The sequence below is a fragment of the Enhydra lutris genome, unplaced genomic scaffold (genome assembly GCF_002288905.1).
Source record: "Enhydra lutris kenyoni isolate GAN:26980312 unplaced genomic scaffold, ASM228890v2 scaffoldscaffold37, whole genome shotgun sequence".
Lineage (NCBI taxonomy): Eukaryota > Metazoa > Chordata > Mammalia > Carnivora > Mustelidae > Enhydra > Enhydra lutris.
Window position 1 is genome coordinate 26255084 of NW_019154121.1, and position 68337 is coordinate 26323420.

A 68337-nucleotide genomic window follows, 5' to 3' on the forward strand; every position below is an offset into this window, starting at 1 on the left:
CCAGGAGGCCTGCGGCACGTGCACCTGCCACGCTGGGCGGCTCTCCTGCACGGCTCAGCCCTGCCCGCCACCTGCGCACTGCTCCTGGAGCCGCTGGTCAGCCTGGAGTCCCTGCAGCCGCTCGTGTGGGCCTGAGGGGCAGCAGAGCCGCTTCCGGTATGGGGCTGGGCTAGGCTAGTGTCACTTCCCCCAGCCCCAGTCTCCCACTGCCTGGACTCAGTCTCCCTCTCTGATACAGAGCTCCTGGATCCCGCCCCTCGGTGGCACACCCTCTGTGCCCTGGCCCCAGCTTTTGTCCCTGGTTATCCTTGCTTTCTTTAGCCGCCCCAGGTTTGCTTGTCAGGTGTGTCACCAGGAGAGGGAGGAGTGATGAAGGCCCCAGGGCCATCTCTCAGCTTCTCTGCCCTGGGCCCCACCCAGGTCCTCCACATCAGGCTCATGGGCCCGGGAGTGTCGGGAGGAGCAGTCCCAGAGCCAGCCCTGCCCTCAGCCCCCGTGCCCACCCCTGTGCCTGCAGGGTGCCCGCCTCCACACCCTGGGGGACAGCTGGCTGCAGGGCGAATGCCGACAGTGGTAAGCCTGGGGCGGGAGCGGGGTGGTCTGTCAGGTCCTGCTGGGGGACAGCAGACCTGAGTCCAGCTTCCTCCTCTCAGCTCCTGCACCCCAGAGGGCATCATATGTGAAGATGTGGAGTGAGCAGGTTTGGCGTTTCATCCCAGTGCCCCCTCCCCACTCCCTCCAGCCTCAGGGGCCATTTGCTTGCTCCGTGTCACATTTCCCTCCCAGGAGGGAAGGAAGGGAGGTGCTGCCACTCCCTCTACCATGAAGGGCCCAACCGTCCCTCGGGACCTCTGCTTCCTCCGGCTTCTCTAACCTCACCTGTGCCCTCCCACAGTACCCGGGGCCTGGACGCTCTGGTCCCCCTGGTCTGAATGTCCTGTCTCCTGTGGAGGTGGAAACCAGGTTCGTACCCGGGTCTGCATGGGCTCGGCCCCCAGCCACAGGGGGACCCCCTGCGTGGGCCCTGACACGCAGACGCAGCGCTGTGGACGGCAGCCTTGCCTGGGGCTGCTGGGGGCTTGCTCCTGGGGCCCGTGGGGGCCCTATTCCCGCAGCTGCGGCCCAGGCCTGGCCTCCCGCTCTGGGTCCTGCCCCTGCTAACTGGCCGAAGCTGACCACACTTGCAATGGCACATTCCTCCATCTGGACACCCAGGCCTGCTACCCGGGGCCCTGCCTGGGTGAGTGTGCACTGGGCAGCAAAAGCCCCCTGCCCTGATTTCCTGCCTCGGGAAAATTCAGGGAGTGACGTGGCTCCCTAAAGCCCAGATTTCCTCCCCCAAACACAGAGCTATCTCCCAGTGCTTTGTCTAGCTCTTTCCTCTTCTCACCATCTCTCCCTCTGAGCTCATTGGGATGTGCCCCTGGGTGACAGGGGACACAGCGAACTAGGACTTGTCTGAATTCCTGGCTCCCTTTTGCCCTTTTCCTGTGCAGGGTGTTGGCTGGGACAGGGGTGAGAGTGGAGGGGAGGGGAGGGGAGGGAGGGGAGGGAGGGGAGAGGCTGGAGGAGCTTGGCCAGCATCCCCCCATCTTGGTCCCTAGAGGAATGCGTCTGGAGCAGCTGGAGCAGCTGGACACGGTGCTCTTGCCAGGTGCTGGTCCAGCAGCGCTACCGGCACCAGGGCCCAGCACCTGGAGCGGGCCGGGCCGGGGAGGGCTCTGCCTGCACGCGACTGGACGGCCACTTCCGGCCCTGCCCCGCCGCCAACTGCTCAGGTGAGGCCCCCCGGGAGCGAGAAGCCAGACAGCTGAGCCCTGGCAGGGCCTCCTGGCTCCTCTCCATGCCCCCAGGCCCTCAGAGCAGGTGGTATCCTTGCTCGCCTGGACCCCTGCCCTCCGAGCCCAGTTACTCGTCCGCCTCACCCTCAGCTCTTCTCTCGTCCCGCTGCTCCTCTCCCCTCCTGGCTCTGCTGTGATTTCTCACTTGGGAGCTGCAGGCTTTGTCCCCTTGGACCCACACCTGGGGCGCAGAAGGTCCTGCCCACGTCCTGTGGTAGTCACCCTCCTGCCTCCCATCCGCCAACCCCGGGAGCACCTGCCTGGCCCCTTGTTCCCTGAAGGCCCCATCCTCCACACAGCCACCTGGCTCTTGGAGCCCCAACCATCATGACCCTCCCTAGAGGCCACCCTGGGGGCCGAGTGGGCGCTCGATGGGGTGACACCAGACAGTCCTTAGGGCAGCACAGGGGCAGGCTTGCACTCCTACAGGGAGACCCCCAGGGGGCCCCGAGGGGATCGTGTACTCTGTGCTCTGGGCTTGGGTGGTGGATGGTGTCTCTGGACAGCCCCCCATCAGCTCTGTTCCCTGACAGGAGACAGCTGCACCCCTCCCTTTGAGTTCCAGGCCTGTGGCTCCCCCTGTGCCGGGCTCTGCACCACACACCTGAGCCATCGGCTCTGCCAGGACCTGCCGCCCTGCCAGCCCGGCTGCTACTGCCCTGAGGTGAGGGGTGGAACTGGGGGGGCGCCCCAGGAGAAGGGGGGGCCTGCCGCACTCCATCCCCTCTGCACGATGCCTCCGAGGAGTCCCTCCTGTTCTGCCTCGTGCCCACGTGCCCACCCATTTGCCGGCAAATCATCGCGTGCACCAGCCGTGAGCAGACACGGTATGGCGCTAGGGGAAGTACAGAGATGGCTGCCACACAGCCCCATCCCCGTGTCCCCTTCTGCTGTCAGGGGCTGCTGGAGCAGGCCGGGGGCTGCATTCCCCCAGAGCAGTGTAGCTGCCTGCACCTCGCAGGGGAAGGAGCCAGGCTGACCCTGGCCCCCGGGGAACGCCTGCGCCTGGGCTGCAAGGAGTGGTGAGCGATGGGGGCAGGGAGGCGGCTTCAGAGGGCTGGGGTCAGGGAATGGGGGCGAGCAGGAGGCCCCACAGGGAAATCCTCCGGGCCCAGGCCCAACCCTAATCTCTTCGGGCTCGGGTCACCTCCCACCAGCCCCCCAACCACTGCTCTGGGCTGAGTCTTGCATTGCCAGTCTTACCCTGAGCACCCCTCCCGCAGTGAGTGCCAGCGTGGGGAGCTGCAGTGCACCAGCCAGGGCTGTCACGGTAACTCTGCACTTGGGAGACCAGCTGTCCCCAATTGCTGGGACTGGCGGGGGTTCCCGAGTCTGGAAATCTAAGTACTAGGACCCGGACAGTCCCAGGCAAACCAGGACTGTGGGCCCCCCCTACCCTAGCTCCGACACCTGCTACAGCCTTTCCCATTTCCAGCCCTTCCTGGTCATAACTCGGGCTCCTCCTTCCCCATCCACTGGGGTCTGTGGTCTGGGGTTGGGTCCCTGGGAACGGTGCCCACTCGCTGCCCTTCCTAGGTCTTCTGCCTCTGAGTGGGTGGTCCGAGTGGTCACCCTGTGGGCCCTGCCTGTCTGCTGGCATGCTAGCCCCTGCCTCCAGGACTGCCCTAGAGGAGCGCTGGTCTCAGCACCCAGCTGGCCCCTCCCCGACCTTGGCCTCCTGGCTGGCTTCAGAGCAGCACCGCCATTGCCTGTGTCTGGACCCTGAGACAGGGAAGCCATGGGCTGGGGACCCAGAGCTCTGCACCGCACCACTTAGCCAGCAACGCCTCTGCCCGGACCCTAGGGCCTGCCATGGTAATGAGGAGCGGCAAAGACCAACAGGGCAGGAGGGAGCCTGAAATGAGAGTAGGGCTGGGCCATGCTGTTTATTGGGCTGGAAGCAAGAGGCAGAGGGCAGGTGGGCACTGGGTTCTGACTTAACATTTTATCTCCCCAGACTTATGCCAGTGGAGTCCTTGGGGGCCCTGGAGTGCCTGCCAGGTACCCTGCAGTGGGGGATTCCGACTGCGCTGGAGAGAGGCAGGGGGCCCCCCTGGAGGGGGCTGCCGGGGGCCATGGGCTCAGACTGAGAGCTGCAACGTGGGGCCCTGCCCAGGTAACCCCCATGACGGCATCTGGGGGAGGGGCGGGGGGCTGTGCGGTACAAGATAGCTCCGGGCGGGGGGGCCTGGGCAGTGCTGCCTCTGCTCCTGGAGGCATGCGGGGGAGGGCAAGATGCTGTCCTGGGGCCTGAGCATTGGCCCCCAACACAGACATTTACCTTCCGGCCCTGAGGGGAGAGCTGCGAAGCCCGGGACACTGTGCCCACCCTTGACTGTGCCAACCGGTGTCCCAGAAGCTGTGCTGACCTCTGGGACCGCGTGCAGTGTCTGCAGGGACCGTGCCGCCCAGGTGGCCAGGCCATGCCAGCAACCCAGCCTGGGGCCCCTAGGGCCTCTGCCAGGGCAGCCCGCTCCGCTGCCTTCCTGCAGCTAGAGAGCAGGAGACCTGTGGCGGGTGTGCTCGTGGACCGGGTCGCGGGTTACAGGGCAGGAAAGTGGGTCCTTGGGTCGCTTTCAGCAAGCGAGTCAGACTCTCGCATAGAGCGAGCCTCAGCCAAGCCAGGCTGTGTCCGTGAGGACACTCTCAGAAAGCCTCAGGGGTTCCTGGGGTAGTGCCCACACAGGGCGGGCTACAGCAACCCCTTCCTGTGCTCCCGCAGTGGAAACAGTGTGGAGAACAGGTCAAGTGGGGACTGGGGAGTGGGGGAGGGTGCTCCAGCACGCTTTGGACTCCCAACTGGCTGCCGGAGGGAACCAGGGATCCTTCGTGTGCCTGCTGGAGCCTGATCGTGCTTGTCCTCCCCACCCCCACCCCAGGCTGCCGCTGCCCCCCTGGCCAGCTGATCCAGGATGGGCTCTGCGTGCCCATCTCCTCCTGCCGCTGTGGCCTTCCCAGCCCCAATGCCTCATGGGTGGTGGCCCCCGGCGAGGTGGCACAGCTGGGCTGCAAAAACTGGTATGGTTGCCTGCTGGTGGCTGGGGGAGGGGCGTGCTAGGGAGCTGCGGGTGGGAGGCTTGGGGCAGGTCATGGTTATGGGCATTCCTAGGAAACACAGGCTCTGTTTTCCTTGACTCATGCCCTTGACTCCTGTCCAAAGCACCTGTCTCAATGGGTCCCTGATGTGCCCACACCGTGAGTGCCCAGTCCTTGGGCCATGGTCATCCTGGAGCAGCTGCTCTGCTCCCTGCGGTGGGGGCACCATGGAGCGGCATCGGAGCTGCAAGGAGGGACCTGCGGGGGGGCCATGCGAGGCCCAGGACACAGAGCAAAGGTGGGGATGTAACCTGTAGCCCTGCCCTGGTGAGCACCTGGATGGTGGGTACCTGCCGTTCCCTCTGGGGCGGCTGAGCTAGGCCCCCTGGTCCCATCTGGCGCTAGCCAGGGCAGGGGGCCAGTGGTGAGGCAGTCCCTTCCCCAGGACTCCATCCCACTGTCTGTGCTCCCCGCCAGACTGCCCACCTGGCCAGGTGCTCAGAGCCTGTGCCACCACGTGCCCCCGCCTCTGCTCGCATCTGCAGCCTGGTGCCCCCTGCGCGCAGGAACCCTGCCAGCTGGGCTGCGGCTGCCCTGGACAGCAGGTACGTCTGGGTGCCATGTCCCTAGTCCTGTCGTGTGGAGCCAGCAGGTGGGGGGAGGAGGAGAAGTGGGTCTGAGTCTAACTGCAGCCTGCACTGCCCCAGCTGTTGCACAATGGCACATGTGTGCCGCCCGCTGTGTGCCCCTGCGCCCAGATCTCTCTGCCGTGGGGCCTGAACTTGCCCCTTGAGGAGCAGGCCCGGGAGCTTCCCCCAGGGACTGTGCTGGCCTGGAACTGTACCCGCTGGTGAGGGCAAGGTGGGGCGGGGGTGGGGAGGGGTGGAGGGCAGGGCTGCTGAGAACGGCGGTGGGAAGCCCGGGAGGCATCCGAACCCAAGCTTCTGTCTTCCCAGTATCTGCCGAGATGGAGCCTTCAGCTGCTCTCCAGCTGACTGTCACGGTGAGATTGGCTGTCCAGGCCCCTGCAGTCCTTCCAAAGCCAGGGGTTGGTGGTTGCCCTGCTGAGGGCAGAGGCAATGCTGTCTCTTTCAAGAAGCCCCTTCCCTGCTCTGTACACACGGTGCGGGCCGCATTCCTGTGCGAGCACAGAGCAGGGCTGTGAGCAATGCAGGAAGCGGAGGGTTCCTTTCCTGCAGAGGAGGTAGCAAAGGTTGAGACGGTGAGCTAAAATAGGACCCTTGCCTGGCAGTCCCCATTCCACCAGTCCCCTTGGGGTCTGCCCTGTGCCGTTTTGCCCCCATCTGGTCACAGTCAACAGGCTTTGCTAAGGGCTCATCTGGGCCCAGCCCTGGCCCACTGGGCTCTGTGTGGGTTCAGAGACACACAGCAAAAGTGAGCCTTAAGCACTCAAGCCTGGCTGCTGAGGGCAGACTCACCCACCAGAACAGAGACAGGAGACTGTTTCTGGCCCACTGACAAGCAGGCTGCACCCACAGGATGGGGACTCGGTGCCCAAAGAAGAGAGGTCAATGTCGACAGGACTAGTCAGGGATGGCTTCCTGGAGAAGGCAAAGTGTGGGTTAGGCCCTGCTGGTATTTGAAAAGGCAGATAAGGGCAGTGTTTGGAGGCCTGGAAGTGCAGAGGCTGCTGGAGCCGAGTGGGCAGCACTAGAGGAGGGAGGAGGGACTCTAGGGGTGCCTGGTGTGTGTGTGGGAGAATCAAGCCTGGACCCAGGGCTGACCTGAGTGGTGGGTGTGGGTGGGGTCTTCCCTGGCAGAGTGCCCCTCTGGAGAAATGTGGCAGCAGGTGCCTCCTGGGGAGCTGGGGCCATGTGAGCGGACGTGCCCGGAGCCCAACGCCACAGAGACTTGGGGCACCTGCCACACGGGGCAGGCCCCGGGGTGCGTGTGCCGGCATGGGCACTTGCGCAGCCACATGGGCCACTGCGTGCCCCTGGACCGCTGCGAGTGCTGGCGCCATGGGCATCCCCACTCGGTGAGACACCACAGCCCCTTTGTGCCACCCAGCCCTCCTCCACCCAGGCCTCCCTCCTGTCCGAGGGCTCTTCCCCCTACATCAGATCCTGTAGCAGCCGGCTGCTGGGCCATTGGCCACGGGCCATCCCACTGGAGCAGTCTCTGGGCTCCATCGGCCCACCTCCCTCCTGAAACTCCTATTGCTGACTCCAGTCTCTGGCAGCTGGTTTCAGGGAGGGGGGAGTAGTGTAGAAAAGTCTCACCAGCAGAGAGATGGAGATGAAGATGGAGAGGAGGCTCTCCTCCCTTCTCCGCAGCCTGGATCTGAATGGCAGGAAGCCTGTGAGAGCTGCCGCTGCCTCCATGGGAGGAGTGTCTGCACCCAGCACTGTCCCCCCCTCACCTGTGCCCAGGTACCCACCAGCAGCCCGCTGCCTTCACAGAGCGGCTCCCTGGGTTCCTTCCTGGGTCGCTCCCCAGAGGCGGGTCTTAGGGGGTCCTGGGGCCATCCTCCTGAGGGGGCTGGGTACCACTCCCTCTGCAGGGTGAGGTGACCGTGCAGGAACCAGGGAGCTGCTGTCCCACTTGCCGCCAAGAGACTCTGGGTATGCGGGGGACCTGGGGTACTTCCCGCTGTGCCTCTCCCTGCTCTGGGCCCTTCTCCCAAACCTCCCCCATGCCCACCCTAGGAGGCCTGCCTTCCTCAGTGCTGCCTGCCATGGGGATCTGCAGAGCGGAGACCCCCAGTGCTGCCTCATGGTGCCTGGCCACCCCTGCCCCAACAGCCACAGATGGCCCTCAGGTCCACATGCTGCTGTCCCCTTCACACAGAGTCCCCTCTGTTGGCCTTCACTCTGTGCCCTGCCCCCACCTCCTGCACTCCCTCCCTCCCCCCACAGAGGAGCAGTCAGCCTCCTGCTGGCATCTCACGGAGCTGCGCAACCTCACCAAGGGCCCCTGCCACCTGGACCAGGTAGAAGTGAGCTACTGCAGTGGACACTGCCCGTCCAGCACCAACGTCATGCCTGAGGTGCGCCCCTGAGGGCCTCCCACAGTGGGCCTCGGCCTGGGCAAATCCCGGGGACGGCAGGGACCCGGTCAATCTCAAGGGGATGCGGTCAGAGCCAGGGCTGAGTTTTCACCATGATGGTGGCCTCCACCTGCTGCTTGGCCCTGTGACCCTCCCCTGGGGTTGGGCTCCCCTGCCTACTGCAGGCCTCCACCCCTGCCAGGGGCCTCTTCTCCTGCTGTGGGCCCACCAGGACACGAACAGGAAGGGCATACACTGGGGGCCAAATTAGGCTCTGAAATCACAGCCCAGCCAGACCGGTGACACACAGCCTCGTCCCAGACATTCCTGGCAAGGCGTTATGAGCACGTCCCAGAAGACGGACAGAGCTCTGCCCTGCACTTGCTCTCCTCGGACCCAGAAGGCCCAACCCTGCACCTCCCCGACTTGGCTGCCCTGCTGGGCGAGGAGTGCTGGGATCTAGCCTGCCCGCCGGCTGGGAAAGGCCGCCAGAGGGAAGGCGGGTGTTTGGGCAAAGGCGTTTGGCCCCGCCCCAGCTCAGCCACGCCCCCCCGCAGGAGCCGTACCTGCAGAGCCAGTGCGGATGCTGCAGCTACAGCCTCGACCCCGAGAGCCCCGTGCGGGTCCTGACCCTGCTCTGTCCCGGCGGCCGCACGGAGCCCGTAGTGCTGCCCGCCATCCGCAGCTGCCAGGGCAGCGCCTGCCTCGGTGGGTCTGGGCGGGGCCCGGCTGGGGCGGGGGCGGGGGTGCTCCGGGGGGCGGGGTCTGGGCGGGGCTTCCGAAGGGCGACCCGTTTCCCAACTCGCAGACGCCCGCGGGATTCCTCCTTCGTGACCCCTTCTGACGCGCTCCCGTCCCCTTCTCGGCTCTCTCGCTGGGTTCTTCTGCAATCGTACGCACGCTTGGGGGTTTGGAGTCCGTCAGGGCGGCCTCTTAGCAGCCCGTCTCTTCCTTCCTTGCCTAGCGTCCGTGACCTCGGCCTCACCGCCTGGCTGACAACGTGCACAGGCTTGTTGGGAGGGTTTGGTGAGAGGGCAGGTGTGAGAGGTGCCTGGTTCTCAGTTAGGTGCCCGAGGCCGCACTGGGCCAGGTGCGAGAAACAGGTGCAGGGCCAATGATACGGCCGCGGGGGAGGGCAGAGCAAGAGCTAGCCTTTCTCCGGCCTTCTTCCCTGCGGGTCTTCCTCTCCTGCCAGTTTGCGCCACTGCCCTCCCTCTTGCCGCATCCCTTCCCGGCCTCCTGACCACTGCCTCCTTGCTAGTGCCTGTCCCCCTCATCTGTCCTCCAGGAGGGGATTTCTCAAAGCACTGAGGGCTCCGCTGTTCGAGGCTGCCTCCACCCTTCATGCCATCACAGGGCTCAGAGGCACTGAACCCCTCCTCCTCTTGTACTGACCCTCCCACTCCTTGCCCTGGTACCAGCATCTTCCAAATAAAGTGACATTGGCAGCAAGTCTGTGTGTAGAGTCTGCTTCTGGGGACAGGGGGGTAGGGGGACAGGGTGGGTCTGAGCCCTGTCCTCCACCAGCCTGAGACTGTCTCCAGGAGGGTTGTTAGTCTGCCCTGCTGGTGAACTTGGGTGAGTCACTTCCCATGCATGTGCCTCAGTTTGCACATCAGCAGGTTGCACACGAAGTCTGAAGTTCTCTGGTGCATGGCTTCATCTGACCAGTTCTGCCCCACTCTCTCCTGCTTCCAACTGCCATTCCCCTCATCCAGAGAGGAGTTCAGCTCGTGGGGCCATAGTCCTTGTTGCGGACACTCTGTGTCCATGTGGATAATGCATTCAGTTCTCACCCCCTTACGTCCAGTGACCTTCCCCTTCACTCCACAACTCGGCCCTTTTCAAATGCTTCCACATATTTACTTACAGATCAGGACTTCCTGTCCTTCCAGCCTCTTTGCTCTGGCATCCCGCACTGTCCTTTCTTCCAAATTCACTGAGCCCACCAGGGCCTCATTTTTGAGTAGCTCCCTCCTGTCTCCCCTTAGGAGTCATGGTCTGCGTGGTGATTCTCAGCATCCACTGCTCATTGGAAAGCCAGGGTGGCTTTTGAAACCCTGCCAATGCCCAGACCCCATCCTGAACCCATTAAATCAGATTCTTTGGAAACCTCGTGGGTAATTCCACATGCCCCTAGCTGGAACTGATAACCACTTTTCTATCATTATGAATCACTCCAGGGAAAGTACCATTAAATCCCTGCTTTCTACCCCCATTCATACTCCCCTGGCAACATTCCAACCCAGATATCTGCCCAAGTTTCTGCTTCTAGACAGAATTTTGCAGATAGACTGTTCTTACCTTGTATTTGTGATCACAAACCTCAAACAGGCCTTTAATTCAACTTGACCATCCTACCTCTTCTGTTTCCCCATAAACTCTGTTTCCTGTTCTCTGCAATGACAATGCATGCCTTCTCTTTCCACCTCCCCTCCATTTTCATGAGATGACCTTGTCCCACAGAGATGTCATCAGATGGGAAAATCTATAGCAAATCTACGAACCAAACCGACATCCACTCTGTCTTCTCTTCTCTTGTGATGTCATCTAGTATCCCTACTCCTGAAAAGGCCCTTGGTACTGTGGTCCTGGATCCTCTTGGCCTTGGGTCCTTGCATTGCCAACCCCCCCGCCCACCACGGGGCTTAACCATCAGTTCCCTTCCCATCAACAACAGAAAGAGGATCTCGTGTCTCACATCTTAGTCTCCTCTTTTGACCCATTTCCCTCCAGATACTGCCCCATCTTTCTGTACCTTTCATGCAGAAACTCAGTTTCCAGCCCGAGCTGTCTCAACCACCTCACCTCCAATGTTTAAACCCCAAAGCAAGAATTTATTATAAGGAGACAGGGATAACTCAGGGCAGAAATGCAGCTCTCCAAGGTACGTACACAGAAGGATAGCTATGGCTGCGCTGGGAGCTAGAGATCTCACCTTTCTAGAAAAGGTATTCTCCTTGACCCCTGCCGAGTTTAGCACTATTCAACCCTGGCTGGAAAAGCAGAATCGCATAATGTAATGGAAAATGGTTACTCAGACCTGCTCAGGGTTGGTAATCCAAATATGCAACGACCAGTGGGGCAATAAGTATTAATAAAAATTAAAATATAAACTATATTTCCTTGATTTTTTAATTTAAAACTTTGAATTGTGACTTAAAACACACACATGTAAAAATTACATAAAACATTTTTATATTTAATTTAACCAACACCTTTATAATAATCACTTCCTTACTTTCTGTCACTTTCTCTCTGCGTATTTAATAAAAGGAGGGCCAAGAGGGGGTTTTCTGGAGTGCTGGGAATTTTCTGTATCTGACCTCAGTGGTGCCTACCTGTTACACATGTAAAAACACATCAAGTTAAACACTTAAGCTTTTTGTGCTTTATTATTTGTACTATGATTATTATATATATTATACCCATATTGTTTAGAAACTAAACAATATGTTGTTATAATCACTTCATGTAATTGTATGTCTGTAACCAGGGCACAGGGGTGCAAGAGGCATCTCGCTCTGGGGGTCCCCAACAGACCAGGTTAGGCACTCACTGCAGACAAAATCCAAAAACAAAGAGACAAGCAGAGGTGAAAAGAGAAAGCAATTTATTTCAGTGAGGCCAACACCGGGAAGACAGCAGACTAATGGCTCAAAGACTGTCTCCAAAATGCTGAAAATACTTCTAAGTTTATAGCAAGCGAAAGTGGGACAAACGTTGCTAGGTACAAGCAAGTGGGATGGAAAGGTCAGGTCAATTGGCGTCTTGAGGTCAGTCATGTGGGGTCTTGCTGGCTCAGGGTAGTCATTACTGCTTGAGGGGATAATTGTGGTTCCCATCACAGAATGCTTTGCCTGAGTTAAGACGTGAGCTGGAAAGAACTGAATCGGTTAGAAAGGACAGACTGAAGTCAAAATGGCGGCAGGTAGTCTTCTTTCATGTGTTTAAAAAAAGATGAGAGAAGAAAGGAAAGCAAGTGTATTTTTGTAGTTTGGTCTTCTTTCTTTCCTCCTTAAATTCACCCTCTACTCTGCAGTAGGACTGATCCAACTAAAGTGCAAATTTGCCCACATTACTCACCGGCTTAAAGCTCATTTCAAATTGAGGGAGCATACACTGCCTTCCACATCCAGCCCCCAAGTATGTCTCCAGTGACATATTCATAATTTCTTGTCTTACACCATCCCTGCACACGCCATTTGCTCGGCTGTCTGGCTTTGCTTATGCTATTTCTTATGGCCAGTGGACCTCTTTGCAACATCTTTCTCCCCATTCTGTTTTAGTTAGCTCGGCTACCATAACAAAATACCACAGACCAGTGGTTTAAATAACAGACATTTATTTTCTCACTGTTCTGGACAATGGGAGTTCAAGACCAAGATGCCAGCGTGGCTGAGTTCTGGTCAGGACTCTATTCCTGCCTTACAGACAGCTGTCGTCTCACTATTTCCTCATATGGCAGAGAGACAGCAAGCTCTCTGGTTGTCTCTTCTCACAAGGACACTAATTCCATCCCCATCCTCATGATCTCATCTAAACCTAATTACCTCCCAAAGGCCCCCCATCTGAAGACCCTCACATAGGGGCTGCAGACAAATTTGGGGGTCCACAATTCCATCCATAGCACTTCACCTCGCTAACGCCTACCCCTTAATTCATTTCAGGTGCCACTTCCTCAGGAGATGCTTGACTAACCATCCCGTATACTCCCACCACCGCAGCGCTCCTGTCTTTTAGTTATGTGTTTCTGGTCTGTTTCCCCAATAGACTATAAGCTCCTCGAAGGCAAAGTTTTGTTTCATTCAGCTTTGCATTCCCAAACCTTGCACAGTGCCTGGCATGTGGTAGGCAAGCAATGATGCTTTTTGAATGAATATTTAAGGGAAAAAAAAAAAGCATCGCACTCCTATGTTAAATAAAATCTGAAACCTTCAAGGCTGACACTGGCCCTAAAAGTGCGAGGAAACAGACGCAAGAACAGGCACTGTCGTTGTCCAGGGAGAGCGGTGTGCCCTCCGTGCAGGGTCTGGGAGAGCGCGGCGCGGGAGCTGAGAACTGCGCCCGAGGCAGGTGGGAAGGGCAGCGAGCGTGCTGCTCGGCGTCCAATCAGGGCCTCGCGTTTCGGGAGCCAATAGCGGTTTGAGAGCCGCTTAATTAGGCCGGACTACGCTTCCCGTGATGCCCCGCCGCCTCCGCCCGGCGGCTGCCGTAAAGCGGTTCGCTCGGTACTGCACTAGTCCCCGCCACTCGCCTCCCTCGGCGACAGGAGCGCTACCGCTCTCCCGACGGGGGAGATCCCTTGCCCGGCCGTGCGCCCTCTCCGTCCGGGGGCCCCGGTCCCCAGGGTGTCGCGGCGGCGGTATTCACAGGCCTGGCCGCGGGGGGAGGGGGCGGACTGGAGGCAGTGGCGGGGTCAGCACCGGCCACCGCAAGCGGGGCCATGGAGCCCAGGGAGTCGGGGAAGGTAGGCCTGGAAGGGCCCTGGGGCCGCCCTTTCCCCTCCGGTAGATCCCTGACCTGGGCTCCCGTGAGGCGGGCGGTGCGGGCGGAGTCCCCCGCAGATGAACCAGCCTTGCAGGGAAGGACTCGCCCGCTCGCCCGCCGCCTCTTCCTCCGCTCTCGGGCGGCCTTCTCCCCACGGGTGCCACAGGGAGGAGCGACCGCACTGCCTCCGAGCCCCGAGCGGCCTCCTTGTCCCCCTCCCTCTCCCGCTGGCCGAGCTGCCCTCTGCCCAGGGGCCGCTCGGTTGATGCTGGGGTGGGTGACCCGCGCAGTGTAAAGGTGCTTCCTGTTTTCCCACTCCTCCGTCGGGACTTTGGAAGAGGCCCTGCGTGTTTTAAGGCTGGTTAAGACGTAGTGGAAGCCAAGGGGCAGGGATTAGCCCTGACTACATGGATCCCCCTAACCAAGAAAGGCCCAGGGAGAAAAAGAGAAGGCATCTGGCATATTTCCGGCCCACTTAAAGTTGCTAGCTTACCTCCTTCTTGTAGTAGCATCTTCCATAAACGTTCTTCAGGCTTGGGGCAGGAGGCTGTGAGTTGGAAGAAAAGGTGGGAGAAAGTGCTTGACGGTAGAGTTAAGTGGGTTTGACAGGATTGCTAGAGCTCAGAGGCAGTGTCAAAAGACCCCTTGGTTGTAGGCATTTGACTGGGAGACAGTGGCAGCGTCTTGGGACTAAGATCTTTCTGGATGTCCTTTGCTGCCTGCTGCCAGTTCTTGAGGATTGCTTCTTTGGCAGGGAGGGAATTCCTTCCACATTATTTTCAAGTGTGTATTGAGTCTCTCCTTTAAAAAGAAAAAAAAAAAGGTTAATAAATACGTGATCAGTGGTTTACCGTGAGGGAGGTGGCGGGATACAGGATGAACATGAAGTGACCACATTTCCCAAGGAGTTCTCCCCCAGATTTGACTTCAGGAACTAGGACAAGCCTGGAAGGATTGTCCCATAGACAAAAGAGAGAAAGGATAATAAGGTTATTTTCACCCTGTAGCTTCTCCTGAAAAGGCTGGGAAGGACTGAGTTAACAGAAGAAGTTACTCTTTTCTTTGACAGAGAGAGATCACAAGTAGATGGAGAGGCAGGCAGAGAGAGAGAGAGAGGAGGAAGCAGGCTTCTTGCTGAGCAGAGAGCCCGATGTGGGACTCGATCCCAGGACCCTGAGATCATGACCTGAGCCGAAGGCAGCGGCTTAACCCACTGAGCCACCCAGGCGCCCCAGAAGTTACTCTTTTCTTAAGCCTCTCTTCCAGACTCCCCTCACAAGCGACAGTGATGCATTTAACAGTTGAAACAACCAAAGTAAACAGTCTAAGACAAATAAAGCTCAATGGAATCTAAGTAAAGAAAGATTGAAGGTGAACTCTGTGCCAGCCTCCTGTTAAGCACTATAGGGGATATCAAAGAAGTAAAGGAAATGGCTCTTACTCTCAGGAAGTATCCCCTGATGAGTTCCGGTTCACCCTAGTTTGGGGAGCAAAATGGAATTTCAATTGACATTGAAGATTGGAATTAGTAATTTGAGGTTGATGTCAAGCTGTTCCATTTAGTTTTACGCTTTCTTAGCTTTTGTTACCACATTTTATTTTATTTTTTGTTTTTGAGAGAGCAAGCGGGAAAGGGGCAAAGGCAGAGGGAGAGAGAGAATCTTAAACAGGCTTCATGGGCAGAGCCTGATGCAGGGCTTGACCTCAGGACCCTGAGATCATGACCTGAGCTGAAATCAAGAGTCGGTCGCTTAACTGACTGAGCCACCCAGGTTCCCCTAGGCTTTCTTGGCTTTTAATGGGAGAAGAGAGAAATGCAAACATTTGGAAGGTAGGGGAGAGATTTGATGTCCTGTTTAGGCCTAACTGCTAATTCAAAACACTGGGAACTGGAACTTTTCACTCTTGATTCTAATCTTGATTGCAAGGTGTCTCAAAAAATGCTCACCCTTCCCAAGTGCGTCAGTTTTCTAACCTGGGAAATTAGAAGGTTACCCAAAGATGAAATAAAGTGATTGAAAAACAAAGTGGCAGGTTAGATATCTTGCAAATGAGTGGCAGCAACTAGGCTGGGTGGAATGTCTTATTCTAAGTCCCGTTGTGAGGATATATGTCCATGTTTGGCTCCAGCCTGGAAGACTGGGGCTCCACTGGAGGTAGTAGCTTGGTCTATTATTAGTATCTTCCTTTGTTGCTGTTTCGTGATATTTATTAACTAAAAGCAGTCTTGGCCTAGGACTGGTTGTGGATTGTATTGCTTGCCATTGGCAGAATAATGGATAGAAGTCAAAGATTTGCCCCCATTACTCTATCCCATTATCCTGTTTTATTTTCATGCCAGCCCTCATTACTATATAAAGTTCTCACATTTATGTATTCACATTATGCTGACTTTACTGTCTGCTGTATCCCCAGCTAGGACAGTGGAGCTGCATCTGGCATTTCATAAGTTCTCAGTATTTTTGGAATGAATGACTCATAAACTAGCATCATTCCGGGAGCCATTCTGCTTACAGGGTGTGATGCTCTGAAGAACACCGCAGTCTGACACCTCCTGTACCCTCTGGGAGACATTTGATTTTGGGGCTGCTAAATGGGAGTATTTATTGTGTATATATTTACTACCTCAGCATTTCTGGTTCCTACTCCCTCTGTCTTTTCCATGGAAGTGCTCATTCTGATCTCATTTTTCTCTGGACCCAGTTCTATCATTGCACTATGTCACTGATGCCTGTCACCTCATGTCATTGATGCCTGTCACCTCCTGCTAGATTTTAATCTTGACAATAGCGATTTTGTTTTCCATGTCTTAGCATCACTGTGCACCAAGCACATACAAAACAAACAATAAATGTATATTGAATGAAATAATTAAGTGCCTGTGAAAAACTTACTGCATAATGTGTGTGTGTGTGTGTGTGTTTGGGGGGGCGGTGATGGTGAAGGTATTTTATAAAATAAGCCAGTTAGCATAGGCTTCCTGAGTAACTCCAGCTCCATGAGGGATGCAAAGGCTTCCTTGCTCAGGGGAAGGAGAAATGCTAAGAGTAGGTGGTTAGGAAATGCCTCCCGAAAGAGACAGAATGTGAATAGGAACCTGGTGGGTGGGTAGACTAAGTAGGTAGGAGGAAATAGGCAGAGTCGGGGAATCTAAAGGTTGGGTTTGTAGAGGGAGGAAAGGTGCAACATATGTTCAGTGAGTTACACTAATCTGTCTGCGGTGGAGATTCCAGGTCTGGCTAAAGTTGGGAAGGTGGGTTAGACTCAGATGGAAGGAACTTGGTGCTGGGCTAAGCCAGAGTTGTGCCCTATAGACAGTGGGAACCACTAAAATAGAACAGTCAGGGACACTCTTTGCTTTATATATAAGATAAGAAATTGCTCTTATTCAAGATTTGTGTTTCCTTTTACATTGAGGTCACTTGGAATCAGAAGGCTCTTGCCACAATATTGGTTAAAACCCGGAGTTAGGGCAGTCACTCTTGTTGGGAAGACACTTCTTTATTGTCTAAGCATTCAGTCCTAACGTACTCTTTGTCCTTGTGGAAGCTATAGCTAAAGTGATGGGTCCCTTGGCTTTCATTATAAGCCCACCTGTTCCCTCAGGAAGAGAGGGGGAGGGATGAGCAGGAATAGGGAGTCCTGCTTGTCCTTGGTCACAAGTTTAACCTGTCCCAGTCGGAACAGCTTGCTCACTAGTCCTGGGGTACAGTAATCATCCTGGGATCTGCCTTCAGCATAATCTCAAATGTTCTCTCCCCACCTTCCCCATGCTGGCTCTCCTTAGCCCATTTCGTATGTTTACCCCTTTCCTGCCTTGTTTAGTGGAGCCCATCTTCAGCAGAATTTTGGAAATATAATCACATTTTGCTTTGGAAGACTCTCTGAGAGCAAATAGTTATTTAAAACACATACATTTGGGGCACCTGGGTGGCTCAGTGGGGTAAGCCTCTGCCTTCGGCTCAGGTCATGATCTCAGGGTCCTGGGATTGAGGCCCACATCGGATTCTCTGCTCAGCGGGGAGCCTGCTTCCCCCACCTCTCTCTGCCTGCCTCTCTGCCTACTTGTGATCTCTCTCCGTGTCAAATAAATAAATAAGATCTTTTTAAAAAAAAAACCATATACATTTGGCAGAACAGTTCTATTCTTAAAAAATATTATTATTGGAATGTAGTTGCCATACAATATTATATTTGTGGCAGGTGTACAACATAGTGATTGGAAAACTCTATACATTATTCAGTGCTCATTGCAAATGTCACCATCTCCCACCACACAACATCATTACATATTATTGCCTATATTCGCCATTCTGTATTGTTCATCCCTATGTCTTATTTGTTGTATTACTGGAAGTTTGTACTCTTAATCACTTTCACTTATTTCTCCCACCGCCATCTCTCCATCCCTCCATCCCTCTGGCAACCATCAGTTTGTTCTCTGTGTTTATGAGTCTGTTTCAGTTTTTTAATTTGTTTTGTTTCTTAGATTCCACGTATAAGCTAAGTCATATTCTCTGTCTTTTTTCTCTGGCTTATTTCACTTAGCATAATACCCTCTAGGTCCATCCATGTTGTCACAAATGGCAAGATCTTGTTCTTTTTTATGCCTGAGAAATGTGTGTGTGTGTGTGTGTGTGTGTGTGTGTGTGTGTAATTTTTTTGTTTGTTTGCTGATGATTTCCTTCACCACTTTTATTTTGGTATGGTCCCAATAGTTATTTTTACTTTTAATTCCCTTGCCTGAGGAGATGTCTGTAAATATGTTGCTAAGGTTGATGCCCAATTACTGCCTATGCTTTGTTTTAGGAGTTTTATATGATTTCAGTTCTCACATTGAGGTCCTTCATCCATTTTGAAGTTTTTTTGTGTATGATGTAAGAAAGTGGCCCAATTTCAATCTTTTGCATGTAGTTGTCCAGTTTGCCCAGGACCATTTATTCAAAAGTCTGTCTTTTACCCCCTGCATATACTTGCCTTCTTTGTCGTAAGTTAATTGACCATATATGAGAAGATTCATTGCTGGGCTGTCTATCCTGTTCTATTGATCTATGTGTCTGTTTTTGTGCCAGTAGCATACTGTTTAGGTTACTGTAGCTTTGTAGTATATCTTGAAATCTGGGATTGTGTTACCTCCAACTTTAGTCTTTTTTCTCAAGATTGCTTTGGCTATTCAAGGTCTTTGTGGTTCTATACACATTTTAGCATTACTTGTTCTAGTTCTGTGAAAAGTGCTGTTGGTTTCTTTATACGGATTACACTGAATCTGTAGATTGCTTTGGGTAATATGGACATTTCAATGATATTCTTTCAATCCATGAGCATTGTATGTCTTTCCATTTGTGTGTGTATGTGTGTGTGTGCATTTTCTTCATTTTTTTCATCGATGTCATATAGTTTTCTATTCCCAGATATTTTATTCTTTTTGTTTTGATTTTAAATGGAGTTTTTATCATTTCTCCCTCTGCTACTTTGTTATTAGTGTACAGAAATGCAACAGATTTATGTATATTAATTTTGTATCCTGCAACTTCACAGAATTCATTTATTCTAATAGCTTTTTGGTGGAGTCTTTAGGGTTTTCTATGTGTAGTATCATGTCATCTGCAAATAGTGACAGCTTTGCTTCTTCCTTGCCAATTTGGGTGCCTTGTATTTCTTTTTCTTGTCTGACTGCTGCAGCTAGGACTTCCACTACTACGTTGAAAAACAGTGGTGAAGGTGGAGATCCTTGCATGTTTCTAGGAATTTATCCATTTCTTCTAGGTTGTTCAATTGTTGACATTTAATTTTTCATAAAATGAATACATAAGAGAAAATATCCCCTTATAATCCTTTCTATTTCTGTGGTATCCACTGTTACTTCTCCTCTTTCACTTCTGATTTTATTTATTTGAGTCCTCTCTATTTTTTTCTTTTTTCTTTTTTTAAAGATTTTATTTATTTGACAGAGATCACAAGTAAGCAGAGAGGCAGGCAGAGAGAGAGAGGAGGAGGAAGCAGACTCCCTGCTGAGCAGAGAGCCCAATGTGGGGCTCAAAGTGGGGCTCGATCCCAGGACCCTGGGATCATGACCTGAGCCAAAGGCAGAGGCTTTAACCCACTGAGCCATCCAGGCGCCCCTCTATTTTTTTCTCGAGTTTGGCTGAAGGTTTATCAGTTTTGTTTATCTTTTCAAAGAATCAGCTCTTGGTTTCATTGATTCCTTTTTTTTTTTTTTTTTTTTTTTTTGGTTTCTATTTCATTTATTTCTACTCTGGTCTTAATAATTTTGTTTCTTTGGGCCTTGTTTGTTCTTCTTTTTCTAATTCCTTTAGGTGTAACATTAGGTTGTTTGAGATTTTTCTTGTTTCTTTAGGTAGCCCTGTATTGCTATAAATTTCCTCCTTAGACTGATTTTGCCGTGTCCCAAAGATTTTGGATCATTGTGTTTCCAAACCACTTTTGTTTTTACTGTTCATTCAGACAATATTCATAGACAGAAGATAGGTAGGTTACACACCAAAGGGGATTGTGGGAGGTCTTAAAACATTTTTTCTGCTCACTGTCTAAATTTTCTGCAGTGAACATGTATTGACTTATAAGAAAAGTACTCATTATTTTTTTAAGCATGCAACTCAACAGTGACTGGTAGGAATTATCTGTGTGGTTTTTCTCAAGAAGCTTCTATTGTTAAGTTAAAATAGATATTTCATGTGCTTGAAATCTGACTGTAAAGTTACAGGGCAGTTTTAGAACAAATATGCTAGAACTTGTCATAGATGGAAATGCATGTGTCCCTTTCACAGTTGTCACTCTGGAAGGACTTCTGTTTACCCCAAAATACTGTTTCCCAAGATGTTGTTTTGCTTTGGCAAAATTTACTTTTTGTTAGTAATTTATGTATTACACTAGGTGGTAAATGTTTGTGGTATGAAATTAAAAGGATAAACAAGCAATGTGTTCTGACTATTTCCTTTTCTGGTTCTTTCTTTTATAATGATTTGTTACATGGCTGCAGTGGCTTACCTCTCTGAGGCTATGATGATAATTTTATTTTTGTAAAGTTTTCTTCTCCATGCCTCATGTTCATTTCCTCAGTTCCTACCAGCCTCTTACCCCTGCAACTGTCTGTTTTGGTCTCTTCAGCCCTGTGAGATCCTTTCCTCGCATGTCTGGTGGTCCTGCTGTTAGCTAACACTAATAGTCAGAATCCCAAATTCTAACCAAAGCTCTGAGTGCATAGAAGGGGGCTTGTCAGTGCAGAGCTGTGCAGGGGAATATGGACAGGCATTTGCAGGAGAATAGCATCCCCTCACCCCCTTCTCGTTGTCTTAGCCTTACTTACTGCCTTTACTCCTAGACTGGACGTTCTTGGCGCTGTAGATTCTGAGCCTTTTTTGTGTTTTCTGGTATAAATTAGGGGGTTTCTCAATTTGTCTTCTGCTGGGTGAGGATTTGATTTTCTTGGATCTGCTCAGTTATTACTTTTTCAGTTTCCAAAATTGTATTACTTTTGTCCCCTTGTTTTGTTTCCCATCCTAGTGGGGGTTTCACTTTGGATTGTTTTGTTGGGAAGGGTGTCCTTTAAATTCACAAGGAGGATGTAAAATTCAGTGTAATTGTTTAATCTCCCATCTTACTCCAGTACTCCCCGAAATATTTTCTGACCCCCATACTCTTTTTTGGCAGAACAGAGCCACTTTACAAGCCCCATGGGATATAGTTCTCCACTCTAACCCTTTCCCTGTCTTGATCACTGATTTTATTGACAGATGTAGCCCTGAGTGGCTTTCAGCTCTTTCTAGGAATCAGATATATCCTCCTTACCAGGTTCAAGATTTTGCACAAGAATGTGCCATAAGTTGTTGCTGAGACCCTGGCTGAGAACTGCTGGGTACTGGGGCGGGCAAAGAGCATGTAGGGAAAAGATAATGGAATTCCGGAGTTGGCCCTCTTGATGACTCCCCTTTCGGTGTGTGGCCCTTCCTAGAAGGGATTCTCATTCCCACTCTGATTTGGACCCAGGAGGTGAGAGTAGTGGGGTATAGGTCTTACATGGAGATGGACAATGCCCCTCTCCCAATCTGATAGGTTCCCAGAGTACAGGTGCCCTCAGGTGGTCATGAACTCAGGTGTGAAAGGCTAATTTAAGCAGGAAGTTGGTGCTTAGTTGGTGTCATTTTCCCCTCCAGGCTCCTGTGACGTTTGATGACATCACTGTATACTTGCTTCAGGAGGAGTGGATGCTGCTGAGTCAGCAACAGAAGGATATCTGTGGTTCCGAAAAGCTGGTGGCTCCACTAGGTATGGGCTTCTGTTCGCTTCCCTACCACCTGAGTCTAAATCAGCATTCCAGACTGTATCCAACTATGATACACTTGAGAATTTTCTGGACTCCTACCATTTTTTTCAGATCTGTTTACATTATTCATCTGCTGAGTCCCATATATAGCTTAACTGCGTGTGGATTCATGCCCCACCCTTTCTCTTCTCCCCTTTGATTGGGCAAGAGAAGTGGGGGAAGTCGGGCCTGTCAAGGCTGGACCTCACCATATCACAGCATGCCAGGTGGGAAGCCCCACCTGTAGTCTGTGCAGCCACAGGGTGGATTTTGTTTCAGGCACCCATAGGGCCCTGGAGGTCATGAGTGGTGGTAGAAAGAGCGTCACGTGGCCTGTGGGAATCTGCTCTCAGTCCCGGCCTCCACCATGTGACACTGGTGTGCCTTCCACCAAACCCTTTCACTTTTCCTTTTTTTTAAGAATTTATTTACTTATTTAGAGAGAGCGCAGAAGGAGAGGGAGAGAGAGAACCTCCAGCTGACTCCGTGCTGAACACAGAGTCTGATGCCAGGCTTGATCCCACAACCCCGAGATCATGACCTGAGCCGAAACATAGTCAGATGCTTAATCAACTGAGCCACCCAGGTGCCCCCAAACCCTCTCACTTTATAAGCCTTGGTTTCCTTCAGAGACCTGTCACAGAGGCTCACTGAGATAAAAACAACTTCAAACTTGGTGCCCATGTAGGGATTTTTCATCTTTTCTGTTTTCTGAATGTTGTTTCTCTGCTTCTGTGGATAGACTCTTGGTACCATGGACAGAGGTGATTGTTGTTCAGCCTGTGGGTACAACATATGTACTGTCTTCTCAGTTCGCCTCGATGGCCACCTGCCGTGCCTGTCCAAGGCTAGTGGGAGCAACAGTCTCAGCTCTCTGTGGGTCGAGGGATTGCTGCTGGCTTGGGTCTTCTCCCATGCCTGCCAACACCAGTTTGGAAACTTCTGATTCTTTTAAACCAGAAGTTGCCGAGTTGTAGCTCATGAGCCTTTTTTGGCTTTTATCACTTTGTTGGTTTCTTTACAATATTTAAAAATTTGGGGGGCTGGGAAGGGGCCCCTGGGAGGCTCAGTCGGTTAAGTGTCTGCCTTTGGCTCAGGTCATGATTCCAGGGTCCTGGGATCGAGCCCTGCATCAGGCTCTCTGCTCAGCGGGGAGCCTGCTTTTCCGTCTGCCTCTACCTCTCTCTCTCTGTCTCTCATGAATAAATAAATAAAATCTTAAAAAAAATTTTTTTAAGTCTATTTAAGTAATCTCTATACCTAACATGGGGCTTGAACTCACAACCCCTAGATCAAAAGCCACACGCTCTACCAACTGAGCCAGCCAGGAGCCCAGTCTCTTTACAATATTTAATAAGTTGTCAATATTTAACCAGTGGGAGCTTTCACATGGAATTATGATTTCTGGTTTTTCTTGAAAAGTGGGACAGTCTGGCAGTGCTGACGCTGTGTTGCCCATGGTGGCCTCCCCCTAGTGGGGGAGCAGCAGCCGCCCCCAACACAGGTCCCCATAGCCTCCTCATCTGGCCTGGTTTTCTCAGTTATGTTATCGGTCTGACCCCTCTCCGCGTTTGGGTTTATGAGCCTCAGTGAAAATCAGTATGAAATCGGTAGTTTTCATACCTTTTCAGCCTCAAAAGGGGCACAGAGCCTTGCTTGTGCTCTCCATTGCATTCAGACCCCCATTCTTTTAGGGCCCTCGTGGGTATTTGAGTTTCATTCTGAGTTTCCAAACCACTATGCTAAAGCATTGAGATTCCCACCCATGTCCTTGACCAATTATCTCACGGTGCAGAGAGGATGTCCCAGGTAGATCCTTCCTTCATGTTGGGATGCGACCTGGATCCCAGACTTCATAAGGGGCTTCTCTCTGTTCCCGACTCAGGACCAACTGTTGCCAACCCAGAGCTGTTCTGTAAGTTTGAGCAAAGGCCAGAGCCATGGCGAGGCAGTGTAAGGGGCCAGAGGAGTGTACCGAGCCAGCGCCCAGGTGAGTGTGGATCCGCATGGGAGGAGGGCTGCTAGCTGGGGAGAAGGAGCAGAAAGATAGGCACCAGGACCCCTGTCTTGGCTCATCCTTGGCTTCTCCCCGTTCTCTGCCAACTTACACATGAATGCTGTCCTTCCCCAGCAATGCTGCCCCCTTATTGGAAATATGCACAACACCCCCAATATTGTTCTCAGAATTCTCCATCTCACTTCATTTTATTCCTCCTGAGAGTATATGTTGATTTATAATTCTCTAGGCATGACTTTGTCATGTTGACTCCTATAGTCCCAGTGCTGAGACCAATGCCTGGCACAGAGCAGTTACACAATAAATAACCGCTGGATGGATGAACAGATGTCTGCCAAGTTTTAGGGATTTACCTTGGCTTTTCTCTGAGAAGCCTGTCCTATTGTCCTATTGACGGACAGGCCAGATGACATCTGGTCACTGGATGGGATGGTTGAGTGCAGCCGCCACTATAGGAGAGAAGGGAGGCCAACAAGCTCTTAGAGGAGCTGGCTCACAGGCATCTGCTCTCCCCTGGGATCTGTCTCAGGGGACCACAGGGAGCCCGAGACTTCAGAGACACTAACTGATTTTGTTTTCCAAGGCATGGCTTTTAAAAAAAAAAAACAAAACATTTTATTTATTTATTTGACAGAGAGGGTAGAGGAGGAGAGCACAAGCAGGGGGAATAGCAGGCAGAGGGAGAGGGAGAAGTAGGCTTTCTGCCAAGCAGGGAGCCTTATGTGGGGCTCCCTCCCAGGATCCCGGGCTCATGACCTGAGCCGAAGGCAGACGCTTAGCTGACTGCGCCACCCAGGTGTCCCCAATGCTTGGTTCTTAATTTTGACTCTGCTTTCTCTTTATTAGCCACTTTGTGCTCCTGGGTTGGCTACAATTGTATAGACTGGTCTGTTGGCCTGGAGCGAATAGCCTTGAGTCCTTGGCCACTGGGCATCTGCACTTGATGCATAAGAAGTTGCTGCATAAGAAATGGCTGTGGAGGGGTTTAAAGCTACCTAAGCTGTGTTTCGTCTAAGGAGTGAATAAGGAAACTTCTAGTTTAGCTTGAAAGAAAAATCTTAGTGAGTTCATGAGAGTTTTTGCCTCGTTGGAAGGGCTGTGGTGTGAGAGAGGACTTGGGTCTCTCTAGGGGGCTGAAGTAGCGACCCTGAGTGGTAGTTACTCAAAAGTGGATCACAGGGGCGCCTGGGTGGCTCAGTGGGTTAAAGCCTCTGCCTTCAGCTCAGGTCATGATCCCAGTGTCCTGGGATTGAGCCCTGTATCTGGCTCTCTGCTCAGCAGGGAGCCTGCTTCCCACCACCTCTCTCTGCTTGCCTCTCTGCCTACTTGTGATCTCTATCTGATAAATAAAATCTTTAAAAAAAAAAAAAAGTGGATCACAACTTAAGGCAAACTTGGGACCAAGCGCATCTACTCAGGAGGTAGGTCATCCCCTTACACAAAAGATACACGAGCCAAGTGCAAATGCCTGTCTGGTAGGTGTCCTGGAGAAGGGGATTCCTACTGAGGATGGAGTTCCAGGATTTGGCTTTAATTATCTTCTTTAGCCAACATTTTATTAAGTTCAGTGTTCTTATCCATAAATAAGTTGGAACTCCTGAAGACGGTGCCGCTGTTGTAGGTTGCCGAGATGGAACTACAGGGATCTCTTTTTGGCCAGGTTATCTGCCCTTTAAACTTCGAATGAGGGGAGATGCTTAAAGTTCATTTGATTGTCTTCTGCGTCAGGTCCAGTGGGCCTGGGGGGCTGGGGTCTGAGAGAAGAGAATTCCAAGTAGAGCCTGGGCCACTCTTGCGTGATTTCCAGCTCTTGTATTCGCTACACCGAGAGGCCTGTGAGGTACAGTGACCCTAACTATAGGATTTCCAAGCAAATTCCATTGGTCTCTTTTCTCTAAAGGGAAAAACAAGATGGGCTACATGGAAGAAAGGGACTCACGAAGTCCAGCAGGAGAAGCCGGACGGGACCTGCCCCCGCAGAAGAAAGCCTGTCTTTCCCACTTCAGCACTGAGCATGGCAACACTGAGATAGACTGTGCAGGAAAAAGCAAAAAACCCTTGAAACCCCGCTCTATCCAGAAGTCTTGGTTTACGCAGTTCCCATGGTTGGTCATGAATGAGGAGCAGACGGCTCTCTTTTGCTCTGCTTGCCGAGAATACCCATCTGTCAGGGACAAACGGTCAAGATTAATAGAAGGTTATACAGGACCATTCAAGGTGGAGACTCTCAAATATCACGCCAAGAGCAAAGCTCACCTGTTCTGCGTCAATGCCTTGGCAGCACGGGACCCCGTCTGGGCGGCCCGTTTCCAGAGTGTCCGAGAGGAATGTGGAGATGTCCTGGCCAGCCCGGAGCACCTCTTCATGGCAGAGTACCCCATACTGTACCCTCCGGGGGCTCTGGGAGTCTATGATAACATGGCCCAGCTCCTGCCCAGCACAGGGGCTGAACCGGAGGACCCCAGGGGGAATGGAGCAGTTCCTACACTGTATCTAGACTGCATTCCTGAGTTGAGGCAAAAAGAAATTGCTGTTGATGCCCACAGCTCCTCAAAGGTCAACATTTTGCACGATGATGCTGCTGAACCCTGTGGCCAGGTAATGTGTTTGTAACGATTGCTGTGTCTCAAGGGGAAAGATTCCATGCTAGCGGCAACAGGTGTCACAAGACAATGACGGGAAAATCAATAGCCATATCTGCTCTGAACATTATAATGTTCCATACACTAACATGCTTAGGAGGCACTAGGCGTGGTTTTGGGTGCTTTACTAGTGTTATCATTTATTTAAAAGTTTTATTGTTTATTTTAGAGAGTGAGAGAGTACGCATGGGGGGGAGAAGCAGAGGGAGAGGGAGAGAGAATCTCAAGCAGACTCCACACTGAGCGTGGAGGCCGATGGGGAGCTGGATCTCACCAGTCTGAGATCAGGACCTGAGCCGAAACCAAGAGTCTGCACTTAACCGAGCCACCCAGGTGCCCCATGTTATCTCATTTATTTAAGACCACAGCCCTATTATTTTCATCTCCTTTTGCAGATAACAAAACATAATTAGTGGGACAGAACATTCCAGCTTCTGATAAAAAGGAAACCTCTAAGTTCAGGACAATAATCTTTATCCAGAATCCCAAACAGTCACAGAACTCAGTAAATAATACACGACCACAAAACCCCAGAGCTCGTAAATAATTAATTTCTAAAATGCTTTCGACTTTAACTTAAGAATCATGCAGCGCTGTTAAGCACTGCAGTTCCCCTCACACAAGCTGTTTTATGTGATGATTCCGATGCTGCTCTGAGGCCGATGGAGCAAGTCCGATCGAACCGGTCTCGTTGGGAGGTCACAGAGCGACAGGGGGGCTGATGTGGCCGGAGCCGGAGGGCGCATGCGGCGCCTGAGCCTGGGCGCGGCCACAGACGGCACCGCCCCCACCCTGCGCATGCGCACAGCCGGACAGGAAACTAGCGCTCACCTCGCGGGTATCTTGTAAGTTCCTCGTTCTTTGCAAAGTTGGCTGTGAGGAGCCTGTGTGAACTGCAGTTTGTGTAACGAGATCCTTCACCGTTTCTGAACTATTTCATGCAAGCGGGATTTTACTAGAAACGGTTCTGAGTGCCCCTCCGGTATTCCCGTGAGAAAAGCTCAGTTGTTCGTACATCATAAGGGCCCAGCTCAAGTTAGGAAGCTTGAATTTTTCCAGAATCTAGAAAAGTGAAGAAGCTCATTTCTCTTCATGTTCATGTTCCTTCTATTTTCCAGTATTAGAACCTGATGAGTAGGTCTGACCGTTTATGATTTGAATTCCTTTAGGAACAAGGCGTGAGTCCGCTGGGTCACTGAATATAAGCGTCTTTCGTTCTGCATTTCTTCTTCTTCCGTCTCTCCCAGCGGGAAGTCACGGCAGGTGCTAGAGGCGCACGCGCACCGCTGTAGTCACGGATGGGGAGAAGCACCCCCTCGGGACCGGATGGGGCCGAGTGCAGTCATAAGGCTCTAGGGCATAGAAGTCATTCTCGGAGACCCTAGCATCAGGCCGAGGCTCATTTGTTTTACCTACTAACTCTGGGCCTCACGAATTTGCTTCTTTGACGTTCGATGGAGTCATTAATTCCTCAGAGTTACATCTGGGCCTCTCGGCGAGCCCCCCAAGAGAAATAGGCCTTGAGAAGGACCCTAAAAGTATCCCGCTGAGTGTCTGGCGTAAGAGGCGTATTGAGTGACTGCTGCTCTTTGTTGCAGGATCCTTCTGAAGAGGGGCTGTTTGAGGAGGTTCCTGTGGTGTTTGAGGATGTGGCGGTGTATTTCACCCGGGAGGAGTGGGGCATGCTAGTCAAGCGGCAGAAGGAGCTGTACAGAGACGTGATGCGGATGAATTATGAGCTGTTGGCTTCCCTGGGTAAAGACTCACATAGACCTTTGTTCACCACCATCGTCCGACATGGGAAACCCTCAAGGGCAGCTGTGGCTTGTGGTCATCTTCCCATCCCTGCCCTCTCCCCGTCCATAGACAGAGAGAGATGATATTTTTTGCACCTCAGAACTCTCCCGGCTTTGGGCTGCGGTTTTCACCCCCTTGCATCCACCTCGCCGTCCATCATCCATGCTTAACCGAACATGTGTTGACTTAACTCCTCTGCGCGAGATGAACACAAATGCAGCAAGGTCTCGGCTTTCGGGGGCTAGCAGGTTTTCAGGAGAGACAGACACTTGAGTAAGAAACTCTGAATAACATGAGCTCCGTAAAGGGAGTTCAGAAAAGTGCCCTGGGGCTGCTGGGAAGGGTGATTCCATTTTGCTGGGCATGGGTGGGAGGTGTCAGGAAAGTCTTTACAGCGTACAGCATGTTTTAACTGAGTCAAAGGACAGGACAGGTGGACAAGAGAAGGAAGGCCATCCGGACATGACAGAGGAAGGGACTGCATGAGCAGAGGCGTGGAGGCGCCTCTCCTTCTGCGCCAGGCCTGCTTCCTGGTGCCTGGGGGGCCAGCAAGGGTCAGTGGGCTCAGCCGAGGTGTCACTAGAGGGGGCTCTGCAGAAAGATGAACATGATAGTGCTTGTTACCTTCTCAGAAGAGTGCTCTCTCTTGAATCTGCCTCCTGGTCTCTTTGCCTCCTGTATCCAGGGTTCAGGGTTCTTGGGGGCATCAGAAGGGAAAGACAGCTCTTCCTCTTAGAAAGCTCTCATTTACGTACTAGCATGCCTGATGACAGCAACCTTCCAGAAGAGGCTGCTATACGTGACCCAGGAATACAGCAGCCATCTGCACTGTGGCTTCTACAGGATAAGACCTAAGGATATTTGTGATTTCATTGATGTCCTAGCCCTCGGTCTCTACTGCCCTCTCATGCGCAGCTAAGATATGGATTATGTTCTGCACATTCCTGACCCATATGCTTGTTTTTATCATTGCTCATCATTTTAAAATGGCTCCCCAAACATTCATAAATGATGTAACAACTGGTTTCTTTTATGATGATAGAGGTATTGTCATCACGCCCTCAGCCCAGGGCACTTGTACGAAGTTCGTCTTCAAAGAGCATCACTACCCCTGTTTAAAATCAGTGAGAATGGGGATGCCTGAGTGGCTCAGTTGGTTAGGCCGCTGCCTTCGGCTTGGGTCATGATCCCCCCCAGGATCCCCAGGGGTCCTGGGATCGAGTCCCGCATCGGGCTCCTTGCTCGACGGGCAGTCTGCTTCTCTTGCTGCCTGTGCCTGCCACTCTGCCTGCTTGTGTGTACTCTCTCTCTCTCTGACAAATAAATAAATAAAATCAGTGAGAATGAAGGGAAATTCATTTTTGAGAAGTGCACACCCACTTAAAAGAAGTTGGCTTTTCCTTGAAAGGAACGTGCAGTAGTGATGCGCCTTGCCCTCGGGACCCTGTGGAACGCGGCGGGTGACCGGTGTGGAGCACAGGGCATCTCTGGACATCAGGCTGGCCGCACTCCATGTAAGCACTGGTCAGTTTCTCTTTAACTGACATGAGTGAGGAGTGGGGAAAACTTCGCTCCCTGGGGGAGATAAGAGACGGTTCGGTCTGGGTTAGGTTCTGTTTGGATGAACAATAAGTATCATCAGAGGAAGGGCAATGAACTTTGCGTGAGGGTTGCAGCAGGAGTCAGGGAAGGCTTTGTAGAGAAAGGGGGCTGCCCTTGTCAGTTACCTGGGGGACTGAAACAGGTGCAGAAGTCTAGAAACAGAGCTGCGTGCACGACCCCTTTTTGTGACTTTAATTAGGTCTCTAGCAACTATCCTTTAATTGTTGTCTGATTTGGACACTTTTCATGTGTGCGGTATAACACTTTAAGGAGCCTTCAGAATATAACTGGGGAAAGGGCACCTGGGTGGCTCAGTGGGTTAAGCCTCTGCCTTCGGCTCAGGTCATGATCCCAGGATCCTGGGATCAAGTCCCACATCGGGCTCTCTGCTCAGCAGGGAGCCTGCTTCCTCCTCTCTCTGTGCCTGCCTCTCTGCCTACTTGTGATCTCTGTCAAATAAATAAATAAAATCTTTTTTAAAATGCAAGAATATAACTGGGGACAAACAAAATGATTTTTATGTTTAAAAATGACCTTTTGAAGGGCGTTGAGCTGATCACTGGGATGCAAAACAGAGTTGAAATACAGCGCCGGCGCTCTTTGGCTTTGGCGAGTGTTTTTTCTCCCATGCTTCATCCTCCCGTGACAACCACTTCAAGAGTTGAGAATCAAATAGTATTTGGTACTTTCAATTATTATTATTGTTTTTTTTTTTTACGAATAGAACTTCTCCTTGGAGGGAACTTAAATTTTGAAAAAGGAAGCCCCATCATGATTTTCAGAGCCAAGAAAAGTTCTATTGGCCTTTGAACCAATCTTCTGTCCATTTTTAATGTTTCTTATATTTTGTCTTGAAATACTATGGTCTGCTTATACTGGGTGTTTGGGAGGCTTCTGTGTCTTTCTTTTAGTCTTCTGTCTGGAAATCATAACAGCGCCTTCTGCCGGTTCCTAAGTACATGCCTCGTGTGGGTCCTGTGTTGTGTCTCCTGTCTATATCCTCTCTAATCTTTAAACCAATCCTCCCGGGCGGGTGATAGTAGTCTTTTCAGATGAGAAAACAGACCTGGGAATCCCAGCCATGTAGCCGGAAAACGGAGAGACTGAACTTCTTCCTAGTCTGTGTGTTGCGTGTGCCTTACACTCCCGCTCGTGGGTGTTTATTGCCGGCTGGACTCCCATCTCTTTCCGTTTCAAGATTTGCACAAATCATGTTGTTAATAATAATAATAATAATAATACCCCAGGTATAAGATGAGATTGTTTAAGACTTCAAAGAGTATAAAAGTTTTCTAGTCTTGGCTCCCATCCCCAGGTCCCCCTGCAGGAGGCTGCTAGTTTGCCCTGCCCTTTCACACCTTCGGTGTAGGTCGCCGTCAGCTTCTTCCCTCCGCCAGAACTGGCTGGAGCAAGGGGACTGGCTGCGCACGGTGATCAGGTGATCAGCTCGTGCTGCCACAGCTCAGCGGGTGGAGCTTCGGTGGTGGCGGTCGCCAGTCATCGTGCTGTTGATTTCCTGTTGCTTCGTCTCTGCTGAGAAAACCCAGCTAATGCTTCCATTGTTCTGGTTAGGGTTGACAACTAGTAGATTCGTTCTTTTAGATTTTATAATTATTTTACCTGTTCTTAAAAAGACAGTCTCAACTTGATTTAGTCAGACTTAGTGTTAATTTCTGTCAGATGTTTGGCAGTTAAGTCGCATAGACGGAAGCTTTTCAACAGATGGAGTGTTTGCAGGGCGGGTCCACTCACCTGTCACCCGTCCTCGGCCTCAACAGCTGTCTTTTCAATAGGACTGAACGGGTAGAGGACAGTCACTTTGTTTATGGAGAAAAGAAGAGGCGTGTGTTTTGTTTTTAATGCTTTCCTAGTTCAGCTTTTTCTAAAGTAGACTTGCTTATTAGAGCTATTTAATTTATCATTCTACAGAGTTTCCAATTATTCTTTTATTTCCATACTTTGAATTCTGGTTTCAGACTTTGGTCATATTTGATGACGTCTCTTGCTTTCCTCCAGAAAGAGAACTCAATGAGATTCCGTTGTTAAGAAATTAATATTGGGGGGCACCTGGGTGGCTCAGTGGGTTAAAGCCTCTGCCTTCTGCTCGGGTCATGATCCCAGCGTCCTGGGATCGAGCCCCACATCGGACTCTCTGCTCAGCAAGGAGCCTGCTTCCCTTCCTCTCTCTCTGCCTGCCTCTCTGCCTGCTTGTGATCTCTGTCAAATAAATAAATAAAATCTTTAAAAAAAACCAAAACTAATATTGGTCAGTAACATATTGTCAAGGTAGACGTGCCAATATGGGGACTTTGTGGAATCCCTTGTTTTTATTAGTAAAGGTGTCATCACCGCTGAGTGGCAGGTCACACACTTCAGGTGGGCTGTGCCTTTTCTATAGGTGAGGTCATCAGCTGCAGCTAGACTTCACAGAGCAGGGGCCAGAAGTCACGCCTCTAGGGAGAAACCAAAACCAAGTGAGCAGGCCCTCAGTGAGAGATGAGCAGGGGTTCAAATGGCTCATATGATGTGTCGGAGGCCCCTGCTGCGTGGTGGGTCATGCGATGGCCCCCACGTGGGGGCGCTGCAGGAGCTAGGAGAGAACCAAGGCAGGGTGCCAGGGCTGCTGTCTCCCAGTGCTTCATGGGTGTGGCCTGCCAACCTCGGGATGGCGTTGGCCTGGAAGGGTTAGAAGTCTGCGTGTAAGCCAAACCATTTTTATGGACTTTTATGGAATAGGTGTGTGTGGGTGGGTGGGTGGGTGGGTGGGTGCAGGTATACGCACACTTGCTATAGTCAGGTCCCCTTTGCCATTTTTCCATTTCTAAGACTTAAAAAAAATTGTTTGAAATTTCCCTCTGTCTCACTCGTTCTGAAGGGAAAGAAAGGAAAGGTTTCGGGCAACATTTTAGCCACAGCTTCCAAGAAGTCCCGTTGGGGCACAGTATTCCCCAGGGCCAGCACGGTGATGGTGGGGCAGGCAGAGGTGACCAGTCCCGAAGGAAAATATAAATGAAGTGCACAGATTCGGGGATAGTCAGTGTCCTGTGTGTTTCCAGTTTTTTACAAGTATTTCTTCATAATTACTTTTTTCTTTTTAATCTGCATAGTTCTAACAAGACTTAACCCAAAAATGACAGTACCCTGTCCCACCTTTCTGTGTTGCTGGGTCCTCCTCCCCAGAGGCTCTTGGCTGCTTCCTCGGTAACATGCCTCATGATTTCTAAGAAATACACACAGACCGTTATTTTCAAAAGAGCGAACCTCACAGAACGCACTCAGAAGACCGCTCTCTTCTTTCCGATCACTACTTGCTTGGGTCCGCTCTGTGCGGCTTTTTTTTCTCACTCTTTGGGTTGTCAGAAGAAAATCCAAGGAGCTTTACTTGATACGAATATCACAGGGAGCAAGAAAGGAGCTGTTCACGAACAGGGAGACTTCAAGCCCAAGGTGGTTAAGAGCGGGGCTGTCAGCCTTTAAAACTCGGTTTATAAACTATGTACAGGGGAGTTGTTTGTTTGTTTGATTTTTAATTGTAATTGGTTACTAGAAAATTACATTCTTTCTGGGGTAGTAGCACTGTGGAAGTTTTCTTGTGCATAGTGACTGGCTTAGAAGTTGTAGTAAGTCACTGTCATGAAGAAACCTTCAGTTTCCTTTAAAGCCAGTGTCCCTCCCTGTATAGGCGAAGTGAGGGCGGTTTAAGATTTGATTATGAGTGTTCGGTCTGGGGCTCTATTCAAACTGTGGCCTCCATTCTGGTTTCTCTTGAGCAGGTGAGTTCAGTTGCCATACAATAAACGATCCCAAATCCCGTAGCTAGATATCTGACTCATTTATATCCTTACCATTCTGGAGGTCAGAAGTCCACATGGGCTCAGCTGGGTTCTCTGCTTAGGGTCTCACATGGCCAAAGTCATGGTGTCCATCAGACTGGCCAGGAGGCTCTGGGAAGAATCACTGCCAGCCGCATTCGGGTCATTGGCAGAATTCAGTTCCTTTCAGGTGTAGGACTGAGGTCCCCGTTCGCTGGCTGGCTTTCCCCCAGGCAGCTTTCTCAGCAACTACAGGCCACTCTCCCGTCCCCTCCACACAGCCGGCCGTCTCCATCCTCGGGCTCGCAGCTGTGTGTCGATCACTCCTGGTGCTCTGCTTTTCGAGGGCTGATGTGGTTGGGGGAAGTCACCCAGATAGCCTCTCTTTGGCCACGTAACGTCACAGAATCACGAGTGTGGTATCAGGGCACACGTTCCAACCAGACCGTAAGCAGCAGGGGTGAGGAAAGGCTGGGGTCCTGGGAGCTCGTGTTAGAATTCTGCCCACCCCAGGGGAGAATGTCCTTTTTCTTGAGTGACACGTGCCGAAACATTTCAGGATAAAGCGGGCATGAAACAATTTCCTCTCAATGGTTTAGAAAAATATTGCCTCTATATTATTTATATATTATTTATACACATACACAGAGGGGGCAAAAGGGGGGAGGGGGAAAGGCACAAGAATGCAAGAGCGTGATAGGGCAAATGAGACAAAATGTTAATGATTGGAGTTCTTCGTATTATTATTGAAGCTTTTTAATATTCTAAATTTTTTTATTATTGAAACTTTTTAAAAAGATTTCTACTTATTAGTTGACAGACAGAGAGAAAGAAAGCATGATCAGGGGGAGGGGTAGAGGGGTAGAGGAGGGAAAAAAAAACAGGAGGGTAGAGGAGGGAAAAACAGGCTCCCCGTGGGGCAGGGAACCCCTCGTGGGGCTTGATCCAAGGACCCCGGGATCATGACCTGAGCCGAAGGCAGATGCTTAACCGACTGAGCCACCCGGGTCCCCTACTGAAACTTTTTATTGGGTTTTTAAATGCTACAGAAATGTACACCCTCCCCCCAAATTAGGAAACAAAAGTGTAGTTTTTGTGTAGTAGTTAAAAATCCGGACTTCAGCTAAAGCTAAAGTTTCTCATCTCTCCCTCCTCCTGGCCCAGGTGTGGAATCTGGAATGTTGTGTTAGGAAGGAGGAGGTCCTCCTTGTCCTCCTCCTCCCCCCTGGGCTGGTTCCATGAATTCTGCTGTGTCCTGGGTGGGAACAGTGGTGGGTGAATGGGGGGAAGAGGTACACAGGAGTTTGACTTGACATCCCCTGTGGCTGGGACTGTGGAAAGCTGATTCTCTGGGTGAGTGTGGGTTCTCCGTGCCCCTGCCATCACTCACCATGGTCCCCTCTACACCGGTGAGCGTCTCCTTTGGCAGTCAGCCAGCCCCACAGGGGCTCATTCTTGGTCTCACAACAGACAGTCAGAGGCAGAGTCCTTTGAAGTGTGAAGTGGCTCCAGGCTTTTCTTTCCCCCTGGGGCCACATCCGGACCACGGAAGACATATCCTTTCCTTCGACAGACCCTGGGAATGTAGGCCATTCCCAACATGGCCACCACGAAGGAGCCCATCTGTCAGATTCTGCCTTTAGTCTTCCGCAAGCCTGGATTCATGAGGAGCCTCATAGCCCAGGGGACAGGACAGAATGTCATTCCTTAGGCTTAAAGTCAGGCGAAAGCAGCCCACACCACCGCTCCCCATGATGGTGTGAGGGGCTCACAGTACAACTGACATCTCTTTCCAGAAACATCTCTAATATCCAGCTTCCAGACCTCTTCACTTCCAGTGCTCCAACTCCTTCTTTATGTCGAGGGCTAGGGTCACAGCCCCGTGTTTTGGCCACCCTCTTATCCAAGTCACGCCTCGGTGATCTAGCTTTCGGATGGGGGACAGTTGGCTCCTATCTTTTTAGACCTTGAGCAAAACAGGCAGACAGACTGACTCACACTTTAATTTCCTGTTGCATGTGCTTATCGCTGTTCCTGATTTGTTGATTTTACATAGATACTCCCTCTTGATTCCTACCGTGGAAGGTGAAGATCCAGCCATCTTCTGTTACCCCGGGCCCCACTCTGTCCCTCTACCCTCTCAGAACAAGAACATCGCACTTTCTTGATGAATTCAATGTAAATTGTTTGCCTGATTATGATTACTTATTTCTCCCATCCAAGTACTAACCAGGCCCGACCCTGCTTAGCTTCCGAGATCAGACGAGATCGGGCGCGTTCAGGGTGGTATGGCCGTAGACTGATTACTTATTTCTGATCAAAGTGGCATATTAGGATGATTTTCCTTTGTTGGAGGATGTTTCCCCCCCCCGAATTGAAATATTTTCTTATTTTTTATTTTGCTAGTTTTCTGTCTTCTCAATGATTTTTTTTAGTATTATTTTTAATTAACATATAAGGTATTATGTGCCCCAGGGGTACAGGTCTGTGAGTCATCAGGCTTACACACTTCACAGCACTCACCATAGCACATTCTTCTCAACGATTCTTCTCCAGCTCTCCCAGGGAGTTATAAAATTCCTCTGAAGAGTCTTTGTGCCTTGATCAGGCATCCTGGGATGGATCAACTTCACTTTCTCTGGGGACATCCATTATTGAGTCCAGTCCTCCCGCTCTGTCTACACTGGTTTTTCTTTAGGCCTGCACAGCTGTGGCCTCACACTTCCCTTTGTCCCACTCCCGTCCCCCGGATTCTTCCAGGTTTATATCCTCATTTCGTTGGAGCTCAGCCTCCAGGAACTTCCCAAGAAAGGGTGCATGGGAGGCATGCCTTACTCTGCCCTTAGAGTTGGAAGGTTGGGCATAGAATTCTAGGTTGGAAGGAGTTTTCCTCAGTATTTCAAAAACATTGCCTTCAGGTTTTACTGGTGTTGAGAAGTCTAAATGCCTTCTCATAACTAAATCTTTGAACACAGCTGATTTTTTCTACTCTGAAAGGTTCTAAGATTTAGTCCAGTGTTCTGAAGTGTTTAATGATATTAGTGATGTTTCACTTCTCGTCCTGGGTGTCTGGTGCTTCCCTTCGAAGCGAAAACTCGCGTTTTCCAATTTGGGGAAATGTTCTTGTAGGACTTCTTCTTACCGATTTTCTCTTTCTTTCTTCCAGAAAGTCCTGTTAGATATCAGACTTCCTAAATTGAGCCTCTGGTTTTAGTTTATTTTTTTCTTCTTCTATTTTCTGCTTCTTTCTGTCTTTTTTGTTCTACTTTCTTGGAGATTTCTCAAGTTTATTCTCTAACAATACCATTGAATGTTTTAATTTCTTCTATCATATTTTAATTTTATTTTATTTATTTGAGAGAGAGAGTGTGCTGGGGGAGGACCAGAGGGGAGGGAGATAACTTCTAGCAGACTCCCGCTGAGCACAGAGCCCCACACAGGGCTCGATCCCATGACCCAGCAATCACTACCTGAGCCAAAACCAAGAGTCGGCAGCCTAACTGACTGAGCTACCCAGGGGCCCCTCTTCTATCTTACTTTGAACCTCAAAGCCCCCGTTGCTCCTTTTGCGATTGACTCTCAACACTTTTCTATCTGGGAACATGAATTCCGCTTTTTAATTCTTTTTTTTTTTTTTTTTTTTTTTAGTTCCACTTTGTTCCCAGCAGTTTCTGTAGGTCCTCTGATCCCTTTTCCTACTGATTTCATGTTAGAGGCTTGTCTTAAATAACTATCCTGTGGCTCATCCAAGTTTCAGAGTGAGACCTTGAGAAACCTGGCTAGCGGCTCTGCGTGGAGGCTGGGGCTCATGAAGACACAGATTTCCCCACAGGTCTCACTGGAGAGCGGCAGGAGTCAGTGTCCTCTGCACCCCTGGGGCAGCGGGGAGTGCGAGGGGCATTTCTGTTTCTCCAAAGACGACTTGCCCAAGTCCCCTGCTTGGGGTGGACCGCCGAGCGTGGGTGTAACCTTGGCTCTGAGTAATGCATGTATCAGAACACAGACTCTCTTCATCACTGCAGCCTTCTCCTTCCTCTTCCACAATCTCCACTCTCACTGGTCTAGAACCTTTCTGGTTCAGTTTTTCCAGGAGCTAAATCTCCATTCTCCTCCTCGGGTGAGGGTGTGCAAAGGTGGTGGCGTTCTCGGTTCCCCTGGAGTAGGTGGGAGGCCCCGGGCTGGAGTGACGTCTGCAGACTGGGCGCCCGCCCCTCTCACCCGTTCCTTACCCGCCACCTCCCACCACTCCTGGCGCCTCCAGTCCCTGAGTCTTTTGGATACCCTGCAGTCAGACTCCCTTCTTTCTCCGTGCTGCCCCCTTTGCCAGCTTTTAGTGTTCAGCTCTGTTCCTTCTTCTCCTTTCCTTCTTCCAAAAATGCATTAACATTTCTTTGTATTATATTATTAGTAGTACTACTCCTTGGCCCTCATCTTAGGGATGTTTTAAGAAGGATACGTGTTCAGTCTACGGCACTTTAACAATGTATGTAATTACATTTTTATTAGTGAATATACGGATACACACATGCACATGTAACAGATATAAATATATACATGCATTCACGTGATCCAAAAGCTGCGGGGTGACAGTGACGACTCTGGCCCCAGAAGCCACAGTTAGCAGTCGCTGCCATGTCCTTCCACAGAAAGTTTATGCACACATTCACACACATACCAAAGCACGTAAGTAGATACTGGTGGATTTTATTTTAAATCAAGAAAGCAATTTCTTTTCATACCCCTGAGAATATTTGTATCTTCAGTAAAGGGCAGTGCTTAACCCCAAGGCATGAATCTCTTCTAGTCGGATTTAAGATTCTGTGGCAGGTGTGGACATTTTGAAGGGGCCTTTCGAGTCTCGTGTGGCTCTCCCTACCATCCCTGCCCTCTCCTGCTGTTGCACCCCGTGTCCCCTCCCACGTGCACCTCCCTCCAGACATGCTCAGCTGACTCCTGGCCCCCACAGCTGGCCCACGGAGCTGAAGCTGTGATTTATCCTGGCTGAGGGCTGAACCTGAATCTGACCGTCTGCTGGGTTTTAGGGCTAGATTGGCACACCAGATGGGAATGTTTTCATCGTGGCCCTGGCTGAGTAGACTTTATTACGAGACAGCTTAGAGGCTGAGCTGAACATTTCAGTTTCCACGAGTAGCTTCGGGCGGGCTATCTGACTTGATGGTTCAGAGCAGTGACCTCAGTGTGACTCTCCATCCCCGCGACAGGACCCGCCGCTGCCAAACCAAACCTGATCTCAAAACTGGAACGCCGAGCTGCACCCTGGATCAAGGACCCAAACGGGCCGAAGTGGGGGAAAGGTTGTCCTCCAGGTGAGTCTTGACCTACCGAGTTCTCAAGGGCACATCCTGGGGCCTATGTGGCCACAGCAAGTCATCCCCTGTCCATTTGTTTGTCCCTGTCCTGCTCCTGCGGCGCACCGGGCCTTGTGTCAGGCTCTGCTGGGCAAAGACGAGCAAGAAACTACCTCTGCCCTCCAAGTGTCAAGTAGGGAAACAGGGACAGTGCGGGACAAAGGGGGCCCTTTGATGAGCAGATGTGCTCACAGGACCCATGGTGGAGCTAACAGGGGCTCATGCGGGAGGCCTGGTTGTAAGGAGCTGTGTGACCCGCGGGCCTGGGAGCTGCCCTTCTTCCCTCCTCCTCCAGTTTCCAGGGGTAGTACCACTGGTCTGTACAAGCTCACTGTTCTGCGTCTCTTAGTCAGGGCTTACTGGCTCGCTGCTGCTGCGTAGACTCCTTTCTAAAGTTCATGAGACTTACAGATGTTTAACCTCATTTCTTTGCTGCCTCAAAAGAGGATTAAAGTCACCTGTTTATCCAGTAGCAGCTATGGCCAAGGTAGCTGATTAAGCTTATGAGCCGCTGATGTCACATGATCACAGGGGGGCTGCGGGGGTAGAGAGGGAGAGCCCACAAGGATAGCACACATGTCCTCGGGAGCAGGCTGACTTGCACAGATGATAGTGGGGAAGGGTTTAAAGAGAAGTCATGGATGATCTCTAGAAAGGTAGATAAGTCACACTCAACTCTGCTTTGCATGAGGGACACTCGGTAAATTGGGATGTCTTCACTGAGGGGAGGCTGCAGAGTTCTGGGCAGCAAAACCAAACACATTTTTATTTGTTCCAAAGGGAAGAAGAAGATGGGGGCCAGAAGAGAGGCAGACACACAAGCCTTGCCTATAGACTCTCCCGTGCCTCCAGCAGCTCCTCTGGAGACACGTAACTCCTACTGCAATTCCAGCCTTCGTGCAGTCGGAGCAGATGGCCCTGGGATGATCAAGAGGACATACAGACCCCGTTCCATTCAGAGGTCATGGTTTGGGCAGTTCCCGTGGTTAGTAATTGACCCGAAGGAGACCAAGCTCTTCTGCTCAGCTTGCAAAGGAAGACCGAGTCTCCACGACAAGTCGTCCCGGTTAGTCCAAGGTTACACGGGGCCTTTTAAAGTGGAGACTTTAAAATATCACGAGGTCAGCAAAGCACACAAGCTCTGTGTCAACACTGTCGAAATCACGGAGGACGCGCCTCCTGCCGCGCTGGTCCCGGAGATGTCCAGCGACCTGATGGCGAGCATGGGCTACCTCTTCAACGCTGCCTACTCCATTGCGTACCATTCGCGGCCCCTGAACGACTTTGAGAAGATCCTGCAACTCCTCCAGAGCACCGGGACCATGATTTTGGGCAAGTACCGGAATCGCACGGCCTGCACGCAGTTCATCAAGTACATCTCCGAGACCCTGAGGAAGGAGATCCTGGAGGATGTTCGAAACTCGCCGTGCGTGAGCGTGCTGCTGGACCGCTGCACGGACGCCTCGGACCAGGCCTGCGTGGGGATTTATCTCCGCTACTTTAAGGGGACGGAGGTGAAAGAGTCGTACATCACCTTGGCCCCTCTCTACAGTGAGACGGTGGACGGCTACTTTGAGACCGTGGTCTCTGCCCTGGATGAGCTGGACATCCCCTTCCGGAAGCCCGGCTGGGTGGTGGGCCTGGGAACCGACGGCTCCGCCGTGCTGAGCAGCAGAGGGGGCCTGGTGGAAAAGTTCCAAGAGGTCATCCCCCAGCTGCTGCCCGTCCACTGTGTCGCCCACCGGCTGCACCTGGCCGTGGTGGACGCGTGTGGGGGCATTGATCTGTTGAAGAAGTGTGACCGGCACATTCGCACGGTCTTCAAGTTCTATCAGTCCTCGAGCAAGAGGCTGAGCGAGCTGCAGGAGGGCGCGGGGCCCCTGGAGCAGGAGATCCTCCGTCTCAAGGACCTGAACGCCGTGCGCTGGGTGGCCAGCAGGAGGCGCACGCTGAACGCGCTCGTCGTGAGCTGGCCGGCCCTGGCTCGGCACCTTCAGGCTGTGGCGGAAGCGGGGGGCCAGACCGGGCACAGGGCCAAGGGCCTGCTGAAGCTGATGAAGAGCTTCCACTTCGTCAAGTTCTGCCACTTCCTTTTGGACTTCCTGAGCATCTACAGGCCCCTGTCGGAGGTGTGCCAGAAGGAGATGGTGTCGATCACAGAGGTGAACTCGGCGCTGGGACGGGCCTACGTAGCCCTGGAGGCCCTGCGTCACCAGGCAGGTCCCAAGGAGGACGAGTTCAATGCCGGCTTCCGAGAGGGGCGGCTGCACGGCATCTCCCTGGACAGACAGGAGGGGGCGGGGCAGCGCTTCCGGACGGACCGGGAGAAGGTGATCGTCACGGGGATCGAGTACCTCCAGCGAAGGTTTGACATGGCCCGGCCCCCGCAGCTCAAGAACATGGAGGTGTTTGACACTGTGGCCTGGCCAAGTGGGCTGGAACTGGCCAGTTTCGGGAACGAGGATATTCTGGCCCTTGCCAGGTCCTTCGAACTCTCGCTCCCCGCGGGATACAGCAAGGAGGCGCTCCTGGAGGAGTGGCTGGGCCTGAAAGCCATGGGCAGGAACCTCCCGTTCTCGATGCTCTGTAAGAACGCCCTGGCACAGGGCTGCCGCTTCCCCCTGCTGAGCAGGCTCGTGGCCGTCGTGGTCTGCGTGCCCGTATCCACCGCCTGCTGCGAGCGGGGCTTCAGTGCCATGAACCGGATCAGGACGGATGAAAGGACCAAGCTCTCCAACGAGGTGATCAACATGCTCATGATGACAGCGGTGAACGGGGTGGCCGTCACGGAGTACGACCCACAGCCCGCCATCCAGCACTGGTACCTGACCTCCTCCGGCCGGCGGTTCAGCCAAGTCTACGCATGCGCCCGAGTGCCGCCCCGCGCCCATGCACGTAAGCACCCGTGACAGCGTCTCCCGGCGCAGGAGAGCAAGGGAAGCCGGTCTGAGCTTCGCGATCCCACGCTGACCTTGAAGTCTGGGACAGTCTGGCAATGGCAGCCGTCACCTGAGGCTTGGTCTCGGGCATCCCCAGTGGGTGCTCGAGAGGTGACCCCTGCCCTCAGCTTCTGATCCAGCCCCAGTGCGGGGGAGGGGGGGGGGGGCGCGCGCGCGCGCGCACACACACACACACACACACACACACACACACACACACAACCAGCTGACAGGGCATACCGCTTGGAGTGTGTACCTATCGAGCCTGTCTGCCCCAGGCTCAGATTTTGGCTCTGCTCACTGCTGCGTGACCTCAGGCCAGCTCACCTTGTGCTTTGGTGTTTCTCCGGCAGAGGGCATAGCATCTGGCACGTGATGCCAGTGGCACCCTGTGGAGGTCCAGCCCACTGCCCCAAGTAACCGGAGCACAGAGCAGGGGACAGGCGAGGGCAGCGAGAGCACGTTCTCCGCGGGGCTGGGTAGACTCTTTCAGGAGGGAAGAAGTCAGTGCGGCGACCAGGTTGCGGACAGGGCTGGGGCTTGCCGGGTGGGGAGGCGTCCTTGAGGAGCGGGGCCTCACAGTCCCCCCTGGAGCGCTAGGCTGGAGGGCTGGCGTCGGGACCTGGCTGGAGGGGAAACTACTTTCTGTGGCAGGTGAGTTACTGGATCTGAGGCAAGACATTTTCCTCTGTCCAAGTAGTCCTGGAAAACCAAAGAGGCTCTCCAGGCTGTTCACGTTTTATTTCCCAGTGACAGCAGTGAAGTTTCTTCCTTGACACTTTCTTATTTCTGGAAACCTTCTAGGCTTGTGCTCTCATGGGCTGCTGCTGGGTCTGTGGTCAGCAGGGGACCGGGTCTCAGGATTGACAGAGGCTCCTCAGGAAGCAGGGTGGCCCCGGCCCCATTGCTGGGCCAGACGAGGGGCCCGGGCTCAAAGTGGAGAGAAGAGACGGGGGACCAGGGTGGGGAGGCAGGCAGCGCGTCCTTCACGCACGCATTCGCTGCATGAGCTGTTCCCCGCATCCAGTCCCGTGGGGGTGAAGGAGAAAGACGTTCTCGGGTGTGTTCTCACTGGCGTAGTGGGCTTGGTACCCCTGAAGCAAATAGAGGACACCTCCCAGTTTGATAGGATAAGGCCCTCCTTCCTAGGCAGTTCTCAACCTCTGCACTGTCGGCACTGAGGGCCGGGTCACTCCTGGCCGTGGTGCCTGGCCTGTGCCTGGTGGGGTCTTCAGCATTCCTGACCTGCACCCCGTACACCCACTGGGTCCCCAGAGCACTCACCCAGTTGTAGTGACCAGAAGTGTCTCCAGGTATTGCCATGTGTCCCCGGGAGGGCAGAGTCGCCCCGGGTGAGACCCACGCCCCAGGGTGAGAGAAGACTAGAGCAGGACTAGAGCCGGCCTGCCGAGAGCAGCCGCCGTCCCATCTCTACCTGTTCTGCATGCCGTCCTCACCGAGCTTACCTTGGGGTACAGCTGACGTGGGAAGGGAATTGTCATCCAGTCTGTTCTCCCCTCGGTGTAATTGTGGGTTCTCTTTCCTCTCGCACAAGGAGCGGGGCTCAGGAAGGAGAAGACGGGGCCACTCTATATGGAGGAGGCTGTGACCCAGAAGCCACCCATTCCAACCTACAGGGAGCCAGCGGAGATCCCGAAGGACTGCATTGCGGACCCTCCTGACAGACTCCTGTACCCCCATACCAGCCAAGAGGCCCCTGAGCTGTCCTGACAGAGAGCTCCCATAGGAGCAGGACTCCTAGGGATTGCCTTGGAGACCCCCCTGCTGCCCTGCCCCTTGGAATCGTGGTGACAGGCTCTCTGCAGAATCTAGGCTGCCCTAGAATCTTCCTTTTCGGGGACTCTCTAAGTACCAGGAAGTGGGCAGTGACAAGACGGTTAAGCCCACCTCCCAGAGAGGCAGGGTAATCAGGAGCACAAGCCTGTTTACCAAGGCCCCTCTCTAAGCAGCAGTGACCCCACAGCACTGAAACAGGCAGAAAGGTTCCCATCTCAGATTCATCTTCAAGGTGCTTCAGGAAATGATCCTATCAGGAAAGACATCATCCCATGTTCTGGGGGCAAGAGGACTTCTCTGAAATGGGAGAGACTGTTGGGGGTAAGGGCTAAAAGGAGCATCCCAGCCCCCCAGGATGGTGCCGGAGCATTCCAGGGAGGCGGTGGCACGGAAGAGGTGCCTGGGGACCGGCGGAGGGTGACCAGGCTCTGGGGACAACTGGCCTGGCTCTGGGTATGTCACCCTGGCTCCATGGCAGACACAGGGAAGCCTCCACTACAGACGGGAGACTCACAGCAGAGAATTCCTCCCCCTCCTCCCAGGGCCTCCCTTAGGATGAGCCAAGCAAAACCCTCTACACAAAGCCCTCAAGAGAGGCCACCTTCCTGTTGCCCCAGGACCACGGAGGAAAGTCTTTCTGGGGATGAGCTGCTGCCTCTCACCGGTGGCAGCCCTTCTGTGTGACCTGCACCAGTGCTGGACGTGAGCCCGGGCTCCGGAGGGGCGGACACGTTCCACGCTTGCCCCGGGGAGGCTTGCGGTCCAGCCCCAGCTCTGCTGCAGGCAGAGGTTCAACCATAATTAATCCCATCCTCTTTTCTGTGCCTCGATTTCCCTCTCCGTGACATGGCAGCAGAGAATCCAAGTGCCTGCTGGCTCCTGGTCTGCAGACGGTGCCTCCAGCTCCCATAAAGACAGACATTGGGTGGCACAGAGTGGACTTAGCTGCCTTCAGCCCTTGTCCTTGTCCCTTGCTACCAATGTCCTTACTGTGGGAAGATGTGCTCCCTACGTGTGCCACTCTTCCCAAAGTTGCTCTGGGACCCAGCCTAGGAATCACTAGGGGTGCTTGTTAAATATGGCCCCCCCCATACCTGCCTGATCAGATCCGTGGGACTGGGGCTCAGGGATGGTGCATTGTCCGCAGGATCCTCCAGGAACTTTGTGGGCCCTCTCAAACTTGAGGACCCCCACCCCATCTCCCCTGCCTCCCAGAAGTAAAGCACTTTCCCCTCCAGGGCAGCTTCATTTTAGGGGCAGGATCTGAGGCTGCTCACCTGGGGGGATGATGTGGGGCCTAGGTCCTACCTTCCCAACCATGGGTGGGAAATGGGGAGGCTAGAGGGAAAAGCTTCTTCGCCCCCCACTTTTCGAGTTTCATACAGGCCAGAAGTGGTGCTGCGTCCCAGCCTCGCACCTGGCAACCCTGTCCTGTGCTCCAAGTACAAGGTGTCTGGCCCTCAGCCAGCAGTCTGTCCTTCTCCCAGTCCTAGGGTGGTGCTGGGATCCAGTGTCCCCCAGTACCTGATGTTTCCGACTCTCCCTTCCTGCCACCCACCCTTAGCATTTAGCCTTAGTGCCCTCGCCTTCCTGTTTTCAGCTGTGGGCTGGAATTCGCCCTCACTCTCCGCCTTTAATTTAGCCTGTGGAAATGTCTCTCTCCCAGTCCCCTGGTCTGGGGTCTGAGGTATACCACGGGCCCCTGCAGCTACAGCTGTGGCCACCCCATGGAGATAGGAGCCTGGCCCTCCCTCCCCCATCCACGTAAGGTTCTATGGGGAGTTCAGGGATCTGCCCGAGGCTAGGTGTTGTGGGCGTGAGTTGGTGGGATGGAAGAGAGAAAGACCCTTCAAAGTGGGGGTTGTCACCCTACACCCTATTCCTAGATTCCAAATTGAGGTGACTTTCTGGCAAGCCTCCTCCCCATGGCCTCTTCCATTCTTTAAGAATCCTCAGAGCATGAGGCCAGTCCCTCCAGCAGTGTTGTGTGTGAGTTCCATACACACAATGCCCTGTGCCGCTCTAGGCACGGAGGTGGAGGCCAGGTAGGGAAGCATCTGGCCTCCACATCCACGTACTAAGGAAGACCGCACTGCCGGCTTTTGAGAAGGCTGGGCCCCTTGGAGGAGGCGACTAAAAACGCAGTTTGTCATAGAGATTTGCACTATCCACATTTCTCTTGGGGCGCAGGCGTGCTAGCTAATGGCGAAGAGGACTAGCCACCTTTTTGTGCAGGACCCAGGGCTGACACGCGGTGAGCACCAGCCTGAACTCTGTTTTGTTTCAAGACACTCCCTGCATTTCAAACCCAGCGCCTGGAGATGCCCTTGTTGGAGAGCCATCCTATTTTTGCCTTGCAAGAGAGCAAACTGAAGGGCACGGGGAATAGAAGGGTCGAGGCGCTGGCCAGAGTCCTAGCTACGCCTCCACCCTCCTTCCCCTCTTGTAATCTTAATAGCATCTCCTCTGATCCTGGCATCCCCCCATCCCTACCCCCACCCCATAACTGCAGCCCACAGCGTCTGACGTTCTGAATTAACCGGCACTATAACAGATGGTTGATTCCAGTAGCCATAGAGACGGGGCGGGAGGGAGGGACCTCAGCCCCCCGTCCTTGCCAGACACCTTAGTGTAATCAACTCCCGACCTCTGCTTCTCTCTCAAGCACATGTGGAGTTCCTAGGGTGCTAAGTATTTGGCAAGACAGTGTGAAGATTGGCCAATTGCCTGGTGCAGGTGTCGGTCAACAAGGGATGCTCAGGGCGATTGGCAAGGGGAGGTCCTCTCCTCTTCTGGTTTCAATGAGGTTTAAAAAACCATGTTTAATTCTCAGCATTTTGCTACCTGAATAAAGCTGAGTTTATTTGGACACACGTCTCTGCCCTGTAAGTCCTGCGGGTCATGCGGGTCAGAGCTTATCAGAAGCTGATCCAAGCTATCTAAACCCGGCGGCTCGGAAGGCCCGCCCCCGCCGGGAGACGCGCTCGCGCCTGCGCGGGGCCGACTAGGCGCGCTCCCGTGGGCCGCCGGGTCCTGCCGCGCATGCTCGGCGCCCACCGCCGGTCTGGGACCCCGCGCACCCGAGCGTCTGCAGTTCGGCGCTGCACCCCAGCCTGGGCAACCCGCGCCCGGCCATGACGGCTCATTCCTTCGCCCTCCCGGTCATCATCTTCACCACGTTCTGGGGGCTCATCGGCATCGCCGGGCCCTGGTTCGTGCCCAAAGGACCCAACCGCGGGTAAGGATGGCGCGCGGGCCCGGCCTCCCTGCGGACCCCTCCTCGGGCGGCGGCGGGCGGGGCAGCGAGCACTGGGCCGAGGCCTGCCGGGCGCCGCACTCCTGCTGGTCTGCACTGGTCGCGCGCAGTTCGGAACAGGCGGGCGGTCGGAGCCAAAGGGCAGAGCCCGTGGTGCTTTAGAAAGCTGGAGAGCCGACTGACACGGGAGGCAGTTGAGGTCCCCCTCCTCTCCCAGCCAGTTATGCTAGAGGCCGTGGCTGGCGTCTGATACGGTTTGCCCACCCCTCGCTGGCAGTGACCTTGAGCAAGTGTTACCCCTTCAAGCCTCGCTTCCTTCATCGGTAAAATGATGCTGATACCTGCCTTCTAAGGCTGCTGTGAGGGTTACCCGAGATAATGCTTGCAAAACTCTTACAGCGCGTCGCACGTGTTATGTATTGAATAATTTTTAGCCGGTATTATTGTTTTTTGAAGGGCCCCTAGCAGATTTCTGTATCTGTTGCACCGTTTATCAGCGTCTGTATCATTTTACCCTCGGTTAGGAAGTGCTGTCTCCTCTTGATTACGATTTCCTCTGGGTGAATTGTCTCCTTCGCCACGGTAGATCCACGAGGCTTAGTAATGTGGAAGGAATGTAAATTACAGAAATGTAATTTTCTGGCACTTTCAGGTGCTTTAGACCAGGGGTCCTGGGGCCTGGTCTGGATTAGGGTTAGCTTTGGCTGGAGGCTGCTTGGACGTATGAGCGCGGTCTCTGGTCTTCAAGATCTGTGCGGCCCAGGGTCCCACCACATCACTTTGCGAACCATTTTAGTCTCTCACCTCTCCTGCAAACCCTGGTGAGTTCTAACTGAAGTCTCTCCTGCTGCATTTTAAGCTTCTGTCTCCAGTCCTCTTTGTGTGGACACAGGTAGCTAGTCCCTGCTTCCTTTATAACCACTAACGCCGCCTCAGAAATGACTCACGAGCTCCTTGCCTCCTGCCAGCTTCTGTTTTCCATCCCCTTGCCCCATGAAGTTTGGCTCCATGGTGGGATGCTACAAATGCAGCTGGGAGGGGAGGGGCTGGGGTGTTACACGAAGATGGAGAAAGAGTGGGTGCGGAGAAGGAGGTGAAGGGAGTTGGTAACACAACTTGGATGTGGGCAAGATGTGTTTCCCCTGAGGTGACCCTTGGAGTTTTTATCTTCTGTCTTAACAATTCTCAGCCTCCTGTGTTCAGTGGCATCAGGAAGGGGCAGGAAAGGGGCCAATCCCAGGAGCTCTTTCCCTGGCCAGGCCTTTGGAGGGTGCTGATTCCACCCATCCTGACCTGACTGTCTCTTCCATTGCAGAGTGATCATCACCATGCTGGTGGCCACCGCGGTCTGCTGTTACCTCTTGTGAGTACTACTCTCTGGCTCACAGTCGTCCCTCCTCTCCCTAGCCCCCCTCTCCCCTCTGTCCTGGTGGTGACAGATTCCACTTCTTAAAGGCTGAGTCCATAAAGCCTGGGAGAGAAGGCAGTTTGGGACGGCAGAGAGAGCGATGGGCTGGAAATCGTGGGCTCTGGGGTCCACTTCCAAATGTGTCACCTGAACAGGCTTTGTCCGGTCCATAGGCTGCAGTGGGCCAGCTGGGGCCAGGCATCAGAATCTCCTGGAGAGAGTATAAAATGCAGCTTTCAGGCCCACGCCCTAGACCCACCCAATCACAGTTTGCAAAGGTCTGCACTTTGGAGTCCGTATTTTTAATACCTGCTCCTGGGTGTCTGTGACACAGTCTGTTTTGAACCACCAGATGGGCGGGAGTCTTCTAACTTGGGACAGGGGGGCCCTGGGGATATCGAAGAAGAATTCCAGGGGATCCAAGGACCTGGACAGGGTGAGGGAGTCAGCATTCAGGTTCCGAATGTCCAGATGTTCTCTTCCTAAAACTGCCATTCACCATAGCCCCTCCCCCATTACGAAAAAGGACACCCCTCCTTCCACCCAGGCCTTTCACGTCACCTTGCTCCATGTTTAAATCACCCTACCTGCCAACCCAGGGAATAAGGCCAAGTTCTGGTTTTGAGGAAAGCCCCTCCCGTGATCAGTCAAGCCACGTGAAACCTATATGGCCTCCCATCGTCCTGGGTCTCAGCCACTCTTTTTGTGGGTTAGGCTTGACATAGCTGGGGTGTTCTGAATTCTGAACAGTCAAAATAGGACAGGTAAGAGCAATGAGCTACTGATTCTTCGAAAGGTGACAGACTGTTTTAAAGTAAATGGAATAACAAACCGATAAACGAAAGTGCCTAGAAAATTTCTCAAGACTGCCAAATTCGTCAAAATGCATAGCATAAGGCTCACCCTTAAAAAAAAGTACATGACTGCTTTCAGATTTGGGTTATGTTTTGTAGTTAAAACCTGTTTTATAGGGGCGTCTGGGTGGCTTAGTGAGTCAAAGCCTCTGCCTTCAGCTCAGGTCATGATCTCAGGGTCCTGGGATCGAGCCCCAAATCAGGCTCTCTGCTCAGTGGGGAGCCTGCTTCCTCCTCTCTCTCTCTCTGCCTGCCTCTTTGCCTACTTGTGATCTCTGTCTGTCAAATAAATAAATAAAATCTTAAAAAAAACCAAAAAACTTATTTTATCTAATTGGATCACAAACTATATATTCCTATTAGCTAGTTCTCTCTTTCACTTTATCTAATGTTAACGATTTTTGACCTCCTATGAACAACAAAAAAATTAAACTTGTTAAAAATAATGATGACTCTTAGATGTGCCCTTACATACACGGGAGTGTACGGTTTTTCACAGTTCTCCCCAGACAGAGCATCTCTAAGACCCGTTGTGCTGTTTCTCGGTCCTTCGGGGATTGGCAGAACATCCTCATCGGTCCCAAGGAGGGTCTCGGAGGGGCTGGGGTTTGCTGGCTCAGAGACCAGGACGGAGTGGTGGTGGCTGGGAACCGGGCCGTGCTCAGGCTGTGCACAATTACAAACACCGAATGGACATCTGGGGAAAGGAGGCTGGCTTCTGAGCCGGGGCACAGAGGCGGAAAAGGGGGGCAGCTTAAGAGAATGCTGGGCCTGGAAACTGTTTGCAACACATCAGCTCGGGGATAATGCTGATGACAAAAGCCACGGCCGGGTTGGCATATGACCAGAGGCAGGGGGCAGGGTCCCCTCACCCTCGCTGTGCTGTCCCCGGCAGCTGGCTCATCACTATCCTGGCTCAGCTGAACCCCCTTTTCGGGCCACAACTGAAGAATGAGACCATCTGGTACGTCCGCTTCCTGTGGGAGTGACCAATGCCGCTTCGGCCCCAGGTACCGGGGGCCCAGGCCGTGCGGGTGGGAAAGGGGACTGAGGTGTGGGAGAAGAGCTGGCAGGGCAGTCATTAGAGTTCCTGTTCACTTTATTTTATTCTGTTTTTTATTTGAGAGTGAGATCAAAGGCCAGGGGCGGGGGTCGGGGAGGCAGAGGGAGAAGGAGTAGCAGGGAGCCCGCTGCGGGACTCGATCCCAGGACTCTGGAATCATGACCTGAGCCCCCAGGTGCCCTAAGAGTTCATACTTAGACTCAGGTACTTATTTACTGGGCGAGAAAAGACAAAGACGCAGAGCACCTGGTACTGTCCCCGCCTGGTGCCATGCAAGGCGTCAGGGACTGAGGGAAGACCAGGCTCCTCGGGCAGCCGGTCAGGGTGAGCCATGGTGGTGGGTTCGCACGCTGCAGACGGCGGGGGGGGGACCAGGGTGCAGCATCTCTTCTGGGTGAGGGAGCGTTGGGGCACAGGGCCATGAGACACTGACGGAGAGAGGGACAGTTGAAGTGGGCCGAGTGGCTGAGGCGGAGGCAGGGACAAGGAAGTTCTCCAGGGAGGACGTGGGGCAGGGGGTGGGGAGGGGGGGTGTCTCCACAGCCAGGAGGTGACCTCGTCATGTGATGTGCTTTTCAGGTGCCCCAGCTCCCTGGATGACTTTGGCTGTCCTGTCCCCGACGACCCCTTTGTCCCCACCCTCACAGCTGTATCTGGGTCCCTCCCTGGCTTCCTCCCCCAGGACCTGCCTGGTTCCAGCAGCTCCTGCCTTCTCCATCTGGTTGGGGCCTCGTGAAGCCCAGAGCTGAATCAGGCTTGAGCAGAAGATACCAGCCCTCAGACTCCCCCTGCTCCTCCCGAGGAGACCTCTGCAGGAGCTGACGGGGGTGGGACTTGCCTTTTACCAGTGAGGCAGCCTGTCCTGTAGAGAAGCGGTGTCCAGCCCAGGATGCGCCAAGCCCAGGTCGGGCTGGACCAGGGAGAAAGCCCCGGATGGGGAGTCCGCTGGTTCCCATCAGCTCCGCCACGGTCCTGCTGTGTGACCCCAGGCAGCATCTCTGCCTCCAGGGGCCTCCTTGTCTGTGACACGGAGAGACCCAATCAGGGTGTTGCAAAGGCCTTTCCTGGAATTCTTTAATTTTCGGACACAGATAGGTGTGAAATTTCTTAAAAAGTTGAAGTAACGGAAAAAACACACGCAAAAAGCTACATAGTGATTTGGATCAGGATTGAAACCAATATGTTTAGGATTCTTTATAGTCCTAAAGTCACTTAAATGGGCTTGCTACGAAAGCTGTATCTCCTTAGAATATCCTCTCCTCCCGCCTCCGTCCCTCCTCTGCAGGGAAGCTCCGTGCTGTCTGGAGGCTCTGTCTAAGCCCGGCCCCAGGCCTGGAGTCCCTCACTGGACGGCAGGGGAGTGGGTTTCAGAGCCACCTCCCCCCAGTGGCAGCAACTAGGTCACCTGGAGTCAGAGAGGCTGAAGAGAGACAGGCGTGGGTGAGCTTTGGGTGCCCCTGTGGCCCTTTGGGCCCGTCCTGGCCCCTGAGGCCTGCACCAGACCTGTCCGCCCCGGAGCGGCCTGAGCTCTGCGCTGGGAAGGGGAGGGTGGCGGAGTGCCAGCGGACGAGGTCTGGAAGGCAGAACATGCAGGCACCAGACCAGAGGGAACACAGGACCCCCACCTGTGCCCTCCTTCCAGGAGATTTGCAGCTGAGAACTCAGGCACCCCGCACCCCCCACCCCTGCCGCATTGCCCCCCTGGGGGAAGACGCCAATCTTGAATATTTATTGACTGTATTTATGTGATGCACGTTCCGTTTAGTGGGCATTATCTTTGGAATAGTGGTCAGTTGTGATGCGTCTCACATAAATTTCTTGGTTCTGGGCTTGGCCTGTTGCTCAGAACTCTGGCTGGGGCCTCCCTTTGACATCCCACTGCACCCCCTTTCAGACTCCCTTCCTGTCCTGACCTCTGCGGGCCTCCTGGAGTGGGGGATGTTGAATCTGGGTGGTCCTGAGAATCTAATTGCGTCCAGTGGCTCATGAAGGTGGCCAGGTCCTGGCTGAGGCTGAGTTTGCTGGCTGCCGTGCCCCTGTCCACCTGGTTCCCACGTGCTCAGTGGGTAGATTGGGGGACACGGGGATGGAGGCTTGGAGCTGCAAGTCTGGATCGTGGACACTGAAAATGACATTCTCCTGAGACCTGGAGGAGAAGGTACGACCGTCCCGGCTTCTGCCCAGAATCAGTCTTGGCAGAAGGAAGACACAGGAATGTTCCAGCAGAACTCTGACCCCCACTCATCTGTACCCCAGATACAGAGCACACAGCCCCTGAGCCTGGGCAATAAAGCAGGTCCCCAGATCTCCAGAGTGTGGCCTGCCTCATTGCTGAATACCTGAACGCACCCACCTGCCTGCTCCCGGGCAGTGGCCAGCCACCTGCAGGGGGCTGGAACCCGATGAGCAGGAAGGACTGGCCCTCCGGGGCCAGGGAGTGCAGTTCATGGGCAGGGGGTGGGGGGCAGTATAAGAGGTTTGGGGGTGGGGAGGCATGGGGACAAATGAGGGACTAGACCATCAAGGGCCTGGACACTCTCTGAGGAGCTTGCATTGATCAAAAGGCAGTGCAAAACCACAAAAGGGTTTTAAGGCAGGAGTGACATGACCCTATTTGATTTCTAGGATGATCTCTGTAGGGTGTTCCATGGGAAGGAGCCTCTTTTTTTTTTTTTTAAAGATTTTTTTTTTTTAATATTTTATTATTTATTTGTCAGAGAGAGAGGGAGAGAGAGCGAGCACAGGCAGACAGAATGGCAGGCAGAGGCAGAGGGAGAAGCAGGCTCCCTGACGAGCAAGGAGCCCGATGTGGGACTCGATCCCAGGACGCTGGGATCATGACCTGAGCCGAAGGCAGCTGCTTAACCAACTGAGCCACCCAGGCATCCCAAGGGAAGGAGCCTCTTAATAGGGTGCCTGGTGAGACAACGGAGGTGAGTGGGCTGATAGAAGGTCTGGTTAGGGCTGAAGATAACTGGCCTGTGGACTGTGGGAGAGGGGGAGGCAGGGATGGGTGTGGATGGCTCCGGGCTGGGGGCCCTAGGGGGAGCGATAGAGCAGGGGGTCTCTGGTCCTGGTGGCTGGCCAGGCTCCATGAGGGGCCACAGAGGAGCAGGCTTCCGAGGGGAAATGGTGGCCTATGATTCCCTTTGTCTCCAGGCAAGTCAGATGCACCCCGGGCATCCACGTGGAGATGTCCAGTGAGGTCCAGTCGGGTGGGAGGAGGTGCCGGTCTTCAGCATAAAATAATGTGGTCCCTGAGGCCACAGGGTGGGGTGAAGTGTGAGACAAGGCTGGGAAGGAGCCTTCAGGGACACCAGTGATGGGGGACAAGCAGGTAAAGATACAAGAGGTCCTCGGGGAGGCAGGAGGGGACCTGGGTACCTGTAATTGTCACAGAGTTCCCAGAAGTGATTCAAGAGGAGGGAAGGTCCCAGGCATCAGAAGGCCCCCTCCTAAGAAGTCAAGGGCGTGGGGAGAAAGACAATTGACAATGGGACCCTCGGAAAGGCCTAAGGACATAAAGGGAATGATACAAGGAGGGGACCTTCTTGGGTCGCCTTTCCTGGGTCCCTGCAGGTCAGGCCCTGGGCCTGGGGACATACCCTGTAAGGCTGCGTGGCATCTCCCCCCTGCTGCTGTAACTGAAGCTAGACCCGGCTGCCTGGGACCCCTGCTGTCCCTGCGACTCCCCCTTTAGGGCCTCAGGTCTGGGATGCTGAAGATCACTGGCCCCAAGGCCCCGGGGTGGTGACATGTGGTTGCTTTCCCCACTCTGTTTCCCTTCCCTGGCTTCTCAGTTTCGCTGGGATGGGATGCTGCAGCTCCTCTCAGACCCTCCTGGGAGGTGTATCTGTCCCCTTGTTCAGGTGGAGTCCTGGGGAGCGTCCCCTGCTCTCTAGGCCACCTCTGAGCAGCTCGGGGCTGGCAGCTCCTTCCCCAACTCAGTGACTTTCCCACTGATTCCTTCCTTTCTGCCTGCGCAGCCATTCAGGGACAGAGGAGAGCAGCCCAGACCGTGGGTGTATGACTCCCTCCCAGGATCTGGTGCTCGCCCCACCGCTTGGTGAGGACTGTGTTCCTCTCAATGCCTCCAGCCCCACACCCACGGCAGAAACTGCAAGGTGAGCAGGAATTGTCCAACATAAACACAGCCAGACATCAGTTAAAGCCGTGAAGGCAGGTTTTATTCTGTAACTGCTGACAGGAGGGAGATCCGAGCTCCATCTGTGCTGAGGTGAGGGGCAGTTAAAGGGAGAACGAGGGAGGAGGGAGAGGGTAAAGCGGGGGCTCAGGTAGAGTCGGGAAAGTGGGAAATCACAAAGGTTGGTCAGTGGAAGGGCCACGACGTCAGCTGTGTCTCCCACAGCCACTGGACCGAGGCCCGATCCTTCCTGATTTCATTTTGGAGGAAAGAAGGGCATCTCTGGATTGCAGGAAATCCATACACCCATGTCTCACGGGGACAGAGGAAGGATTCAGGATTGGAAGCGTTTTTTTTAAGTAAATGCTCTAAGAAAGGGCAGAAGGTCAGAGGTGTGTGGTCGGGTACTGGCTAGAACGGACAGTAAATTCTTCTGACAGCCCAGAGCTTTTTCAAACAAGAGTCCAGTGGGGCTCGGCTGTCCCAGGGAATCCAGCCTTGGGCTGCCTAGAGCCATGCCAGGCTGGCTGAGTCTGGGCATGGGGTCTGGACTGAAGCATTTGTGCTGAGATCCCGTCTTTCATGGTCAGTTTCAAGCACCCACCACCTGCCACCTGAACGGCAGGTCAGTTAATGTCAGCCTCAGACAGAGACGCTTGGAGAACTCAGTTGAAGCATAAGAACCCTACGGATGGGCAGGAGCAGGGAGTAGGATAACCCTGCACCATAATTTGTGGCAGAGTGGGGAGAGAAGCAGCCTCAGAGCCCTGGGACGGGACAAGCCTGGAGAGAGGACCCAAGGTGGCCAGGGTAAGCGAAGCTGCACGTACAGAGGGTGGCTGGCAGGGGGCAGTGCTCTATCGAAGGATCGACACCTCCAGAGACGTTCATGCCACCACGGGCAGTGCCTCCAGCCCACGTTAGAGTTGCGGCCTTAGAACGGGGCTGTTAGTGGGTGTCAGGGACAGTTCCCTAGAGGAGATCACAGCCTGGGTGAAATGTCCTTCAAGAGTATGTAAGCGCGACCACGGCCCATGTTTACTGAGCAGTTGCTTCGTGCCAGGCACTGCTTGGGAAAACCAAAGGGCAAGGAGCTAAGGACACTTGCCAGCTTGATGCTGCTGTGATGCCAGCCTTCCAAGCCATCTCCCACCTCAGCATCCCTGAGAGATCAGGCATATTCCAGGCTGTAGAAGGGATGCCCCTCAGCCCAGATTCAGAACAGGGAAGAGGAGGTACAGACAGAAGTGTACCTTTACCGCAGGCCACAGAGTCACCCCTCCTTGATGAAGACCCTCACGTGATCCCCTTGGTAAGTTTTAGTTGCTTGGAACGGAATCAGGATAGTTGGTAGCAATGGGAGTGTGAGGAGCAGAAGTGAAAGCCAGTGGGAGGGCTTATAAGCTCCATATCTGTGTGCTGGGAAATGACCTTTGTTTATAAACCTTGGGGTTTCCCGAAATAAAGTCATTTGGCAGCCACCAGAGGTTTGCTTCACATGTAACAGCAGAAAAGTGAGGGCGGACGGCCAAAGTCTAGCCTAACCCCAACCACGTTCTATTCGTGAACCTGCCATCGAATGCCAGGATCCAGCCAGGCAGCATACAGCAGAGTCTCTGGGGATGGAGGGAGGGTCCCAGACTTGACATATGCACTCCGGGTGCTTCTTAGGCAGGCCTACACAGGTCTGGGGGCCGGAGTTTTTGAATCAGGTTGGAAGACGATCCACGTAATAGCATTATCTGATATGCTTGAAAATGCAGATTCCTGGGTCCCATCCCAAAGCCTGCTGGATTAGAATGTCACAGAGGAGACGGGATTTTGCATTTTAAACAAGCCTCCCAAGGGTTGTTGTGCTAGCTGAAACCCTCTAGGACAGGGTTTCCTGACCTCGGCCCTCTCCATAGTTCGGGCTGGATAACTGTTTGTTGGGGCAAGGGCTACTACCCTGAGTTGAGGATGTTTAGCAGTAACCCCAGACCTCTACCCACCAGATGCCAGAAGACCCCTGCTCCCAGCTTCTGGTTGACAACCATCTATGTCTCTAGCCATTTTGAAATGGGGGCAAAGTCCTCCCCACTCCTGTATTGAGAACAAGTACTCTAGAATCTCAACCACTCAGGGAACTGAAACATTTTTTAAAAAGATTTTTATTTATTTATTTGACAGACAGAAATCACAGGCAGAGAGGCAGGCAGGGGGCGGGAGCAGCCTCCCCAGTGAGCAGAGAGCCCGAGGTAGGGCTGGATCCCAGGACCCTGGGATCATGACCTGAGCCAAAGGCAGAGGCTTAACCCACTGAGTCACCCAGGTGCCCCGGAATTGATACATTTTAATCAGTTTAGCAACCCAGAGCTCTTGCAGAAGGGGATTGGAAAGCTTGAGTGCAGCTGGTATCCTGAGCGTCGGGTGTCCTGTGAGCCTTTCCCAGCAGGACCTGGAGCTCCTGTCCTGGAGACCACAGCCTGGGGAGAAGGATGCACTCAAACTTTAGGGGATTCTTGGGGATCTGAGCAGACCCTAATGCCAGTGCCGTGCAGTCCAGCAATAAGCTGGTGGCTCATCAGAGGCCAAGAGAGTGGGGGAGCTCTCGTGTTGCACTGAGCCCAGCAAAACCTTGAGCTCACCCTGCCAGGATCTTCCCTGAAAATCATAGGTGGGATGTTTGGAATGCATGTTACCAGAAACTCACAGGAACTACTGCCTTAACTCCTTAACCCCGGGATTAAGTACTGTGACAGCAGCAAGGCTCTTCCCTTCATCTGAAAAGAGGTCAGTCTTTCAGGTCAAGGTTAGCCCTGAAAAAGACCTGGGAGACCCTGAGGTGGTAAATCTCTGTACCAGGACTTCTGTGGCTCACACAGCAGAAACATTGGGCCTGGAAAGATAAATGCAGATGCTCTGGCCTGGACCAGTTGTGATACCAGGAGCAACAGCCGTGTCCTGGATCTGTAGGATTTGATTCAGCAAGCATTCTTCTCTTTATTTTTTCTACCCAGCCTCCCAGAAGCCCTCCACCTTGCCTGAGTGGCTCAGCTCAGCATCAAGGTTGAGAGTGCACAGTCAAGACCTGGGGTGCCTGGGTTCAAATTCCCATTCCACTGACGGTTAGCTGAGTGCAAGTTTATCTTCAGGATCTTCAGTTTTATTGCTCAGTTGGTATCGTAAAAATAGGGTCTGCCTCATCGAGATTGTGAATATGGGCCAAGAGAATGGATCAAAAAGTGACTGGTTCACCAGTAAGTGGGAGCCATAAATCACATTATTTTATATACGTTAGTTCCATGCCGCTCTTTACTCTGCCAGGACCTCAGCTGCCTTTGCCTGTTTTATTCTCATCACAGACACCATCTGATCCACTTTGTGGAAACGGAAGTGGCAAGCACTGTGAGCCCTCTGATATATAATAGGACCCGGGAATTGCGGGGCATGAAACCTGGGGCCTGTTTATGTTATCTTTATTTCTGTTTCCTGTCAAATGTTCATGACATTACATGCAGTATCATGTATGCAGTATCATGTACTGCATGACATTACACATGCAGTATCAATGAAAACACTAAAGATTTGGGGGGAGGTTACTAGAATACACGTGCTTATTCTAAAGTTCTCAGGAGGGGCGCCTGGGTAGTTCAGTCATAACCCCAGGGTCGTGGGATCCAGCCCTGCATCCGGCTCCCTGCTCCTTCGCGACATCAGCAAGCAGCGGGAAACTGCCCCGGGAGACACCCTGGGGGGGCTTCCCGTAAGGCCGGGTGAGCCTTCCAGGCTGGAAGAGACTCCGACGGCAGGACCATTACGGTTGTTGCGGGGCCTTCCGTCTGTGCGCGCGCACCAGTCGCGGATCGCCCTCGGACAGAGTCCCAGGGCGCAGGGAGCCCGGGTCGGACAGGACCTTGGCGATCGGTTAGTGGGGGAAGACTAACACCGCTAAGTTAGCGACATTAGATTAGTACTGAGCCGTCCCAGCCTCTGTGATAAGAACGCGCGACTTCCAGCCTTACAGCCGGGGCGAGCCCACCGCTTCCGGCCGCGGCCGCGCCCGCCGCGCCTGCGCACTGGGGGCTGCCCCCCCCCGACCCGCCGGAGGAGCGTACCATCCGCAGGCGGGGGTGGGTGAGGGTCGCTCCCGGAAGTAGCCCTTGCGCGTCCCGGAACCCGCGCCCCTTCCCCCGGCTCCGCGGGGCCTTTGGCGCCTTCCCGAGGCTCCCGCGGTGGCTCTCGGGGGGAAACGCGGTGGCCGGCGGAGTGGCGGCCGGTCACTGCCGGCCGCAGTGGGGCGGTCGGCTGCAGCGGGAGCCGCACCTGGCTTCGCGTGCCTGGTCTCAGCGGGCCTAGGTAAGCCGGGGAGGGCGCGTTTCGGTGCCACTTCACGGACCGGGGCGCCCAGGCCTGCTCTGCCCCGCCCCGCGCCTGGAACGGCCCGGCTGTGTCTCTCCCTGGCCAGCTGCTTGCCAGTGCCCAATGCCCTGCGCCTAAAACACGCCCGGTGAGGCAGCCCGTACTGGCCAGTGGTTCGTGTCCAGCACCGCTCTGTGCCCAGGACAGCCGCGGAACACTCGATTACGTGTTTGGGCTCCCCTAACAAGCCTGGGAGGTGGGTGCTCTTGTCCCTGAGGTGTGGCTGGAAAAGCCGAGGCGCGCTAGTCCCGGCTCAGAGCTGTTGGGTGGCAGCCAGGATTTCAGCCCACGCACACCAGCCGCCGACCTCACGCTCTCGCTCGGTTATAAAGCAGCCTCACGGAAAAGAGCGAAGGGTTCTCCTGGTGTATGCTTTAAGACGGGCCTCATGTTATGTCACTTTTGCATAATCTGAATTCCAGTGATGCACCGTTATTACTAAAGACAGGTCACATAGGGTTTGCATGTGAGTCAGACCCCCAAAATACATAGTGGTTTTCTCTACTCTTTTCCTTTCACATGTGCCTGTCCTCCCATTCTTCTCCTCACCACCTTTCCTCTCTGCACAGTTGAGCGGGTGAGGGCATGAGAAGCCGGGACTGGAGGGCCCAGCAAGCCCTTTGCAATGTGGGGTCTGGGATGGGTAGACAGTGTAGGAGCTGAGACAGGAGGGGGCCTGCCGATTCGGCTGGGCGGTGAAAACTCAGAGAAAGGTGTGGGATGCCCTGGGTGGACAGAGCTCCCCTCAAGGCTCTGTGGTGAGGCAGGCATGAGAGCAATAGAGAAGTGACTCCTTTCCATGTGGGCGTGCACATGGGAAGGGGGATGCTAAGAGTGCTAGTCCGTGCAGCCCCCACACATGTAAGTGCGGGGACACCTCCGCTCTCGGGCTCAGCCAGCACGTTGCTGCCTCCGGACATGGATGGCTTCCCCTTGGAAATCTATAGGCTCCAGAGCAGGGACTGCCTCACTTCTCCCCCAACCCGCACTCGAGGGCTTTCCTGGTGCTACAGCCTGCCTGCCTTCTTTGCTCTCCAAAAAACTAGATTTTTTCTTGTCTCCAAAGATAAACCCACTCACCACCCGTGCCCTACATCCCTGACCTTTATCTGGCACATGTACTTGCAAAGGCTTGTTCCAGAAGAACCTCACATTGGTATATTCAAAAGTAAACTGCGTTAGTAAATGGGATCACGAGAGAGTCCCTCTCTATCCCCTGGTTCTCCTTCACCTCGGAACTCATGCATAGTCTGCCTCCTGACTAGCTCTCCAGACTGTCCCTGCTGCCCCCCATCCTGCTGCTGTCACCTGCTCCCATCCTCCTCCCCCCCACCTCCCGGGACCCCACGGCAGCCCTCCTGCCTGCTGCCTGCTGGGTACCCCAGGGGTCTCCATCTTATAGTTGCCCTCCGATGTGCATTTGTCCTCTATGGTGAGAAATGTCACCAGGAACTTCTTACTGATAAACTACTGGGGTTTGGGAGTGATTTTCTTACCAAATTTTACATCTTAGGTTCACGTGGAGGCTCCCCACGGCACCTGCCTCTTAGTCATCATCCTATGTGCCTCCGTGGAAGGGAGAGTGGTGGTCGGACTGTGGCTGCCGGTGACTGCACAAGACCCCACCTCGACCCAGGGAGTCCATCAGGAGTTGGGGCTCCTGGAGCGTAGCCTCGGGTAAGTGGTCCCTCACAAGACAGAATCTGAAGTCCAATGTCGTAGATTCGGTTTATGTGTAGGTCAGCCCGAGGCCTGGCCTCCATAGCACCACCACCACTTGCCTTGCTCTGGCGGCATGGGCCCACTTCAAGTTGTTGTCTTGTCCTGAGCGCCAGTGGGGCGCTTCCTCTCCTGTACTGTGTCTTTAGGGCACAGTCCTGGCTGTGGGTGGGCCTCCGATGAATTCTTGTTCAACAGTCAAGTGAATCAGGAGTATTTGCAGAAAACAGGCGTGCTGGTGGGACAAGGCTAATTGGAGAACAGAACAGGATTGGCGTGGCCCCAGCTGCGGCCCTAACACACAGGTTTGTCCCTTTCCTTGGCTGTCGACAGTGAGGCAGGTCTGGCGCAGGCCCAGTTTCCCCAGCCTGCTCTGCGTTCTCCGTGGGGATATCGCCTACACACTGCTTCTGGAGGCCTGTAGCCAGCTCTGCTCTTCTGCTCTGCCATGGACCGTCACACTCCCACTCTGGCTTTCCAATTCTTTTATCCTAAAATCAGAGCTGAGGTCAGGCCACTCCAGTTCTGACATCTCAGGGCATGTGTGGGGCTGGGATGGTGTCTCCCGCTTCAATGGAGACCTCGTCCGTTCCGAGGTGATGCCTCTGGTCCTTCGGAGACGGGAGCTCAGTGTGAGCATCATGTTGCCCACCCTCCTCCACGGGCAGAATCTTCCTGGCGCTGCTTCAGTGGGCTTGTCGCCTACAAAGGCAGGCCTGCCCTCCCTGGTGATTCTTCTTAATGTTTAACATCACTCAGTGTCAGAACATACTGGTTCTGAATTTTCTGGTTGAGTCTGTATGTCATTCTGGTGGGAAGAGACGAGTCCCACTTGCTTTCGGACGTGTGTGGTGGGGCTGTTAGGTTACCTTCCGTGGAGTCTCCCTTTGTCCAGAGAAAGGCATTCTAGCACAGGGCTTTTCCTTTCCTTTCCTTCCCTTTCCACGTACTTCTCTCCTGACTTCTTTGTGTCCCTTTCCTGTCGGGCCAGAACCTGCAAGTGACCTAATCTCGAGGAGAACGAGCAAGGGAAGGGAGTTCAGGATTATGCCTCGGCTTGGGGTCGGAGCATCTGGGCAAACAGCTGTCCCGTCGACACGATTGTGGTGACCGCAGGAAGAGCAGGTGGGAGAGGGGAAGCTGAAGAGAAGGCTCTGAATCAGACACAGGCTCATGTCAGGGTGTGAACGTAGCCCTAGTCTGGGAGGGTGTGCAGGATGAGAAATGGGGCAGGGAGCCTGGGCAACAGCAGGAAGGAACAGGCAGGAGAAAGAGGGACCAGCCCAGAGACTGCAAAGAATTTGCAGGTGAGAGGAAAACCAAGGACATGAGGTGCCCCAGGGCCACAGGATGATGGGGTTCCAAACGGAAGACATGGCCCAGCACCCCATTGCGGGCAGGGGAGTCCATTGGAGGAGGCTGGTGGCCTTGTCAGGGCAGCATCAGGGAGCGGCGAAGGCCAGAGCCAGACGAGCAGGCTTCGAGGGGCGTGGGAGGTGAGGAAGTGTGAGTAACCCTGCAGGAGTCTCTCTGGGACAGGGAGAGGGGCGTGACAGGACCCTGGGGACGTGAGTCGCTGGCATTAGGGGCTGTCCTGTTCTGTGCTCCTGTCCCGTGTTTCCTGGTGCAGACGGACTTTTAGAAAAAGAATTTCAAAAGATCTAGCGAGGCCACTGGCTGCGTCACTGCCTAGCATCTAGCATCATGACCTGTTTCTGCTGCCCTGCTGGGTGACAGGTACAGCCCAGGGGCACGGGACTCAAGAGACCTAAGCTCTACTCCCTTGGCCTGAGCTTATAGCACCTGGCGCCTGCTCCTCTTCCAGGGAAACCTGCCCCATGTCTTGGCAAGGTCAGTCCCCTCCTTGGGGTCTCACAGCCGCAGGTGGCGCTCCTTCACACTGCTTGGCAGCTCGAGCTTTCCACGATGTCAGCTCGGCTCTTCACGTCTGTCTTGCCAGCCAGCCTGGAGGCCACGCGCACACAGGGGCTTTGCTTGTCTTCTGGTGTATCCGCAACAAAAGAAACCGGCCAAGTGTGCCAGGTTCTCCGTAGACATGGAAAGGAAAGAGAGAAACCTCAGTTAGCGTGGCCCGCAAAGACGTCGAGCCCTCTGAGGTCCAGAGAGCTGTGGGGATTTCTGTCTGGGCCGCTCTGTCCGGTCTGCAGGAGCGAATGCCAGCCTTCACCAAGGGTGTTACGGCTTGAGAGTTTTGTCCTGGGACAGGTTTCCCAGGATCTCCCTACGCCTGCATCCTCTGCTCGCTCCTCTCCCCTCCAGCCTTGCCTTCCCCCTCATGGTCCCCAAAGCTGAGCGGGGCAACTGAGAGCTGTTGTCTTCATCTTGCTTTGCAGCCTGGACCCATCTCCTCATTTCCCCCAAGTTCCCAAGCATGTTGCCAGTAGGAAAACCCAGGAAGCCCCACAAGAGACATACACGTTCAGGCTCAGGGGGCCAGGAGCCGCCTCTCTGTGCCGACTCCTCCGTGACTGGACCCAGCAGCCCGGCTGCTCCCCTGACTTCTCCTGGCTCCAAGTTTCACACCAGAGCTACCAATACCGCTCATGGACTTGGCTGGGGTGCTGTGGGGCGCCTGCTGGAGACGGAGGTTAAGCTAGAGTTTGTAGATACAGAAGAGAGGGCTGGCAGTGGCCACAGGAAAACTGGGTCCTCTGTCTCCCCGAAAGGGAGTGGACGGGATCCGCCTCTACAGAGGAAGAGACCTCATCCCCTCCCCAGTTCCTCGTCGGTCCCGTCACCTGACCAAGTGTTCCTGGGAGAGCAGGAAAAAGTCACCCCGGGCCTCCATGTCTACAGCGAGAAGAGAAAATCCTCCCAGGGGAGCCCCGATCTTCACGCCGCGGCCTCCCACGTGAAGTGCCTGGTCGGCCCTGAGTGGAATAAGCCAAAGGGAGACTCTGGCCTCTGTAACCTCAAATCTGTGCTTGGGCAGGAGCCCCCTGGACAGCCCGAGAAGGCGTCCAAACAGAAGACGCGTGGACAGAGAGAGGACGGGGAGCCCACACTAAAGAAGTCGAGAGACCCAGCGCTCAGCCCAGGCCAGTCCCCTGCAGCCGCAGCGCCGGTCCAGGCGGCCGGTCTGGACAGGTCCGAGGTGGGCCAGCCCCGTGAGAGCGAGAAGGTGAAGCAGGCTGACTTCCTCATAGCCCATCTGGCCAGGGAGGTGCGCCGCCTCAGGAGGTGGAAGAAGAGGCATTTGCTCGCTGCTGTCGGGGAGCCGTCGTCCCTGGAGAGCCTCCAGAAGCCGCCGTGCCTAAAGAAGCTGGTCAGAATTCTGAAGGCAGAGACCAAGGGTTGGGCTTTCCCTAGGCATTCCCCCGGCCGCCTGGACACGGCGGGGCAGAAGCCGGCGTCCGACATCAGACGGCTGTTCACTGCTGACTGCAAGAACGTCTGCCACGTCACCTGCCCTCGCTGTCATGCTAGCGTCCCACAGGGCAGATGGAAGGGCCGTTTCCAAACCTCAGGCCTGCTCCGTCACTTGGTGGGTAAGCACGGGCTGGAGAGAGCGAGGAGGCCAGCCGCAGCCAGCCCAGGGGAGGAGGGGGAAGGGACCGAGGAGAAAAAGCACAAGGGCCTGCCCGCCAGCGCCGAAGGGCTCCCGTCAGCAGGACACGGCCCCGGTGCCTCCACTTCGGGAGACAGTGGCCAGCAGCTGGCCCCGGGCAGGCCTGAGCCACTGTTCCTGGCTCCGCCCCTCTTGCCTGCTTCTACCAAAGATGAACCTGTTGCTCTCCCGCTAGTGGTCACGGAGGGCCAGGGTGACCCCTGCGCCCCCAGCCCGCCCCGAGCCCAGGCCTGGAACCATAGCATCGCAGAGCTGCTCTGTAGCCTGGCCTTGCCGCTCTCCTTTGTTTCGTCCCCGCCTTTCAGAAGGTTTATGGCCCAGGTGGACCCTTGCTACCACGTGCCGCCTCCAGCCTTCTTCTCCAATACCGCGCTGCCTCTGCTGCACGCGGCCGTGGTGGAGCAGGTGTGTCGGGAGATGCGGCGGGCCGAGGGCGGCTGCGCCCACCTCACCGTGTCCGCGGCTGCCCGGGACTCCGCTGTGGACTACGTGGCCGTCACTGCCCACTGGGGGGCAATACGGCCGGGCAGCCGGCAGGGGGCGCCGGAGAGCCGTAGGAGGCAAGCCGTGCTCTGGGTTCGAGGCCTGTCCCAGGAGAGCACCGTGGAGGAGAGGCAGCGGGCGCTGCGGGAGCAGGTCAGCCTGTGGCTCCGCCGCACCTGCCTGCAGCCGGGCTTCCTGGTGTCGGGCAGCCGCCTCAGCCTGGAGCAGGCCGTGAGGACGGAGGGCTACACCCACCTCCCCTGCTTTGCCCACTGCCTCGACTCCCTGGTGACAGACTTCCTGTGTCACCATCAAAGCGTCCAGATCATCCTGGGGACGGTCAGGGCCATCTGCAGTCACTTCCACGGCTCCGCCAGGGCCAGGCAGCTGCTGACACAGCTGCAGCGGCGGTGCGGCCTCCCGGCCCAGCAGCCCTTTTGGGAGCTCTCAGACCACTGGGTGTCCGCCTTCCGCCTGATGGAGTGGCTGGTGGGGCAGCAGCGGCCGCTGCAGGAGTACGAGGAGGAGCACCAGCTGGGCAAGGCCGGCTCGGCCCTGTCGGCCGTGTTCTGGAGCCTGACGGACAGTCTGGTCACGCTTCTGCGGCCCTTCCAGGTGGCAGTCCGGGAGGCGAGCGCGGCCCGGGCTTCTCTGAGCCAGGTGCTGCCGCAGCTCCGCTTCCTACACATCTTTGTGGAGCAGGTGCCCCAGCACTTCGAGGAGCAGGGCGGCGTGGAAGTGGGGGCCGCCGTGCGGCTGGCCAAGGGCCTGGCCCTGCAGCTCACCACAGACCGGCAGCTCAACGAGCTCTTCCACCGCGAGGAGTTCGTGCTGGCAACCCTGCTCGACCCCCGCTTCAAGGGCCGGATCGAGGCCATCCTGCCCACAGGGGCCGACATTGACCACTGGAAGCAAGTTCTCGTGTACAAGGTGAAGGAGATTATGGCGTCTGAACACCCCTTGCCTCCCTCGCCCTCTCCGCACGGCCCCCAGACCACGCGTGCAGGCGCTATGCTGAGCGGTGGGGGAGCCAGAAGCCTTGGGGCCGAGGGGAGGGGCCGGAAAGAGCCCGTGCAGAGAAGCGGCTCTGGGTCTCTGCTGCTGGGCCCGAGGGAGAGGAGCTTGCTGGAGCAGCTGGAGAGTGTGGGGCTGCTGGCGTCTGAGAGAAGTGGTGCCTCCCTCGCCACCAAGAGCCACCTGGCCAGCATCATCGTCAAGAAGTACCTGCGTGAGAATGAGACGATCGGTGCCCAGGAGGACCCGCTGGTCTACTGGGAGAAGAGGCAGGAGGTCTGGCCGGCCCTGGCAAGACTGGCGACTGTCTATCTGTCCTGTCCCCCAACAGGGGCCTTCTCTGGAAGTGTCTGTGCCTCCCTGGGCAGCCCTGCTCTGGTGCAGCACAACACCCCTCTCCCCGTGGGGACCATCGAGCGTCTCCTCTTCCTGAAGACCAACCTGGAGAATTTCCCCAACTACACCGCCCCTCCCCTCCTCTTCCCCCAGGAAGACCTGGCCGAGGGGGAACAGGCCAGTGAGGCCGACCTCTGCCTGACTGTCTGAAAGTCTGCGTGCGGGAGAGCTCTGCCCGGGCTCGGAGGGGAGAGCAGACCGAGCACTCCAGCCTGTTGGACGGGGGTGTCTGGAGTCCTAAAGCCGCTGGAAGGAGTGGGGAGTTTGTCAGTTCTTGACAGGTTGCCTTTTGCCTCCAGGGAGATGTTGTTTTCCGTCTAGCCATCGCTTAATGTGTTTCCAGGAGTTTGGGCGTAGGAGAGGTCACGTCTGTCAGGAGGTGACTGTAAATCGTCCTGCGCTCTAAGCCTCAGTGCTCTTTGCCACGTGTGTGGGCAGTGAGGGCCCGTGCAGCTTGTCTCTGTACGTGACATGCCCTTAAGGGCCCTGCCTTCTCAAACAGCGACCAGGGTCTAGAAGAGGCCTGGGTGCTGGCAGGTGGGAAATCTCAGCCAGCAAGGCCCGGTAAGCTAGGCAGCCTTTTCCGCAGTTGGCTTGCGCTGGAGAAGAAGCGTGCGCTAGAGCAGCCGTGTTGAGGGAAGCTTATGCACACACGCGCACACCGGTCTTCCTGGGGTCGGTACTTCCTCGTGGATCCCACGGTGGCCAGAGCACCCCCGCCGATGGGACTGTCCAGCCAGGACAGCTGATGGAACCGTGGTTGGTTTCCAGACTGCTGGAGGCCCTGGGGTTTCTTCCTTTCTACAGTGAAAGCGGTCTCAGGAAGAGCTCCACGGCTGTCCAGGCTCTCAGTAGCTTCGTTTATCCCCTGCCGCCACCCGCAGCACCCACACCTCCCTGTCTTCCCGGTCACTTGCCAAGTGCAAATCCCCCGCCTGGAAGCAAGGAGAGATGCGTATGAGACCCACCGGAGCCAGACAGCCCAGGGGGCTTGCAGGGCAGGGTCGGAGCCGGTGGGGTCAAATGTGGAGAGACGGAAAGGGAGAGGCTGGAGGATCAGGGCAGGTCTGTCACCCCGCACACGACGCAAGCCAGGCTCTCCTTAGGTGCTCGGGCGCCGGCAGGGTGGCAGTCAGAGGGAAGGTCGGTAGGCAGAGGTGGGGCAAGGCCCTTGAGGCCCAACTTGCTCTTGGGCCCTGGATGTGGGGGCCAGGCCACGACGCCTGTCCCCTCGCCTCCCTTGGAAGGGTCGGCAGTCCTGCGTCTCTACGAGTAATTCACAATAGGACATTCGGAAGTCACCGAGGATGTAAGGAAGCGAGCAGGAAAAATTAACCAGGATCCTTTCACTCGGACAGGCTTACTAATAACTGGACATACTTCATTTTTTAATCTTGGGATCATATCCTCTGTCCTGTTGACTGTGTTGTGATTTCATAATTACTGCATTTTGTTTCTTAAATAAAGCTTTGTAAGATCATATTTAATGGTCGGAGTAGCGTGATTTAAAGTCTGGCCTCTGCCCCCACCTCCCAGAGCTGTTCCAGACCCCCCTGGGCAGGAGGTGAGGCTCGTCTGGGGCAGGGGCCGGGGCTATGGTGCACCTCTTCGCATCCCCAACTCTGTCAAGTGCGGCTGGTGGTGAGATCAGAGTGGGGCCTTGGGTTCTCCCCGTGGCTCTCAGACACACGGCGTCCCGTACCTCTCTCTCTCATTCTGACTCAGTAGGCGGGGTGGGGGGCAGGAATGTGAGGGGCCCTAAAATCCCGGCGGGGGGGGGGCGTGTTGCTCCTGGTCCCCTGAGCTCTTCCTGCTGTGGTGTCCCCGAGCCGGCTTTGCAGTGTTGGCTGGTGAGGAGGGCTGGGCGGCAGCTTGGCAGCACCCAGGAGTAGGGGGAGTGGAAGAGGGTGCCCGAGAAGCTGGCTGGGCCCAAGCAGTAGCTCTTGGGGTGAGGGTGGGGGGATGCAGTTTTGTCCCAGGGGACATTCGTCAATGGAGACATTTGAGTGTCATGGCTTGTTGGTGGCCTTGCTGCTGTCTTCTTGTGGGTGGCAGACGGGTACTGCCGAGCATTCTAGAAGCACAGGATAACCCGCGCAACCAAGACATACCCGCCTTCGAGCGGCCGAGGAGGTGGGGGCCCTGATCTGCGCTGTGCGTGGGGGAGGGGCACGGCCAGAGGGAGGCTCTCCAGGGTCCCCGCAACAGCCGGTGACGGAGCACTTGAGGCTGCTCCGCGTGGGCCACCTCTCCCCGAGACACAGCCCCGGCCCGCCCCGGCTCGTGGACATCGTTTTCCGGCCCACTCCCTAGGGAGGTGAACTGAGACTCCGCG

At 54.2% G+C, this 68337-nt stretch overlaps 4 protein-coding genes across 6 annotated transcripts in view; all 4 read left to right on the forward strand.

The window, feature by feature from the left end:
* Positions 1 to 21584: 21584 nt before the first annotated feature.
* On the forward strand, positions 21585 to 46251 carry LOC111154434 (zinc finger protein 862). Of its 2 annotated transcripts, none has more exons than XM_022514030.1 (5): positions 21585 to 21663; positions 25618 to 26315; positions 38793 to 38897; positions 39720 to 41834; positions 43434 to 46251. In XM_022514030.1, the coding sequence occupies exons 4-5, from the start codon at positions 39731 to 39733 to the stop codon at positions 43607 to 43609; spliced, it is 2280 nt and encodes a 759-aa protein (XP_022369738.1). In that variant the 5' UTR covers positions 21585 to 21663; positions 25618 to 26315; positions 38793 to 38897; positions 39720 to 39730; the 3' UTR covers positions 43610 to 46251. The 2 variants fall into 2 exon arrangements, with proteins under 2 accessions (XP_022369738.1, XP_022369740.1); XM_022514032.1 differs by lacking the exon at positions 21585 to 21663 and adding an exon at positions 23643 to 23690.
* A 458-nt stretch (positions 46252 to 46709) lies between these two features.
* On the forward strand, positions 46710 to 50903 carry LOC111154444 (ATPase H+ transporting V0 subunit e2). Its single transcript, XM_022514047.1, has 4 exons — positions 46710 to 46913; positions 48247 to 48294; positions 50089 to 50203; positions 50836 to 50903. Exons 1-3 carry the CDS (start codon positions 46810 to 46812, stop codon positions 50180 to 50182), a joined length of 246 nt encoding a protein of 81 aa, XP_022369755.1. The 5' UTR covers positions 46710 to 46809; the 3' UTR covers positions 50183 to 50203; positions 50836 to 50903.
* A 9512-nt stretch (positions 50904 to 60415) lies between these two features.
* The window catches only part of LOC111154407 (leucine rich repeat containing 61), a 12030-nt gene continuing 4108 nt past the window's right edge, over positions 60416 to 68337 (forward strand). For both annotated transcript variants that reach the window (XM_022513970.1, XM_022513969.1), the window contains exon 1: positions 60416 to 60478. The gene's annotated coding sequence lies outside the window, so the exon portion shown is untranslated. The remainder of the gene's footprint in view (positions 60479 to 68337) is intronic.
* LOC111154406 (ZBED6 C-terminal like) lies at positions 60422 to 67464 on the forward strand. Its single transcript, XM_022513968.1, has 2 exons — positions 60422 to 60478; positions 62875 to 67464. The coding sequence occupies exon 2, from the start codon at positions 62913 to 62915 to the stop codon at positions 66150 to 66152; it is 3240 nt and encodes a 1079-aa protein (XP_022369676.1). The 5' UTR covers positions 60422 to 60478; positions 62875 to 62912; the 3' UTR covers positions 66153 to 67464.

Coding starts and splice junctions, on each gene's coding strand:
- LOC111154434 (XM_022514030.1), top strand. CDS start 39,731: ATGGGGGCCAGAAGAGAGGCAGACACACAAGCCTTGCCTATAGACTCT. Junction 41,835..43,433: donor GCCGCCCCGCGCCCATGCAC/GTAAGCACCCGT, acceptor CTCTCGCACAAG/GAGCGGGGCTCAGGAAGGAG.
- LOC111154406 (XM_022513968.1), top strand. CDS start 62,913: ATGTTGCCAGTAGGAAAACCCAGGAAGCCCCACAAGAGACATACACGT.
- LOC111154444 (XM_022514047.1), top strand. CDS start 46,810: ATGACGGCTCATTCCTTCGCCCTCCCGGTCATCATCTTCACCACGTTC. Junction 46,914..48,246: donor CCCAAAGGACCCAACCGCGG/GTAAGGATGGCG, acceptor CTTCCATTGCAG/AGTGATCATCACCATGCTGG. Junction 48,295..50,088: donor GCGGTCTGCTGTTACCTCTT/GTGAGTACTACT, acceptor TGTCCCCGGCAG/CTGGCTCATCACTATCCTGG.